This window comes from Helianthus annuus, chromosome 8 (genome assembly GCF_002127325.2).
Source record: "Helianthus annuus cultivar XRQ/B chromosome 8, HanXRQr2.0-SUNRISE, whole genome shotgun sequence".
NCBI classification, from domain to species: domain Eukaryota; kingdom Viridiplantae; phylum Streptophyta; class Magnoliopsida; order Asterales; family Asteraceae; genus Helianthus; species Helianthus annuus.
The window spans coordinates 88,607,446-88,679,534 of NC_035440.2; the positions used below are offsets into that span (position 1 = coordinate 88,607,446).

A 72,089-nucleotide genomic window follows, 5' to 3' on the forward strand; every position below is an offset into this window, starting at 1 on the left:
AAATGCGTATACCTTTATATACGCATATGGCGTTAAGGCACCATGTTTTTGTTTAGCATCTTTTATTTTCGTCTTGATATTATCTTTGACCTTGACCGTAGTCTAGGGCTACATTCGTTTCTTTTCGGACACATTTTTCCGATTCTATGACTTCTCACGTCATTTATGTGTCGGTTTATCTTATGCTCACCATTATCCATTTTACATACATTCGTGTTTGACTATGTCCCATTGCCAGGCTCATTATTCCTTTGCTTTTAATGTTACTATTGCCCCGTTTGAGTTTACCCATGCCGTCCGGCATGATATTATATTCGACCCGTTCAACTTTAAAATGGTTGAACATGATTTATCGAAACTTCTATTTACTTTATCTTGTCGTCATTTAGTAACGACTCAAAATCCAAGTCTTTTAACTTTTCATCCGAGTTTCCGTTTCTCGGTCTGTGCATGCGTTCAATTTTTACCCATCAACTGGGTGTTTTACCGAAGTCGTTATTATTGCAACCCTTACGGTATGTATTATGACTTCGTTTCACTTTTATATTCCTACTTCGTTCTCAAATTTGGTGTTTTACAAAATCGGCCTGTTAAGAGTCTTATTTGTATTCTTCAGGTTCGAGTGTAAGTACACTACTTCCCAATGCATATCTACATCACTTTACATGTTTGCATTTTTCCGGGTTCGAGTGTAAGTACACCCCCTCCCAATACATGTCTACATCATCTTACATGTTTGCATTTTCCGGGTTCGAGTGTAAGTATCACTCCCTCCCAATGTTTGTCTAAATCGTTTTACATGCTTGATGTTTTCTGGGTTCGAGTGTAAATACACTACCTCCCAATACTTGATGTTTTCTGGGTTCGAGTGTAAGTATCACTCCCTCCCAATGTTTGTCTAAATCGTTTTACATGCTTGATGTTTTCTGGGTTCGAGTGTAAATACACTACCTCCCAATACTTGATGTTTTCAGGGTTCGAGTGTAAGTACACTCCCTCCCAATACTTGATGTTTTCTGGGTTCGAGTGTAAGTACACTCCCTCCCAATACTTGATGTTTTCTGGGTTCGAGTGTAAGTACACTCCCTCCCAATACTTGATGTTTTCTGGGTTCGAGTGTAAGTACACTCCCTCCCAATACTTGTCTGAATCATTTTACATGCTTGTTTGTCCCTTCACTCGGGCTCATTATCCTAATGTAATACGCTCCCGTCACTTGGTTGTGCGTTTACATTGTTACCAAGTATTTTGCTTATCTGATTCATTTGGGCACTTTTTAATTAGTCCCATTCACCCTGCCCTTACTACATCGGATGTAAACGTGTCCGCCGTAAGAAGTTCATGGTAACATATGCCACTACTTACTTGGCCAGAGTAAGCGATTAACACATGGCACGCATGACCTTTTTACAGTTTTCACATCACGCCCTATGTAAGTAATACCTCTATCTGTTTTTCTTGGAAACAATATCCTGGATAGGTTTTCTATTCAGGTCTTTCCAAGTTTTTAATTTTTACATATGCAACTTTTAAGTTCCTACTTATTGTTGCATATTACTATTTATGCTATTATTTAAAATGTGCACCTGGTAATGTTTTCCCCGACGGGCGTTCTTTGCCATTAACCTTGTTCGCGGTCATTACGCGATTTAGTCCTCGGTGAGTATGCTCCTCTTGTCATACTTCGGACCGTTCCATCATCATATCCACAATTCGTTTGACTCTCGTCGTCTTCAAACGCGAGTGTCCTTCAATTTAAAACATTCACAAAAGTTAGTAACGTCAACCGCAATAATCGCCCGTATTATAATACAAGGCTTTTTCTACTACACGCGTCAACGCGCGTATTTTCGTCAACTATTTCAATCATTTTAATTGGGGTAACGCGTATCACACGATAGCCCTATGTGTTGTTTACAACACTTTAGCATACTAAGGTATTATCATACACGTACTTACCGGATTTGCGATCAAGCCTCGAACCGAACACTTTATTCTTTTAACCTTGAGCTCTGATTACCAACTTGTAACATCCTAGTTATTATTTTAAAGATTTTCGTATTATTAACGAAAATAAACATGTAGTTAACGTTAAGTATCCTTAGAAAATACGAGTTAATTAAATCATTCACAAATTCCAAGTACACCGCCTAATATGACCAAAATTCGTCTTTTAAAAATATCGATTTACAATGTGCGGAAACGTGAATCTGTATAGTGTTCGGTTCCTCGATGATGCTTGATCGTCTTCCGGCATCCAAAATGTACCTACATTTCATAAACATGAAATGCTTTAGTCATACAGGACTTAAAACGCGTCTAAACGAATTCGAGGAACAATTGATAACACAAACAAAGTTCTCAACCTGACCTCCACCGTAAATTACGGTGGTACCGTAATTTACGGTGGCCACTGGTACTACAGGCCCCTACCGTAAACCAGGAGGGATCCACCGTAGCATTTTTCAACTCCACCGTAAATTACGGTGGACACCGTAATTTACGGTGGCCCCTGCATCGAGTTTTCCATATATAAATGCATACACGCTCATAGCATCCCATAAACATTCTATAATAAGTTTAGAATATGATTCGGGACTCCTTTTTCGGTTACGGGACTGATTTGGACAATTCTGCACATTTTACTGAACTGGCAGCTGATGCACGGCCATGCACCCAACCGCACGGCCATGCATCCAACCGCACGACCATGCATCCAACCGCACGGCCATGCAGTTCCTACAACGTTGGGGGCACTGGCAGTGCACAAGCCAGTGCATTGATTTACTCGGAAACGCACGACCATGCGGCCAAGCGCACGACCGTGCACGACGCCCAGATCAGCTAACATTCATAAATGCTAAAACTCGCATAACTTGCTCGTTTTGCATCCGTTTTACCCGATTCTTTTTCCTATGCGATCGTAATTTAATTCTCCATCACATGGAGTAAAAATCCAATATTTGGACTACCGAAATTTGGGACTTTTAAGTCTTCGGCTTATTACCCTTTATACCCGATTTTGACCCGGTTACGCATTTTATCAAATAAACGTATTTATTTGATTCCTATACTTCATACACTTCATCAATAATTGTGATATACCATATTGGGTTCTAATCATAGGTTTATTATACAAATTAAACCCATTTTCACTAGCATGCTTATTTTGACCCGTTAAGGATATTTTAAGCACCTTTAAGCTAAATTTCGCTTTCATTCTAATCTAGCGTTGTAACCTATATCCCTTATATAGTACTCTTCCATCACAACTAAATGTGTGTTGGATTTAAAGTAGATATCTATGTGTTCCGAATTTATACCTCTTGAAATATCATTTTACGGCAAAGACTCATATGGAGTCTTTTGGCCCAAGAAATTCTTCTTTCCCTACCCGTACTCGTTCCAACTTTTGTTTAATCATAAGAATCCTTTCCAAACAACCTCTAAGAGTTGTTTGTTCAATTTAGCCTACATGGGCATTTTGGTCGATTTTGATCCTTCTTTTACAATGAAGGGCTATCACAAATTTTTCGACCAAATTAATATTTTTACATACATCATAAATAAGCGTACCTGACTCGAGTCAACAAATAGACCCGATCTTAATACCTTGCTTTATATTCGCTAATTAAGAACGGTGCGAATATCCATTGGATATCTATTCCTGTAAGCATATGACTCGACAAAAGAATCGTTAGTCGATATAGTCAAAAGGTGTTATCTACACCTTTTGACCCGTTTGGCCGAATTAACCATTTATCCTTGATTTTCTTGTTCCGTTCGATTACACGACGGAACATCACTTTTCAAATGTTTAGACACCTCATTCATAATTTATATGATAAGAAAACATTCCACAATTTAAGACTAGTGTAAGTTATACTTACCTTGCATCCGAATTATGCTTTTTCCGCCATTCTTGCTTCGTTTGACCCGCTTCATTTCCAAGCCTCCACCTAGCTTGTCAAGCGTCAAACTATTATCATAATTCGTAAGACGGTTATATTAGTCATCATTAATTATGACTATTCCATCTTACATATTTTCTATCACAATTACCGTTCGATCTTATTAATGGTCGGTTTGACTATTAAAAGTCAAATCACCAATTAACACATATGATTGCACTATCAAGTTCACAAGACTCAATTAGGCACATTATTAACACTTAGTTCTCATTTAGGCATTTTAACAAACACCTAATGGGCATAATTCTACACATTTGCTAACTAGTTCATAACTAGTCATTTTTACCAAGATTAACATCAAAATTCCACCACTAACTCTTATAATCAAATACTCAAACTTGCAAATTGTTTAAGTATTTCATGATTACTTAACATGCAGGATGATTCCAATCATAATCATATCATCAAATCCATCTTATGACTAATACCCACTTAGCCTAGTGTGAGAATTCATTCAATCATTCAATTCCTATCATGTTATGCATGATTTCACTTAGGGTTTTGTTACTAAACATGTATACATCACTAATTCAGTTCTAATTTCTACGATTTACACCAAAATCGCATATAGTGATGTTCATTCAATTTTTACAACTTCATGTAACAACACAATTTTACATACCTCTTGATTCCCCTTGACTTGGTGATCATTTGTATGTATTCATGCCTTTGATTCGAGCCCGATTTGGCCTTCAATTTGGTTGATTTTGTGAAACTAGGGTTTTTGGTTCTTGGAGAACCTTCTGGTCGATCAGAACACGCACACAATGTGTGTGTGTGTATTTTTTTTTTGTTTTAATAAAACAAGTTTCCCACTTGTCCATTTTAGTCCCTCATGTTTTATTTTGACCAAATGAAGCTATATCTCATCATTAGTTACTTAATCTCATGCAACTAACTAGGTTAGTTACTCCTAGTTACTTTAACGGGTTCGGGAAGTTATAACCCGTTATGTTTTAAGTCCCGTTATTTTGGCCTTTTTAAATACTTTGTTCTCTCAAAGTATTTACTCCCCTTTTTAATTAATATTAGGCTTATATATTTGAGTCCTAATACTTACCGGGATAATTTTTACCACTAACGGTATTTTACCCGTCTTTTAGTATTAACAGGGTTTGATTACCAAACCCGTTTTTGGGGTGTTACAATTTCCAAGCTTGATCTTCCCTAGCTTAAAAGCTAGTAGTAAGTCTCTTGAATCTTCATTTGCTTCATATTTAGAGTGGTTAATAGTTATTTTATGATGAGAATCTATGAACACTAAAGGATCATAAACAAAGTCTTGAATACAAAGTAACATGATGATGAAATAAGATGAAAACATGAGGAAATGAAGTTGTTTGGTCATGTTGATGATTACTTGATGTTTATTTGGTGATTACTAGCAATATGATATTTGATCATCATATGAAGCTTGTTAAGTTATGATTAAAAACATGACTTAACAAGTTAGAGGTGATTATGTGTACATAAAATAATCATCTTCTTGTTAGAGCATGAACTTGGGAATAAAAGTGATTTTCTTAGAAAATAGTAAACCTAGTGGACTAGTAAACTTGTAAACTCAAGACTTGTGTATGAGTTATTTTAGAAAACCAAGTTTAAAAGACGGTTTTTGAAAAAGTATGATTCTTACATATACTTACACCATCTTTGAAATAAACTAAGTATATGGATGCTAGTAAAACATGAAAATATTGTAAATAGATATTTTTGTAAAATAAGTTCACTAGTTGTGAACATCTAAAAACCCCGAGAGTAAGACTTTTACAAAAATAAACACACTTTGGAGGGTAACTAAACCCACTAAACACCCCACTAAGTTACTACGCGTTTTTACTAAAAACCAAGTTCATGTTATTATCTTAAGTGCATTGTTTTGCACTTGGCTAGTGTAATATTGTTTATAACTTGTTATTGATTGTTGAATGATTTTTGGAAAAGAAAATGATATTCTTATTAGCATGGACACCTCCGTTTACAAAGAAAACTCTGGCAAAATTTTCTAAAAATTCCAACACTTAGAAGATATTTTTTTCTAAACAAGCATTACAAGTATATTTTATAACTTGTGTTTCGAATATAAACTTCGCCATAATTTTTTGGTAACAAAATACAAAGTGTCGGAGGTTGGTTTTTGGTAAATAAAAATGGGTAAATATATATATTTAGAATATATATCTTATATTAGAACACTTGTGTGGATACTTGTTTATTTTGTGAGATAGTTATATTATTTTAGGGTAAAATAATGTAACTTAACAATATAACTTGACATTAGAATTGTGTCGTACGTGATAGGAGTAATGAGTAGATAAACCGTACGTAGGATACGTGTTATGGATGAGAAACTGATTGTTATCTGTACCTTATTAGGACGTGGTTGATTTCCTGATTATTTGAGTAATTAATCTAACCGAGCAAACCGAGGTGAGTTCACACACTTTCTAAGGCATGGGATTCCCGGTGGTTGGGAATGGATTAAAGAATTAAAACGGATCCTACATATCCTCCTTGGGTAGGATATGTACGGTCATCCTCCATAGGTAGGATGCCAATATTAATCCTGCGTATTATCCTTGGGTAGAATACGTACGTTCGTCCTCCTTGGGTAGGACAACAACCTTAAAACTTACTAGACACAACTCTATCATTAAGTCCCTCATTTTTATATCGACTTAATCGCCGAGGCCAATGGCAAGTGGATCATTAGTAAATAGCGCTATTAGGTTTAACAAACCTCACACCGTGCCAGTCGGACGGGCATGTACTAATGGACTATGGCAAACTGTCGATGTTGATAGACATCGACGTAGGGCACAACTTATTTTCGTTAGTAGTCGATATGGTAACGATCTAGTAGTTCACATGGGGAAGCCCCCACTGATCATGGATATGGTTTAGATAATAAAGAAGGAACTGGTTAATCATACTTTCAACTATGGGGTAACCCCCATGGCAAATAAGCCAACGAAAGCCAAACCATGTTTTCAGAAACAACTTAAAACTAAACAACCAACCGTGAACTCACTCAACTTTGTTGTTGACTTGTTGTTACATGCCTTACAGGTCGTTAGATGCTTATGGAGCTTGCACGAGGAGGAGGTCGTTGTGGGATGCAGATTGTTATGTCCCGTGCTAAACATTTAATCCTTATGAACTTATCAAATCTACGTTTTGGACTTTAAACTTATGAACTATGGGACTTATGTTTTAGTTTTACGTATTATGCTTCCGCTGTTAACTTAAGATTGGTTACTTTCTTTGGTCACCAATCGTATTGTGGTTGGTTTTATTTACTTAATTATGTTGTTCAATATGATTGGTGGCTCGATCCTGGTCATGTCACGCCTCCAGGCAGTGATACTCCGCGTGTGGATTTTGGGGGTGTGACAGATTGGTATCAGAGCCATTGGTTATAGTGAGCTTGGTTTTAAAAAGGGAAAAGCTTTTTGACAAAACTATACTATAACCTGTACAGTGCTCAACGATCCACAACGACGCTTCACTCCACGTGCAAGACTCGACACAATAGGTGGTATGATTTATGTTATATTGTCGGTTAGATAGTTCACACTGTGCATTAATTAACGTGATAATTGCTAATTGAACCTTGTGTGCTTACTTTCTACTGTCGTCCCACGCTTATGCACTTTCGCAACACTTTTCTCACTTACGTTGCTTCGTTGTGAAGATCATGAACGGACGCAGAGGACGTGGTGGTATCAACCTAACTCAAGCCCAGTTGACGGCTTTGATCAATGAACGAGTTGCTGAGGCACTCGTAGCTGTCCCTGCAGGAGGTATAACCTGCCATATCAACCCATCTTAGGACGTTTAGGTCCTACCTTCGCAAACCAACCCTTGTGCTTAACCTTGTCTTTTATTCTCGCGCCACAGGTCAACATGCTCAACCTCCCGTGTGCACGTTCAAAACATTCATGGACTGCCGACCTAGTACTTACAGCGGCACAGAAGGAGCTGTAGGTCTTCTTCACTGGTTTGTGAAGCTTGAGTCTGTTTTTGAGATGTGTGAATGCCCTGAAGATCGTAGGGTGAAATTTGCTGGAACACTCGAAGGTGCTGCGTTAACCTGGTGGAAAGCACAGGTTTAACTACTAGGGCTGGCGGTTGCTAATGCCACCCCATGGAATGATTTCAAAGAATTGATCAATGAAGAGTATTGTAGTCGTGACGACATCCACAAGCTAGAGGTGGAATTTTTCAATCTGAAAATAACGGGGTCTGAAATCGAAGTATAAACAAAGAGATCGAACGAATTAGCCATCTTGTGCCCCACTATGGTGGACCCTCCCATCAAACGTATTGAGTTGTACCTCAAGGGTCTTGTACCAGAGATTCAGAGTCACGTGACTTCAGCTAACCTGGGTACCATTCAGCAAATCATCCGGTTGGCTCATCGTCTCACTGATCAGGCAGTTGAGCAGAACAGGCTGCCCAAGCGTGTTAGCGCTACTACTACTACTAATGCTCCCAATGATAACAAGCGAAAGTGGGATTGAAATTCGGGCAAGGGTTCTACATCAGTTCAGACTCAGTTCCAGCAGCGAAAGACAGATGAGTACAGGAGCCCCAGTCAGCAGTCTTCTGGGAATCAAGGTCAGGGTGGATACAGGGGAAATCACCCTAAATGCAATCGATGTAATTTGCACCATAGCGGGCCGTGCAACAAAGGTCGTTGTCAGATATGTAACAAGCTGGGTCATGAGGCCAAGGATTTGCAGGAGCCCACGTCCTGCGAATCAGAATCGTCAGCAACAACAACAAGCTCCACAGAACCACCAGCAGCAGCAATAGCAGGGCAATAAAGGATGCTTTCAGTGTGGCGCTGAAGGCCACTTTAAGAGGAACTGTCCTCAGCTGAACCAGAATCAGAACAACAACAACCAGGGAAACGGGAACAACAATGGATGCAACAATGGAGGCAACAACGGGGGTAACAATAATGGCAATGGCGCCCGAGGTCGTGCCTTCATGATTGGTCAGGGTGATGCAAGGAACGATCCCAACGTTGTGTGGGTAAGTTTCTTCTAGACGATTTCTTTGTTACTGTTTTATTTGATTCGGGTGCCGATACTAGTTATGTGTCCTAAAAATTTAGCCAAATGCTTAAGCGCACTCCAACACTTTTGAACACCAAACACACAGTAGAACTAGCAAACGGTAAAAGTCTTGAAGCCACACACATAGTTAAGGGTTGTAACCTCGTCCTAGCTAGTCAAACGTTCTCTATCGATCTTATTCCTATCGTTCTGGGTAGTTTCGACGTTGTTATTTGGATGGATTGGTTATCTCATCAGCAAGCAGAAATTCTTTGCGATGAGAAGATTGTCCGCATCCCTCGTTCTAGTAAAGAACCTCTCGTAATTCGTGGCGACAAGAGTGGTGCTGTTGTGGGCATCATCTCTTTCCTTAAGGCCCAGAAGTGTTTGCGAAAGGGCCACACTGCTATTCTAGCCCTCGTTTCTGATACATCCTCAGAAGAAAGGAAGATAGAAGACATTCCAATTGTGCGTGACTTTCCTGAGGTATTCCTGGAGGAGTTACCTGGTCTTCCGCTTCATCGTCAAGTTGAATTTCAGATCGAGCTAGCTCCTGGAGCAGCGCCCATAGCTCGAGCACCTTATCGTCTAGCTCCATCAGAACTTGAAGACCTGTCCACGCAACTACAAGAACTCTTGGAAAAGGGTTTCATACGTCCTAGCTCTTCGCCCTGGGGAGCTCTAGTGCTATTCGTGAAGAAGAAAGACGGTACCTTCAGAATGTGTATTGACTACCGCGAACTCAACAAGGTAACCGTGAAGAATTGTTATCCTCTCCCACGCATTGATGACTTATTCGACCAGTTGCAAGGGTCGAGTTATTACTCTAAGATTGATTTGAGATCGGGATACCATCAGCTGAGAGTCCGAGAAGAGGATGTCCCTAAAACAGCATTCAGGACTCGGTATGGGCATTACGAGTTTCTGGTTATGAATTTTGGATTGACGAATGCACCTGCAGTCTTCATGGATCTCATGAACCAAGTGTGCAAACCTTAACTGGATAAATTTGTCATAGTCTTCATCGATGACATCCTGGTCTATTCTAAGAGTCAGGAGGAACACGAGCAACATCTGAGGCTTATTCTGGAACTTCTTCGAAAATAGCAGTTGTATGCCAAGTTTTCGAAATGTGACTTTTGGCTTCGCGAAGTCCACTTTCTAGGCCATGTGGTAAACAAGGATGGGATTCATGTTGATCCATCCAAGGTAGACTCGATCAAGAACTTTGTAGCGCGCCTCTCCTCTCATTGCCTAACGGCACCGATGATTTTATGGTTTACTGCGACACTTCCATCCTAGGACTTGGTTGCGTGTTGATGCAACGTGATAAGGTCATTGCCTACGCATCGCGCCAACTTAAGGTTCATGAAAGGAACTACACTACACACGACCTGGAATTGGGAGCAGTTGTTTTCGCACTTAAGATATGGAGACATTACCTGTACGGTACCAAGTGCACCATTTACACCGATCACAGGAGTCTCGAGCATATCTTCAAGCAAAAGGAGTTAAACATGCGACAACGCCGGCGGGTCGAACTCTTGAATGATTACGAATGTGCGATCAAGTATCATCCGGGCAAAGCCAATGTTGTGGCCGACGCTCTCAGTCGAAAGGACACTATACCTAAGCGTGTACGTGCGTTACAGCTTACCATCCACTCTAGCCTCCCCGCTCAAATACATGACGCTCATGTTGAAGCATTGAAGGCAGAGAACATCAGGGCTGAATCCTTACGAGGATCGAGACAGTGGCTAGAACAAAAGGAAGACGGCGCCTACTATGTAACTGGGCGCATCTGGGTCCCACTTTACGGAAACTTACGTGAGCTTGTGATGGATGAAGCGCACAAGTCTTGTTACTCAGTACATCCTGGTGCAGATAAGATGTACCACGACTTAAAAACTACATACTGGTGGCCTGGTAAGAAAGCCAACATAGCAACCTACGTCAATAAATGCTTGACCTGTGCTAGGGTCAACGTCGAATACGAGAAACCATCAGGCCCACTCCAACAACCAGAGATCCCGAAATGGAAATGGGAGCAAATTTCCATGGATTTCGTTACTAGCCTTCCGAGATCACAACGCGGAAACGATACCATTTGGGTGATCATGGATCAACTGACCAAGTCTGCATATTTTCTGGCTATCAAAGAAACGGATAAGTTTTCTACTCTGGCAGACGTCTACCTAAAGGAAGTAGTATCAAGGCACGGAGTGCCAACCTCCATCATTTCTGATCATGACTCACGTTTTACATCTGAATTGTGGCGAGCTATGCACAAGTCCTTTGGCTCTCGATTAGACATGAGCACGACATATCATCCACAGACGGATGGGCAATCTGAACGCACCATCCAAACCCTTGAAGACATGCTTACGGCATGCGTAATCTACTTTGGCAATGGCTGAGAAAAACACCTCCCGTTAGTGGAGTTTTCATATAACAACAGTTATCACACCAGTATCCAGGCCACTCCGTTCGAGGCATTGTACGGACAGAAGTGCCGATCACCTCTTTGTTGGGCAGAGGTTGGCGATAGCCAAATCACTGGCCCAGAACTAGTAGTGGATACAACCGAAAGGATTGCTCAGATACGACAACGAATGGCGGCAGCTCGTGACCGTCAGAAAGCTATGCTGATAAGCGCAGGAAACCACTCGAGTTCCAGGTTGGGGATCGAGTGCTACTCAAAGTCTCACCTTGGAAAGGTGTAGTTCGTTTTGGAAAACGAGGCAAACTCAATCCGCGCTATGTCGGACCGTTCGAAATCATTGAGAAGATTGGCAAGGTGGCTTATAAGCTAAATCTACCGGCAGAACTTAGCGGAGTTCACAATGTTTTCCATGTGTCGAATCTGAAGAAGTGTCTGTCAGATGAGACCCTCATAGTTCCCTTAAAGGAGCTCACTATCGACGACCAGCTGCGATTCGTCGAGGAACCAGTAGAGATCACTGATCGAGATGTTAAAATTCTCAAGCATACTAGAATACCTCTCGTCCGAGTTCGTTGGGATTCCCGTCGTGGCCCAGAGTATACCTGGGAACGAGAAGACCAAATGAAACTCAAGTACCCCTAGCTGTTTAAGAAAAGTGCAACCACTACTGAGACTAAAGCTATTGCAGAATTTCGGGACGAAATTCCAAACCAACGGGGGGATGATGTGACACCCCAGGAAAACCAGGAAAACCACGCAACTTAACTAGCTTCCTCAGTAATCACGCGCTAAATTTCGGGACAAAATTTTCTTAACAGGGGGAGAATGTGACAACCCTCCTAATTACGTGTATCCATACGATTAATTAATGTTAATTAATGTGCTTGATGTCTATGCTGAATTACTTAACTGCTTTCTGATTACTGTGTCATACTAACATGTGCTTGTTAACATACTAGTCTTGTGCAGAAAAAGTTACTAAATAGTCCTGTATGCTTCCCTAAGTGTTGGGAATTAAAAGTGTTACAAAAAGATATATAAAACACACTTTACGGATTAATTAAGCACTTTAACGGAACAGTATCAAACCGAACAACCGGATATTACCCGGAACACAAAAATATTGTTAAACACATTGTTTCACTTTTACTGAGCTAGTTATGGTCCCTGAACACCCTAACACACTATATATTACTTAACACACATAAATCACTAACTAAACACTTGGAATCTAACTAATTTCCCTAACCATCCATCACCACCCAACTAAACCAACCCCCCCCCCCAACCGGTTATGGAACATGGGACCCACCCCATGATTTTATCTAATTGTTTATTTGATCTTGTTTGTTATCTTGAAACACATTACACAAGGGGTTAAGCAATGTTGGAAGTTTATTTATAAAACCACTAGACATTCATCCTCATTTCTAATTCATCATTCAACACACCTCACTCTCTCTTCCCTCCCTCTAGTCTCGGCCGAGATCAAGGCCACCACCACCACCATTTTTCACTTCCATTCCATCCATTCTCTAGTGATATTAAGGTGTATCAAGGTGAATAACGAAGGGTGGAACTCATGGATCATCAAGGACCTCTCTAGTTTGCTTTTATCCTCTACATTTCCAAGCTTGTTCTTCCCTAGCTTAAAAGCTAGTAGTAAGTCTCTTGAATCTTCATTTGCTTCATATTTAGAGTGGTTAATAGTTATTTTAAGATGAGAATCTATGAACACTAAAGGATCATAAACAAAGTCTTGAATACAAAGTAACATGATGATGAAATAAGATGAAAACATGATGAAATGAAGTTGTTTGGTCATGTTGATGATCACTTGATGTTTATAAACTTCGCCATAATTTTTTGGTAACAAAAACAAAGTGTCGGAGGTTGGTTTTTGGTAAATAAAAATGGGTAAATATATATATTTAGAATATAAATCTTATATTATAACACTTGTGTGGATACTTGTTTATTTTGTGAGATAGTTATATTATTTTAGGGTAAAATAATGTAACTTAACAATATAACTTGACATTAGAATTGTGTCGTACGTGATAGGAGTAATGAGTAGATAAACTGTACGTAGGATACGTGTTATGCATGAGAAACTGATTGTTATCTGTACCTTATTAGGACGTGCTTGATTTCCTGATTATTTGAGTAATTAATCTAACCGAGCAAACCGAGGTGAGTTCACACACTTTCTAAGGCATGGGATTCCCGGTGGTTGGGAATGGATTAAAGAATTAAAACGGATCCTACATATCCTCCTTGGGTAGGATATGTACGGTCATCCCCCATAGGTAGGATGCCAATATTAATCATGTGTATTATCCTTGGGTAGAATACGTACGTTCGTCCTCCTTGGGTAGGACAACAACCTTAAAACTTACTAGACAAAACTCTATGATTAAGTCCCTCATTTTTATATCGACTTAATCACCGAGGCCAATGGCAAGCGGATCATTAGTAAATAGCGCGAAAAATTCCAACACTTAGAAGATATTTTTTTCTAAACAAGCATTACAAGTATATTTTATAACTTGTTTTTCGAATATAAACTTCGCCATAATTTTTCAGTAACAAAATACAAAGTGTCGGAGGTTGGTTTTTGGTAAATAAAAATGGGTAAATATATATATATTTAGAATATATATCGTATATTAGAACACTTGTGTGGATACTTGTTTATTTTGTGAGATAGTTATATTATTTTAGGGTAAAATAATGTAACTTAACAATATAACTTGACATTAGAATTGTGTCGTACGTGATAGGAGTAATGAGTAGATAAACCGTACGTAGGATACGTGTTATGCATGAGAAACTGATTGTTATCTGTACCTTATTAGGACGTGCTTGATTTCCTGATTATTTGATTAATTAATCTAACCGAGCAAACCGAGGGGAGTTCACACACTTTCTAAGGCATGGGATTCCCGGTGGTTGGGGATGGGTTAAAGAATTAAAAAGGATCCTACATATCCTCCTTGGGTAGGATATGTACGGCCATCCTCCATAGGTAGGATGCTAATATTAATCCTGCGTATTCTCCTTGGGTAGAATACGTACGTTCGTCCTCCTTGGGTAGGACAACAACCTTGAAACTTACTAGACAAAACTCTATGATTAAGTCCCTCATTTTTATATCGACTTTGTAGGATCGTGTAGTTGACCCGAACGAGTCGTTCAGAGGAGTTTTGATCTGTTTCAGGTGCGGAAAACAAGAAACAGACTTAGAAACAGCTAGTTCTTCACTTTAAACACTGATTTAATTGATCTAACACTGATTACACGCACTGGATAAACCGGCAGCACCTCGGTATCCAAATCAAGAACAGTTGCATTTGATTTCGCTTGTAACCTATATATACTAATCAGATTCCGCTTGAAACACACTATCATTAGTTCAAGCGGAGCAAGGAGATTGGTGATTCCGCTTGAAACTTATCAAAGTCATTTCAAGCGGAATAGCTCCTTCAAGCGAAATCACTTACAAATCAACCTTAAATCTCCTATTTTCTCGTACAACGTGCCCTGATCTAATCTATCTAGTACAAGACTCGATACAAGACGAAGTTGACAGATGCATGCACTAACAAACTCCCCCTCGGATGTTGACGAGTCTTACAGTGTCGAGTCTTTGCAACTTCAGTCTCTATCAGTCCTTGGGCTTCACTCTTTCTATCTTCTCTTGCATGTCTTCAGACTCCCCCTAACGATGTGCTGGCATTCCTTAAGTTCATCAGCATCATCAGCTTCAGGATCGTAATCTGGCCTTCACAAGTTCAAGACCATTGCCTGGCTCACACTTTGTCCACATAATCGAAACCTGGCTCATGCTCTATCCACAGAATGTTCAAGTATCGGAACCTGGCTCTTTAAACATAAGCTTCTCAGGATCGATCAACCTGGCTTTTCTATATCCAAACACTCTTTATGCTGTTCCAAGATCGTACCCTGGCTCTCATCCAGCTCAGAATCGTCACCTGGCTCAGACTTACACCTGCACAATCTCTACCTCAAAGTAAATACTTACATTTAAACTATTTCAAATTTAGGTATTCAGACTCCCCCTCAAGTTTAACCATAATCTTGATGAACCACTTGAAGATTTGATCAAAAACATATTTGATTAAACATACTTCCCCTCACAAAAATGTCATCATGTTTAGCACTTGGAACTTTGAAAATCAGCTCTTCAACACAAGTTGTCAAAAATCTTTTTGGATTTTTCAAAAATTTATGCTAAAACACACCAAAAATCTTTTTGGATTTTTTGATTGTAAAGGAATGTAGTAAAGAAATATTTACAAACAATATTTTTGTGAGTTTGTGTAAGAGGATCATATCAGTTTATGAGACAAATCACCAACACCGTTAAGCTTTATTTCATTTTAAGTTCTAAACAATTCACCTAGATTGTCAGTATACTGGTCCACTTAAATTTTCACACAAAGTTCAATTGTTTCAAGATACGAGATTAATGTCTTAAGCACTTAAACTTATTCGCGTGTCCCACTACTTGAATATACTCCCGTATCCAGATCCCAATATTCAGTCTTACAGGTGAGTATACCACAGATGATATCTGTAAGGGGTTAGATGCGAAACCGTGAGAGCTCAGGTCAGAACTTCCGTTCAGCAGAGAGATGATGGTTCGACTTTAGGTGTGTCCCCTTTAGAGGATCTTTTCTTCAACAGCACATGATTAGCATTTTTCAATGTTTCATCATTTTTTATGTTGAGGGCTTTGCTTTTTCAAGCATTTGCAGAAAGTATTATACGGGGACTAGGTCAGAATTTCCATTCAGCAGAAGTCCCGAGATAATACCCCAGATATCACTGAGCATAAAGACCTAGTATCTCAGAAAGAGGGACCTTTCAAACAAGATTTCAGGGGTTACCTATATATCCAAGAAATTGTTCCCCACGAAATAAGTAAGTTTGAAATTTATAGGTTTATATCTCGTCACAATCTACTAAATGTGTAAAAACCTACTGGCATACCCGCAATGAGATTGTTTATCACATTTGACTATACATATCTTTAGCATGTTGTGATCATTTCCTCTTTTTACAACAAAACTCGTTTTGAATTTTATCATGTTTTTGGCTTTTTCAAATTTTCTAATGTTTTTGGATTTTCTGAAAATTTTTACTCCCCCTAAAATGCAAACACATTTAAAAAAAAAATTGAAAACAAACTGAGCTCTTGACCCATTTTGTAGAAACTATACAGAAAAATGACAACCGATATCAAATCGCTTCAATTCGCCATCCACTTAGCATAAACAATCAGAACTCCCCCTTTCAACAAACTATTTTCTCATTAAGATTTCAAAACACTTAAGTTTGTTTTAATCAAAATGATTTTTCCGGTAAATGAGTTTGTTTTTACCACTTGTAGGTTAGGGTTCATCATCTTGTTCAATTTTAACCACTTGTAGAAAATCAAGTACAACTTAATGTCCCTGATTTACCACTTGCAAGTATTGCACAAGCAAACCTCTTTACCAGTTGTAGGAACACAATCACCTGTATCAAGTGTAGGAATAAAACATCTACACTCAATCATTTTACCAACTAGAATGTCGATTCCTGCTTCGCACTTACCAACCTGGAAGCTCTGGCAAGTCACACTTAACCTGTAAAAATTTAACCATTTTAAAATTCATTCACATAATCAACTATCAAGAATGATGCCGATTCCTGATCCACGATTACAAACTTAGGATCTCCGGCAAGTCCAGTGTTCACATATTAAAAACAGACATCCACGCTTCTGCAAGCTTGGATGATAGCTTATCCAATTCACTTTCAGTCAGGGTATATGTTGCTTTCTTTGTTTCATAAAACTCTTTTACCCCTTTCACCTTTCTATCAACCATTATTCCAAAAATCTTTTTCACGCTTCCATTAAACTCTTTATCGACATCAAATTCTTTCTTTTCAAAATAGAATTGATTCGATATCTCAACCTTACCAACTTTGGATTTAAAATTCTCAGACCTCAATGGAGGAAAATTCTCATCATCCATCGGAGGTACTGAGTTTTCCTTTTTAAACTCAACCTGTGGCTCCTCTGATTTTGTGGAATCAGGTTCATCGCCGACTTTCTCATCAACATTTTTAACAACCCACACTTGGTTGTCTTTTGCTTTCTTTTTGTAAAAATTTTTCTTTGAACACTCACCAACTTCATGAGTCGAGTTTTCAAAAGTTTTGAAATTTTCAGTTGGTTGTTCAACATTGACAACTTTTTCTTTCAGTTTTTCAGAGACTCCCTATTTTGTATTAGTAATTGTCGGACAATTCGATGCAATGTGACCAGCTTCGCTGCATTTAAAACAGGTTCTAGTCTCTATTGGATGAAACACTCCAGTTCCTTTTCTTTTCTTCTCAGCAAGAAACTCCTGGTTTGATTGTTTCCAAAACGGTTTCTTCTGTTCATATTCAGCACTTCCACCTGAAACAAATTCTGTTTTTGTTTTAGAATTTTTCTCATTTTTATAATTTTCTGGTGGAATAAAACCTAAACCTTTCTTTTTGAAATTACCATTATGGTTTGGTTTCTTTTGAAAACCAGAACCAGAATTGTAACCCTTTTTCTTGTTTAATCGTTGTTGAACTCTTGAAGTGTATTTTTTAGGTTCTCCAGTAAGATTTAAATCTTTAATTTCAGAAATATTAATTTCTGTCATTTTGAAAACCTTTATTATCATTTCAAATTTAACACTTCTTATTGGAAACTCTTTGTCAGAATATAATTTGTCAGAATCATTCAAAGTGTGACAACCCGGAACTTGAAAGGTTAGTATCTTGTAGTTTCACGATTCTAATTCTTAAAAATTCTCATATGTAAATTAACACACACTTTAATCACCTTACACTACCCTTCGGCCCATAATATTTGGAGTGTAACCGAGCCCACTGAGCATTCACGTTGATTTCGGCCCAACGCCTTTTTATATTATCATTCGATCTGGGTTCACCTAGCTATCTGGCATCGGCCCACATGTATGGTGTTTTCTTTTATCACTAGCCCACTTAGATAACCAAATCTCTAATTAATTAGGAATCCTATTTAGATAACTGGCCCAACTCTTTTATTGTCTATTGTCTAGATGGTGTAACCAGCCCAACACCTTAATCCTTTCAAATAGGGAATACGTATTATAATCTAACTAAAACTCTGATTACGCTTAAAACTATAACAAACCCTACACCCTACCCTCTCATACGTTCGGCAGCAGGAGACTTTCCCCCCCCCCCCCCCTCTCGAAGCAATCTGTAATCTGTGAACATCCGCTCGTTAGTCGAGTTCTTGGTTAGTAGATTCATGTTAGTTTTAATTATTAATTGACTGATCTTGTTAATTTCTATGGGTCGATCTTGTTTATGTGTGAGTTTGAATAACAAAAGAGTGTGCGTATGCTATGTGATGTTGATATTATGTGATTGCCATGTGATATCATCGGTCCTATAGGGTTCAAGTAATATGGCCATTGTAAAAAAAAAAATAATAAAAACCTAAAGGGGGCCGAACAAAGGTCTTTATTATGGCATATGGTTGATGTCATGCAGGTATTGGGCCGAGCCATGGTCCAATGGGATGGCTGGGATTAATCTAATGGAACAATATGAATTTATTAATAGATCCTAGTACTATTTGATGTTGATAAGGTTATTTGCAAGTCAATTCACTAGTTATTATCATGCCATTCACATGTAATCTGGCCGAGTGGTTGGTAAAGCATGTGCATTATGAGAGTGGGAATTTCATATTAGAGGGATAGTGAACGTAAGTAGTCATTGTCGTTATTTGTTTCTTTAATTCTATTTACTTTTGTTAATAGGGATAATATTAGGAATGGGTTGTTTAGGTTGATTTTGTGTGCATGTATGTGGTATGTTTAGTCGTTACATGTTAAGCAATTATGCGGTGGCTCTAGGTGAAAGAACAAACTGTCATGCTTCATGCTTTGAATTAGGTGTGTATGCGATACATGTACTGTGAATGCGTCTTAGGTGATCAATGAATACGTGAATACTTGAATATGAAAATTGTGGTTCATATGCACGTAAAACTGACTGTGCTATCGGTAACTTCTTTAGGACGTACTTGATTAACTGCTAGACTCATATATAATCTTACCGAGCAAACCAAGGTGAGTTCACTGCACTTTTCTCAAGCATGCGTCCCGGTGGTTTGGGACAACTGGTAAACATTTGGAAGGGAAACATTGGGTAAATAACTTAATCGGTTTTGGTTATTGCCTGGAGGGCAATGGGGGTGATTAGTTGATAGCGCTATTAGGTACTAATTATCTGGGTTTCACTATGGTTGTTCAGAGGCACACTCCTCGGTTACGTAAGGGCGGTTCCCCTAGGGTAACTAACCGGACAACATAGTGGGTTGCTTAGAGGCACACTCCTCGGTTACGTAAGGGCGTAGTCCCTAGGGTAATCTAACTTGAGCAACATCGTAACATATCATTGAATCGTATTAACACATATCTGGTAACACCACGCGTAATAACACCTTGAACTCACCAGCGTAGTCTGACACACTTGTTTGCATGCTTGTAGGTTATTAACGTTTGGAACATGGACTTGCTATCTGGAAGTGCTGGAGTGGTCATGGATCGAGACTCTTGGATTCACTTATAAACAATACATTGATTTGATTATTATTATGAAACGATTACATGCTTCCGCTACACAGCTTTTGAGAATTGATATCATGTAGACAACTTGCTTGATAATTAACGTCATGGCTTATCTAAATATTTATCATTGGTTCAATGTGATTGGTGGCTCGAACTCTGATGCGTAACACGCCACGCGGGGTTTCCGCAGGTAGAATTTTGGGGGTGTTACAGTTGGTATCAGAGCCACTGGTTATAGTGAACTAGGTTTTAAAACGTTTTGTAAAACCAGACTATAACCGAACAACTTCGAAAATCGATCATGACACTCAGCTCCAGATTGCAAGGTTCGTCTCTCTCACTTATTGCATTACTTGCTTAGCAGTCACACACTCACAGCACACATGAACTGAAACATTTAACACCATAGTGACTCGATAGCGTGACACTACTCTTTGACTCATGTAAACCATAGAACTGTGATATCATCTGTTGTGTTGTTTGAATGGGGGAAACTTCGAGCGTAAGCAAAGAGGCACTGAGATAAGCATGCAAATTGCCTTATTATTATGGGTGCACACTTAATAATAACGCGGGGTGCATGCAAGTCCCAGTGAGGCTTATCGAGCGTAAGGAGGGTTCTGCCCTACTATGTGTGAACTTGGTAGTACGTAAATATCAGCATGATGCTTGACTCCTATCTCGTTTCGATTCCTAAATCGGTTTATTCCCAACTATAGAAACATGAGCGGACGAGGACACGGACGTGGTAACATCACCATGACTCAGGCTGAGTTGACTGACCTAATCAATACTCGCGTAGCTGAGGCTTTAGCAGCCTATCAAGCTGGTACAGAATGTACCAAGTCCTCTTAACTCTTAAACCACGTACACGTCTTTTCATTTCTATAATGTGTTTCCTCCCGTTATTTAGGTCAGCAAGCGCAACCACAACCTAATCAGCCTGTGTGCACATTCAAAATGTTTATGGACTGCAAGCCACAGACCTTCACCGGGACTGAAGGGGCTGTGGGACTCCTAAGATGGTTCGAAAAAGCGGAGTCTGTGTTTGCTATCTGTAACTGTCCCGCTGGGGACAGGGTGAAATATGCTGCGGGTACCTTGGCGGATGGTGCCCTAACGTGGTGGAACGCCCAGGTACAGTTGTTGGGCATCGAGGCAGCGAATGCGACAACCTGGGAAGACTTTAAAGAACTGATCAGGGAAGAGTACTGTCCTCGGGACGAGGTCCAGAAGTTGGAAAACGAATACTACAACTTGAAGATGGTTGGATCTGAAGTCGAAGCGTATGTGAAACGATCGTATGAACTGGCCGACATGTGCCCGAACTTGTCTCGGCCTATGTCCCGGAGGATTGAATTATTTATCAAAGGGTTGCCTCCTCATGTGAAGAGCTTGGTCACTGCAGCCCATCTCAATGACTTGACACAGATCGTTCGTCTGACTCACAAGATTGTGGATCAAGAGGTGGAAAGCGAATCGTTACCTCCACGTATTTCAGTCGCTACTGCTGCTACACCCACTGCCACTGCGTTCACTAATGATAACAAGCGAAAGTGGAGTGATCATGACAAAGCATCTAGTGCTGGCCAGACTCAGAAAAGGCCAGACAACAGCAGCCGCAACATCAGCCAGTCGTCTTCTGTCAATCCAGGCCAGGGAAGCGACCACAGCCAGGGTTCGTATGCAGGGAGGAAGCCACGATGCAACAGGTGTGGCTATCATCATTGGGGGCCGTGTGGTCGGACGTGTAACAAATGTGGTAAGTCAGGCCATGAGGCCAGGGATTGTAGGGCCTCACAACCCAAACACCAGCAGCAACAGAACCAGCAAAACCAAGGACAACAGGGGCAACCACCCCAGCAGAACCAGGGCTTCAGGAAGGGGTGCTATCAGTGTGGTGATGAGGGTCACTTTAAACGGGATTGCCCTCAGTTAAACCAGAACGCCAACAACAACAACCGCCAGAATAACGACAATGCTGGAAGCAACAACAATGGCAACGAGGCAAGAGGTCGAGCTTTCGTGTTAGGACAAGGGGACGCGATGAACGATATTTGAACTTATAACTTATTTTGGGTTTTCATTTTTATGTTTTCGCTACTCAAACAAAGTTTGGTTTGAACATCAATCGTATTGGGTTTTATGAATTATTTTAACTACTATACTTTATGTTTGATGTGATGGATGGTTTGATATTATTGAACGCACCTGCCGTATTTATGGACCTTATGAACAGGGTGTGCAAACCCTAACTAGACAAGTCTCCATTGTCTTCATCGACGACATTTCCAATCTACTCCAAGAGTCAGGAGGAACACGAGCAGCATCTACGCCTTATTTTGAAGCTTCTTCAAAAGGAACAGCTGTGCGCTAAGTTTTTGAAATGCAACTTCTGGCTTCGTGAAATCTACTTTCTAGGCCACGTAGTGAACAAGGATGGGATCCATGTCAATCCATCCAAGGTAGACTCGATCAGGAACTGGCCTGCACCACGTACGCCAGTGGAGATACGCCAATTCTTGGGTTTGGCAGGTTACTACGGACGGTATACCAAGGATTTCTCGAAGATTGCGCAGCCACTTACACTACTGGCACAGAAGGGTGTCACCTATCGTTGGGGAGAGCACCAGGAGACTGCTTTTCAGCACCTGAAGGATAGGCTTTGCAGCGCACTTATTTTCTCTTTGCCAGAGGGCACAGACGATTTCATAGTATATTGTGACGCATCCATCCAAGGTCTCGGGTGTGTATTAATGCAGTGCGACAAGGTCATTGCTTACGCTCCGCGCCAACTTAAGAATCACGAACGGAATTACACGACACACGATTTAGAGCTGGGAGCCGCAGTTTCCGCGCTTAGGATATGGCGACACTACCTGTACGGTACCCGGTGCACGATTACACCGATCACATGAGTCTCGAGTATACTCTTAAGCAGAAGAATTCAAACATGCGTCAACGACGACGGGTTGAACTACTGAACGATTACGAAAGCGTTATCAAGTACCATCCAGGCAAGGCCAATGTTGTGGCTGACGCCCTCAGTCGGAAGGACACATTACCTCGGCGCGTGCGAGTGCTACAGCTTACGATTCAGCCTAGCCTTCCAGCACAAATACGAAATGCTCAGGTAGAAGCATTGAAACCCGAAAGTGTCAAAGCTGAAGTCATACGTGGCTCACGATAGCGATTAGAACAGAAGGCAGACGGCGCTTACTACATAACTGGACACATTTGGGTCCCATTCTTTGGTAAGCTTACTTTACGACGCGTGAGGCATTCGGAATACAGGAACAAACGGTGATTGGGTTCACAAGCTCAGGCTAATTGATGACACGGGATAACTATCGTAATGGTGTGTATGCCTTAGGGTTACGGCAGTGGTGGCCCGATGAAACCCTGATGATACTCTTACCAGAATTGGAGGTCATCGGATCAGTTGTATATATCAGGGAATCTATCGAAAGCATGGGCTAAGAAGTCAAGGTTCGTTAGCAGGAGTCTTATGACAATCGTGAGGGCTTGTTAAACTCCAATACGTGGACGGAAGTTCACATAGGAACGGAAGGACATGTTTAAACTTCGATATTCTCAATTGTTCAAAGGATTGCACCAACTCTTGGTATCACTGGTGAATTTCGGGACGAAATTTCTTTCAAGTTGGGGAGGATGTGACACCCCAGGAAAACCAGCAAACGATATAACTTACCTAGCTTTGACTTATCTAGCTTTCTCAGTGAGTGCGTACCAAAATTTCGGGACGAAATTTCCTTCAAGTCGGGGATGATGTGACAACCCGGAACTTGAAAGGTTAGTATCTTGTAGTTTCACGATTCTAATTCTTAAAAAATCTCATATGTAAATTAACACACACTTTAATCACCTTACACTACCCTTCGGCCCATAATATTTGGAGTGTAACCGAGCCCACTGAGCATTCACGTTGATTTCGGCCCAACGCCTTTTTATATTATCATTCGATCTGGGTTCACCTAGCTATCTGGCATCGGCCCACATGTATGGTGTTTTCTTTTATCACTAGCCCACTTAGATAACCAAATCTCTAATTAATTAGGAATCCTATTTAGATAACTGGCCCAACTCTTTTATTGTCTATTGTCTAGATGGTGTAACCAGCCCAACACCTTAATCCTTTCAAATAGGGAATACGTATTATAATCTAACTAAAACTCTGATTACGCTTAAAACTATAACAAACCCTACACCCTACCCTCTCATACGTTCGGCAGCAGGAGACTTCCCCCCCCCCCTCTCGAAGCAATCTGTAATCTGTGAACATCCGCTCGTTAGTCGAGTTCTTGGTTAGTAGATTCATGTTAGTTTTAATTATTAATTGACTGATCTTGTTAATTTCTATGGGTCGATCTTGTTTATGTGTGAGTTTGAATAACAAAAGAGTGTGCGTATGCTATGTGATGTTGATATTATGTGATTGCCATGTGATATCATCGGTCCTATAGGGTTCAAGTAATATGGCCATTGTAAAAAAAAAATAATAAAAACCTAAAGGGGGCCGAACAAAGGTCTTTATTATGGCATATGGTTGATGTCATGCAGGTATTGGGCCGAGCCATGGTCCAATGGGATGGCTGGGATTAATCTAATGGAACAATATGAATTTATTAATAGATCCTAGTACTATTTGATGTTGATAAGGTTATTTGCAAGTCAATTCACTAGTTATTATCATGCCATTCACATGTAATCTGGCCGAGTGGTTGGTAAAGCATGTGCATTATGAGAGTGGGAATTTCATATTAGAGGGATAGTGAACGTAAGTAGTCATTGTCGTTATTTGTTTCTTTAATTCTATTTACTTTTGTTAATAGGGATAATATTAGGAATGGGTTGTTTAGGTCGATTTTGTGTGCATGTATGTGGTATGTTTAGTCGTTACATGTTAAGCAATTATGCGGTGGCTCTAGGTGAAAGAACAAACTGTCATGCTTCATGCTTTGAATTAGGTGTGTATGCGATACATGTACTGTGAATGCGTCTTAGGTGATCAATGAATACGTGAATACTTGAATATGAAAATTGTGGTTCATATGCACGTAAAACTGACTGTGCTATCGGTAACTTCTTTAGGACGTACTTGATTAACTGCTAGACTCATATATAATCTTACCGAGCAAACCAAGGTGAGTTCACTGCACTTTTCTCAAGCATGCGTCCCGGTGGTTTGGGACAACTGGTAAACATTTGGAAGGGAAACATTGGGTAAATAACTTAATCGGTTTTGGTTATTGCCTGGAGGGCAATGGGGGTGATTAGTTGATAGCGCTATTAGGTACTAATTATCTGGGTTTCACTATGGTTGTTCAGAGGCACACTCCTCGGTTACGTAAGGGCGGTTCCCCTAGGGTAACTAACCGGACAACATAGTGGGTTGCTTAGAGGCACACTCCTCGGTTACGTAAGGGCGTAGTCCCTAGGGTAATCTAACTTGAGCAACATCGTAACATATCATTGAATCGTATTAACACATATCTGGTAACACCACGCGTAATAACACCTTGAACTCACCAGCGTAGTCTGACACACTTGTTTGCATGCTTGTAGGTTATTAACGTTTGGAACATGGACTTGCTATCTGGAAGTGCTGGAGTGGTCATGGATCGAGACTCTTGGATTCACTTATAAACAATACATTGATTTGATTATTATTATGAAACGATTACATGCTTCCGCTACACAGCTTTTGAGAATTGATATCATGTAGACAACTTGCTTGATAATTAACGTCATGGCTTATCTAAATATTTATCATTGGTTCAATGTGATTGGTGGCTCGAACTCTGATGCGTAACACGCCACGCGGGGTTTCCGCAGGTAGAATTTTGGGGGTGTTACACAAAGTGTATGCCACTTCAAATGTTTCATCATTCAAATTTGATTTTGATAACAAAAATTCTTTACTGTAAGCCTTTTTAATCATCGGTTTTGGACTGTTGACTGACGAACTTGAACCTCCAGACTCAGACTTTGACTCAGACTCCTCATCAATATCCAACACCTGATCGACCACCTTTTTGATTAACTCAGACTCATGATCAGTATCAGACGATGTAAAAGTAATGTCAATGTTTTCTGGTAATTCATCAGTTGTATCGGTTTTTAGCTTTTTATTGACTGCCCTTTGAACTTGCTCCTCATTTGGTTTTCTGGGAGAATAACCTTCCCAAATCGGAGGCGGACATTTGTTATAGCTAACAGTCGGTTTCTTACCAGTATCCTTCTTCTTAGGCTTGTCATCTTGAAAAGCTTCCATACCTGCAACAGTCGGATAAATTCGATCAATAAGATAATCAGAACTAGAATAACTTTGCAATAAGCGTATGATTCTCTCATTCTCAATTTTTTCAGTTTCTAACTCTTGCTTCCACTTTGCACTTTCTTCGATGTAGAAATTTATAGCTTTTTGCTTCGTCATCATTGTTGCATTCATCATTGTCAAAGCATTTTCTCTCTCAGTGTTTGTCTTTTGAAGACCAGTTACTGTTCTGTTCAAAACGTCATAAGATTCCTTCACATAGTTGAGGTTGAACAATAATTGTTCCTTCATCTTTTCATATTCAGCCAACTTTTCGTCTTTTACTGCACATTCCTTGCAAGGTTCTAAGCACTTTGAGCATGGTTTGATAACTTCTACAATCTTTTCTACTTCGATGATTTTCTCAGTTTCAACAACTTTTTCAACTTCAGTTACTTTTTCTGCTTCACCAACCTTCTCAGCAGCACTTTTAACTTCTTCATCATGGACCGTTTCATTTTGTTGAGCAACACTTTCAGACTTCATTTGCTTATGTTCCTTTGTTGCTCGTTTTTCCTTCAGCCTCTCCAAGCGATCTGCAAAATAAAAGTGAAAACTTTCAGGAGAGAGATGAGATTTTGCAACATTAATATGTTTTTCTTCCTCATCATCACTACTGTCATCAGTTGGTGATTGATTAAATTCTACTGATTTGTCAGAATTGTCATCCGAAGAACCAGAATCAGAAGGTGTTTGATCAAAGACAGCTTCTCTTTCTGAACTTTCATCACTTTGTAAGTTTTCAACTGAAATCTGTGAACATTCTTCTGATGAAACAGACTTTTCATCTTCATTCTTCACATTCTCACTAATAGACTTCATCCATTCAGTAAACATATCTGGTTCTTTCACGATCTTAGCAATGAAAGCTTTGAACTCTCCTTTTTCATCTGCAAACATATCCCAGCTAAAGCCTTAAGGTAGTCTTTCATCATCTTGATTGATTAAGCATGCTTTGCTGACAGATGAAATGTATTTGTTCCAGTCAAAAATTTCTTGATTCACCAAACATGCTCTCTTTGAATCCTCAATCACTTTTCTACCATGAGCCACTTGTGGTTCTTGTTGTTGCTGCTGACCAACTTATTGATATATGGCTTTCCGGTAGTAGTCATCTTTTCCGAACAGATTCTTTGCATCACTCGATTCCCTATTCTTGCATTCCCTCTTGAAATGACCTTTCTCCCTGCATCGAAAACAAGTAACTTTAGATTTATCAAAACCCAAAGCTGAAACATGTGCATTGAGAAAGTCATTTCTTCCGGTAATCAATTTGAACTTTTCTGCTCTTCTTAGGACACTAGCTAGACACCATTTGATGTCCATGAGCTCCATCTCTTCAGCGTCTATCTGATCGTAATCTTCTTTGGTAAGCATAGGATTCCCGATCCTCCCTGCAACCAATCCTTCATAAGATAGTAGCACAGAACCAAGTAATGCCATGTGATCTTTCGCAACTTCTTCCGAGAAACTTTGACCATCAAGAAGATTCAAAGCAATGTTGCATTGTATCAGATAACCACCACCTTTTGTACTTTGAGAATGGAAGCTTGATGTTGTGTCTTTTGGATTAACACTCGGATCTGAAGAGAAACCACTGCTTTTGTTTGAACTTTGATCAACTTTTTCAGATGAGTCTCCAGCACTAAAAGCAGTTTGAATCTTTGGACTTCTTTCAACCTCTGGAACACTACCTTTGTAGTACATTTTCACGTCTTGTTGACCACTCGGATTATTCATCCTCGCGATCTTTTGCTGTTCCAGATCTTAACCCTCAATCTTCTCGATAAACTGAGGAATCGTTAACCCATCATAAACTCCAGTGTTCTTCAGAACCATTAAGTATGTACCCCACTCCTTTTGAGGTAAAGCGTCAGCTAACTTGTCTACCCATTCTTCACGATCTTTGGTAATGCTCAGCATGGACATAGATCGTACTAAGTGGCAATATCGTTCGATTAGCTTCTTTGTATCTTCTCCTGGTAGACTACTGAATAAATCAAATTCTTTCTTAAGCAATGCTTTCTTGCTTTTAATCATATTCTCACTACCCTCAAACTTGACTCTAAGAGCATCCCAGATTGATTTTGAGGTCTTGTCATGTTGAAGCAACACAAAGATGTCTTCTTTGATGGCTTGCTGAAGAAGACTGATCATCATTTTTTCGGCTTTGTACATATCACGTTCTTGGTCACTAAACTCAGAAATTGTTTTCTCAACTTGCAGATCAGTACGTGGTAACACATACTTTTTCAAAATACATTCCCATGATCTTAGATGGTTGGCCTGAACCCAGTTTTCGAATCTATCTTTCCATCCGTAATATTCTTCTATGCTCATTAGCTTTGGGGGCTTTTGTAATGTTCCGGTCTCATTTTCCAGATTCATGTTTTGAGCAATGGAAGCCGGAGTAGTCGGGGATGTTACGAACGCGTTGTAGAACTCGTTCTCCATGATTCGGTAGCACGTTTTTCAAAAACAGACAATTATAAGCGAAATAACCCAAGTTAAATTCAAGCGAAATACCACACTACAATTTCAAGAAAAATACTATTTTTGCAGTTCCAATCGGAATACCAATAATCCTAGTTGAAGCGGAATCACAAACAGCTTTACAAGCGGAATCTATCCTGGAACGGAATCACACGTCTTGAAGCGAAATCAGTAATTTCGCTTGAATCTTTTCAAGCGGAACCTCAACTTTGAAGCGAAAATAGGCTAGTTGAATCTCAAACTCAAGCGGAATTACAGAGGTTCATTCGAGCGGAATCACTTCGAAGGTCCATTTTGGTCAATTTTAGGCCGAATTTAGCTCTGTAACTTTCCAGGGTTTGTTAATATGTACTTTTGCACAATCTGTGAGAAATTGAGTTGATTTTAACCGTGAAAATTTGTTCAAATGAAGAAAGAAGGTGTAGAAGTAAGAAATCTCGATGAAATTCAGCTGAATTCTGCAGTACTCCTCCTCCTGTGCTCTGATACCACTTGTAGGATCGTGTAGTTGACCCGAACGAGTCGTTCAGAGGAGTTTTGATCTGTTTCAGGTGCGGAAAACAAGAAACAGACTTAGAAACAGCTAGTTCTTCACTTTAAACACTGATTTAATTGATCTAACAGTGATTACACGCACTGGATAAACCGGCAGCACCTCGGTATTCAAATCAAGAATAGTTGGATTTGATTTCGCTTGTAACCTATATATACTAATCAGATTCCGCTTGAAACACACTATCATCAATTCAAGCGAAATAAGGAGATTGGTGATTCCGCTTGAAACTCACCAAAGTCATTTCAAGCGGAATAGCTCCTTCAAGCGAAATCACTTACAAATCAACCTTAAATCTCCTATTTTCTCGTACAACGTGCCCTGATCTAATCTATCTAGTACAAGACTCGATACAAGACGAAGTGGACAGATGCATGCACTAACAGACTTAATCGCCGAGGCCAATGGCGAGCGGGTCATTAGTTAATAGCGCTATTAGGTTTAACAAACCTCACACCGTGCCAGTCGGACGGGCGTGTACTAATGGACTATGGCAAACTGTCGATGATGATAGATATCGACGTAGGACACAACTTATTTTCGTTAGTAGTTGATATGGTAACGGTCTAGTAGTTCACATGGGGAAGCCCCCACTGATCATGGATATGGTTTGGGTAATAAAGAAGGAACTGGTTAATCATACTTTTAACTATGGGGTAACCCCCATGGCAAATAAGCCAACGAAAGACAAACCATGTTTTCAGAAACAACTTAAAACTAAACAACCAAGTGTGAACTCACTCAACTTTGTTGTTGACTCGTTGTTACATGCCTTACAGGTCGTTAGATGCTTATGGAGCTTGCACGAGGAGGAGGTCGTTGTGGGATGCGGATTGTTATGTCCCGTGCTAAACATTTAATCCTTATGAACTTATCAAATCTACGTTTTAGACTTTAAACTTATGAACTATGGGACTTATGTTTTAGTTTTACGTATTATGCTTCCGCTGTTAACTTAAGATTGGTGTAACACCCCGAAAACGGGTTTGGTAATCAAACCACGTTTATATTAAAAGACGGGTAATTTACCTTTAGTGGTAAAAGTAACCCGGTGAATATTGGGATTATTAAACAAACAAGAATTTACTAACTAGGAATTTTAACCTAGTTAGCTAATAGTCTAGAGATAACTTATAATAGGGCTAGAAACAACCAAACTTTAAGTTATTCAAGAGTGGAGGGGCTTATCTTGTAAAATCTGAAACTTCATTAGATAAAAAAAAATAATTAAGGACCAAACACACAAAAGTGTGTCTGGTCGTATATGGGACGCAGGGGGGCGACCAGGAGACCTCACCAAGCCCTAGTTCATCACTTAATTCACAAAATTGAAGGTCCAAATCTGATCAAAGTCGAAAATCAAGAATAGATTATTGATCCCCATTGAAAGGGGAGTCATAAGGTATGTAAATTTTATGAAAAATCTCTAGTTGGATTTCTAGGTAAACTTAGAAATCTGAAATTTGATGGTTGCATGTTTGTTATATGATGAATTATGAATGATTTGATGTCTAGGAGTAAACCCTAGTCATTTACTTGTTGAATTGATGTTCATAATTGTGAATTCATGATCACCCGATTATGTGCTAAATGAGTTTTGTAGAAACATGATGAACCCTAGAATCATAATGGTTAAATTGTGTTAGTAGAACTCCCTGAAGTTGGATTTGAAGTTTGATGTTAGTACTTGTTACTTATGCTAGAATTTAAGGGTTTAGAACACTTAAATGGGCTGGAGAAATTTGATGTTTCGTGTTGCACACAAGGTGCTTGATGAAATGCTTGAACAAGAAAATAAAAAAAAAAACTGATCGGGATTAAAAATTATTGGGCTGCAGTTTTAAAAAAAATCATATAAAATCATTGGAACGACCTGTGAGGTTGAGCCTTATATGCTCAGAAAGCTATTGAAACATACTACGTTTTATATTTGAACATGTTTGTTAAATTCTGATGTTAAACGGGTCAAAACAGTGTCCGAAGTCGGCTGAACTGTTTTGACAGCAAGCTGACTGGAAGCATTTTTTTTACTTCAGAGCTGATTTTGTAAAAATTATATAAAATCATAGGAACATCGTTAGAAGACGTACCATATATGCCTAGAAAGCTATTTCAGAGTGCTACGATCCATTTTTGAACATGTTGATCTAATTCAGCTTTTAAATGGGTCAAAATGGTCAATTACAGCAGCTGAATACAAAATCGCTGCACTTTAGTAATGTTCTTATTAACCAAGAAAAAGACATATGATTGCGTATACTTGTTTAGTCATGAAGTATTTATTGTTAGGAACAAGTAACACTTTATATGACATGCTTAAAGTGTTCAAAATCACTTACTAACTAGTTTGTATAAATAACTTGACAAACGGGTCAAACGGTTAGTGAATGGAAAGAATTATGACAAAAAATAAATAAGTAAATAATATAGTTGTTGAATAAATAGCATACTTTGGTGAATAAGTGTGTTAATCCATAAGGTGTGATGGTCATGTTAATGGTTGACTAATCTAATCATCTTGTGGATTCGATATGGTAGTTTGACTCTGACAAGCTAGGTAGGAGCTTGGAAATGAACGGGTCAAATGGATACAAGTTCAAGTATGAAGCTCACAAGGATGCAAGGTAAGTATAACTTACACTAGTCATATATTTTAAAATGTTCTTTTGTCATATTGACTACGAATAAGACAAATGGTAATTTAGTCACACGTTGACAATAATCGTTAGTTTTAAAAGACGCTTTCCCGCGAAAGACATAAAGAGCCGAAAGTGGTAATAAACGGGTTATAAATAAAATGAGCATACGGTGTTAAAAGGAGCGAGTCATGTAGATGAGATAATAATAAATATTATCTCGCAAGGATAAACGGTCAATTCGGCCAAACGGGTCAAAAGGTGTAGACATCACCTTTTGACAATATCGACTAATGATTCTGGTGTCGAGTTATATGTTTACAGGAATAGATATCCAATGGATACTCGCATCGCTCTTAATTAGCAATTATAAAGCAAGGTATTAAACCGGGTTAGTAAGTTGATCCGAGCCAGGTATGTATAATAGATTAACTCATCATGTAGAACTTGAAGTTCTATGAAAGTTAGGCAAAATAAAAAAAAAAAAAAAAGAGAAGAGCATTCGGTTACCTTAATAGGTAAACCGAAGGATTTAAATTATTTAGACAGAATGTTTTGAAAACAATATTTGGTTAAAAATGAGAAATTAGAATCAAACAACAGGTTTGTTGATAAAATCACGAACGGGTCAAATTTGGTAAAAAGGGTTAATAAGCCGAAGACTTAAAAGTCTTAAACTTTTGTTAATCCAGATGTTGGGTCTTGACTCCATTTGATGGAGGTTTAAATTATAAACATGTAGGAAGAAACGGTAGGTCAAACGGATAAGCGGTTTGAAAGATACGAAAGATTTCGTGTCAAATTACGGCAAAATGGAAAGGCTGAACCCAGTGTCCACCGTAAATTACGGTCCCACCGTAATTTACGGTGGAGATGATTTGTTTACGGTGAAGGTCTACTGTTTTACGGTAGAAAAGCTTGAACCCAGGTGCCACCGTAAATTACGGTCCCACAGTAATTTACGGTGGAGATATTTTTTTTATATATATATTTTTTTGTTTTTCATTTGAAAATCAATTGTTTCCCGGACATCGTTCGGACATGATTTAAACCCAGTATGACTAAAGCATTTCATGTTTATGAAATGTAGGTACACCTTAGATGCCGGAAGACGATCAAGCTCAGCGAAGAACCGAACACGATAATGATACACGCTTCCGCATTTTGCTACGTTGAAATTTTTAAACAACGAATTCGATCACGTTATGTAGAATAACTTATGATTTATTAAAAGTTTTAATAAACCTGTATTTCCAAATGTTTATGTAATCTTAATTACATGATTGTTTTACGTAAAATTTACGTTAAACCTTGAAATAAAAGACCGGGTGTTACAAGTTGGTATCAGAGCCTTGGTTTAAGAGATTCGAGTATGGTGGGGAGGAACCATGCTTGGACTTAAACCTTATGCTCTTGACAAAGAATAGTGTTCGGTTCGAGGCTTGATCGCAAATCCGGTAAGTACAAGTACGTGAATAGTTAGTATGCTAAAGTGTTGTAAACAACACATAGGGCTATCGTGTGATACGCGTTACCCCAATTAAAATGATTGAAATAGTTGACGAAAATACGCGCGTTGACGCGTATAGTAGAAAAAGCCTTGTATCATAATGCGGGCGATTATCGAGGTTGACGTTACTAACTTTTGTGAATGTTTTAATTGAAGGACACTCGCGTTTGAAGACGACGAGAGTCAAACGAATCGTGGATATGATGATGGAACGGTCCAAAGTATGACAAGAGGAGCATACTCACCGAGGACTAAATCGCGTAATGACCGCGAACAAAGTTAATGGCAAGAACGCCCGTCGGGGAAAACAGTACCAGGTGCACATTTTAAATATTAGCATAAATAGTAATATGCAGCAATAAGTAGGAACTTAAAAGTTGCATATGTAAAATTAAAAACTTGGAAAGACCTGAATAGAAAACCTATCCGGGGTATTGTTTCCAAGAAAAACAGATAGAGGTATTAGTTACATAGGGCGTGATGTGAAAACTGTAAAAAGGTCATGCGTGTCATGTGTTAAACGCTTACTCTGGCCAAGTAAGTAGCGGCATATGTTACCATGAACTTCTTATGGCGGACATGTTTACATCCGATGTAGTAAGGGCAGGGTGAATGGGACTAATTAAAAAGTGCCCAAATGAATCAGATAAACAAAATATTTGATAATAATGTAAACGCACAACCAAGTGACGGGAGCGTATTACCTTAGGATAATGAGCCCGAGTGAAGGGACAAACAAGCATGTAAAATGATTTAGACAAGTATTGGGAGGGAGTGTACTTACACTCGAACCCAGAAAACATCAAGCTATTGGGAGGGAGTGTACTTACACTCGAACCCAGAAAACATCAAGCTATTGGGAGGGAGTGTACTTACACTCGAACCCAGAAAACATCAAGCTATTGGGAGGGAGTGTATTTACACTCGAACCCAGAAAACATCAAGCTATTGGGAGGGAGTGTACTTACACTCGAACCCAGAAAACATCAAGCTATTGGGAGGGAGTGTACTTACACTCGAACCCAGAAAACATCAAGCATATAAAACGATTTAGACAAATATTGGGAGGGAGTGATACTTACACTCGAACCCGAAGAATATAAACATGTAAAATGATCAAGATATGCATTAGGAGGTAGTGTACTTACACTCGAACCCGAAGAATACAAATAAGACTCTTAACAGGCCGATTTTGTAAAACACCAAATTTGAGAACGAAGTAGGAATATAAAAGTAAAATGAAGTCATAATACATACCGTAAGGGTTGCAATAATAACGACTTCGGTAAAACACCCAGCTGGTGGGTAAGGATTTAAACACATGCGTAGACTGAGAAACAGGAACGCGAAATAGAAAGTCAAAAGACTCGGAATATGAGTCATGACTAAAAGATGATAAGAATCTTCGCAAATATAAATTTTGGTAATTGCGTTCAACCATTTCAAAGTTGGACGGGTCAAATAAAGAACGAAGTCTGACATTCATAGGTGATGAAAATTCACCTAAAATGAGTCAAACGAGTCAATTAAGGAAAAATGGAGGGGCCAAAATGACCGACGGGTCATGAACTAAAGCAAAGGGATCATAAGGGCCTCGTCTTAAAGAGACGAAAGCTTAAGAAAATAGCCTACGAGGTTAGGTGAAAGAACCTACGGGTCAATAGCGTAAGGTGAGGGAACTTGTTACGATCCCTCGCGTAAAACGAGAACGAAAAAAAAAAAAAAAAAAAAAAAAAACAATAAATTAGGGGTTGTCAGTTCCCTTGACATGAGTAATTGACATAGTTAAGAGAAAAACGTTAGACTAAAATTCAGATTTAGTAAGAAATAATATTTTTATAAATATAAATTTTGACAGGAATTTGAATAGTAATCATAAAGGGTTCAAGTCTTGACGCTGATAGGCGCAAGACGATATATTCGAAAAATGATCTTTTTGAAGATGAAAGGTTGATATAAATTAAACATGCGTGACACGATCACGGTCAAGAAATGCAATGTGAAGTGGAATCACACTATAACCAAGCGAGCGGTAAAGGTCATTTAAGTAATCTGGTTGCTTGTAAGCGGTAGATTCGGTATAACTAAACCGAATAAATGAATTTGAAAACAAAAAGAAAATTGTTGCTAAAAGTGAAAGATTTCACTAAAGACCTTTAAACGGTTCAAAGTAACGGATTCATAAAGAATTCGATAGTATATGAAAGCGATGGAAATCGCTAAGTTAACTAAACTAGTAGAAGTAACGGAATTACGTTATTTCGAAGTTACACTATGTCGTATGAGATATGAAGACAATTAGTAACTAAAAGATGTTACCGTACTTTTCGGGTAATACTAACGATTGGTTAAGAAGTATAGGTAATGTTTAAAAGACCTCTCGGCTCAAATACATTGAGTTTAAACTCAATGAATTATGTAAGAAAAGGTTTCGAGGACGAAACCTCTTTAAGGGGGGTAGACTTGTAACACCCCGAAAACGGGTTTGGTAATCAAACCACGTTTATATTAAAAGACGGGTAATTTACCTTTAGTGGTAAAAGTAACCCGGTGAATATTGGGATTATTAAACAAACAAGAATTTACTAACTAGGAATTTTAACCTAGTTAGCTAATAGTCTAGAGATAACTTATAATAGGGCTAGAAACAACCAAACTTTAAGTTATTCAAGAGTGGAGGGGCTTATCTTGTAAAATCTGAAACTTCATTAGATAAAAAAAAATAATTAAGGACCAAACACACAAAAGTGTGTCTGGTCGTATATGGGACGCAGGGGGGCGACCAGGAGACCTCACCAAGCCCTAGTTCATCACTTAATTCACAAAATTGAAGGTCCAAATCTGATCAAAGTCGAAAATCAAGAATAGATTATTGATCCCCATTGAAAGGGGAGTCATAAGGTATGTAAATTTTATGAAAAATCTCTAGTTGGATTTCTAGGTAAACTTAGAAATCTGAAATTTGATGGTTGCATGTTTGTTATATGATGAATTATGAATGATTTGATGTCTAGGAGTAAACCCTAGTCATTTACTTGTTGAATCACTACTAGAAAATACACCTCTCTTGACACGCGAATAATGACACACGCTTATTTTATGACATTCAAAAACGCGTGTCAAGAAAAAAATGTCATGATTTACAAAATTCAATAAATTTATGACACTCTTTTCTGTGTGTCATCTTTTTAGTGTCATAAAACAATCAAGGTTTATACTGACACGCGAATAATGACACACGCTCATTTTATGACGTTATAAAACGCGTGTCAAGAAAAAAAAAATGTCATAATTTACAAAATTCAATAAATTTATGACCTTCTTTTTGCGTGTCATCGTTTTAGTGTCATAAAAAAGAACACTATCAAAATGTGTATGTTAAGTTGTATGAAACTATTTTTTATGTCAACTTTTTAGGAAGTCATGTTTTATTTCCACTACTAGTATATGAGGCTAATGCAACTTTTTAGGTGTATTTTTTTTTTTAAATTATGTTGTATTTGACTCTAATATAATTTCTTTTAACATAAAGGTTGCATTAAAAGATCTAATGCAACATTTTTCATTAAAAATTGCAAAATTTTATTAAAATTGCAACCTTTTTATTTAAAATTTAACTAAATATTGCAGTTATTTTCTTGAAAAGTTGCAAAATTTAGTGAAGGAAACTACTTTTTTTTTCTTAAAAAGTTGCTAATATTTTTGAAAGGTTGTAAATTTTATAAAAAAAATTACAAAAGTATCACGATCGAACGAAACTACTTTTCGAAGAAGCCATCGAAGATTAGTGGTCTAGAGTATATCCTTAATATAGTTATAGGTAGTTTCATCTTCCAATATTCATCTGTGTAAAATTCTAAAACAGAGAAGCTTTTCAATAGGGTCTAGATATTCAAACACCTAAAGGCCTATTTTCACACCTTCAAGACGCCTAGTACAGGCCTAGGCGGGGCGTGTAAGGTTCAAGTCTCCGACCAGTTGGTCAACCTCGTACCACGTCAAATCAATCATTCACATGGCACGTACAGGGCTTGACGCCCAGCCTTAAAGAAAATGCTAAAACAAGAAAATATATATATATATACACACACACACACGCCGCGTACAGGGCAAGACTGGGGTCTAGTGTGGTCCAAAAGACCATTATAGCCCTGTGTTGCCCTAAGTCTAGCCCTAACTCAAGGGTATAATAGTCTTTTAAACAACCCTAAACACCCAGTCTAGCCCTGTACGTGGCGTCTAACCCCTCAAGTTTAAAATTTTTAAAAAGCAAATTGGCAAATTACCATTTTAGCCCTAAGACACCCCCAGTCTAGGCCTAAATCAGGGATAAAATGGTAATTACTATTTGAGAACTATTCTACTCGAATGGTTAATTACCATTTTAGCCCTAGATTGGGGTGTCTCAGGGCTAAAATGGTAATTTACCATTTGCTTTGTTAAAATTTTTATACTTCAGGGGCTAGATGTCGCGTACAGGGCTAGACTGGGCATCTAGGATTGTTTAAAAGACTATTATGCCCCTGAGTTAGGGCTAGACTGGGGGGCAACACGGGACTATAAGAGTTTAATTTGATATAAAAAAACAAATTTTGTGTCAAAAAAAAAAATTGTACAGAAGAGCTGATTTACGAACCGAAACGAAACCGGTAGTAAAACCGACCAAATTGGGGCGGAACCGAACCGAAACTGGTCTTTTAAACCAGTAGTAAAAAACGACCATATTAGGACAGAACCGAACTAGTTTCAAACTAAAACCCGTCAAAATCAAAATAGAGTCCAAACCGATTACTGTTTAGAAAAAAAAATGTTTTGTTCACCTCTACTAACAAATAATATAACTAAGTTATAACCTTATGATGCTAAAACTCAAACCCCATATACTATAATTATGATATTCTAATATGTATGTTTACACTTACCACTTAACTCAAACCTCATATAATAAATTATGATATTCTAATAGGTATATTTACACTTACCAACTTAATATTTTTATAAGTTTCATAGACTTTTAGAAAGAAATATAATATTATACTTATGTAGCTTTGTAATTTTAACTTTATATATTTACACCTAATATTATTATTTCCATTCACGTAAAATTTTTTTTTTTTTACTTTCATTTCCCTCCCCAAAGTCAGTTTCCCAATTCAAACCCACTTACCCCATAAAATTCCAGATTTCCCTCCCATCGAGCCATTTTCAGTTTTTCACCCTCCATCGAACCTCCACCGGCACCACCACCGCTGCGCAATGCTATTGCCGTCTTCGCTGATCGTTGACCACCATAGCTTTCCTCTAATCGATTGCATCCAAGCTGTTTGCAGGTTTCGAGATGAATGAGCCCGGGGCTAAACGCCTAAAATTCAACAGGCCAGTTCAATCGTGTTCTTTATCTTTCATTCTACAACCCAAAATAATTTCACTTCTTATGCTAGTAGGGGGATGGTCTCATGGGGCAAAACTGTTTATACAGGTAAACACATACTAGAATATATGTTTATTGGTTTCTTTTGCTTCTTATTTTTTATTTGTTGCATTCTACATAGTTGGGAGGTTTGATGGTAGTTATTGGAGTTGAATTAGATTACCATAAACCTTGTTTGGTGTATCAAATTTTATGGTCGAACCGACCATAATAAGGCTAATTATTTGCAAGATTCAATCATGCACTCCACATTTTTGATGAAATGTCTCAATGAATAATTTCTTTTTGTTTAATTGTTTCATATTAATTTGCTAAAAGCATTTTGGTCAAATTCACATTGTTTGTAGATACAACCTGCACATGAAGTATGTCATCTAGCCTATCGACATGTTATATTGTAAACCGACATGATATTGTAACCAACATGCTACTTTTTCGTTTCTTTACTATATCTTTTTTCAACAAGTATTGTGAATGGGTCAGCGGGTTAACGGGTCAGCGGGTGACGGGTCAGTGGGTGAACGGGTCAGTGGGTTAACGGCTCAGCGGGTGAACTGGTCACGGGTCAGTGGGTGGACGGGTCAGCAGGTCAGTGGGTTAACAGCTGAGCAGGTGAACTGGTCAACGGGTCAACTAGCCACTGGGTTAACAGGTCAGCGAGTAAACGAGTCAGCGGGTGAACTGGTTAGCGGGTGAACGGGTCAGCGAGTCTGTCGGTCTGATTATAGTTACAAGTGTTTTGTTTTTTTACCTGTGACAATTTGTGATCAAACTTAATTTATCATGTCAACTGTTTTTTTGCACATTTAGGATAAGATGAGGTTCTGAAGCGGTTACATGTCGAACACATGATGTGCTTACGCAGGCCTTAGGACGCGGCATGGGTAGAGAGATCTAGTCATTCGATTCTCTGACTTGGTGATATTATTTACATAGTTTTTAGAAAAGGGGGATGACATCATCCTATTGTCCTATAATCCCGGGTTCTATTATCCATCAAAATAACTGTATGTAAAGAAAGGCCTATTATCTTGATTTGTTTTGACAGAATTTTGGTTTATGTTTTTTTGTAGAAATTAATGGTGTTGGCAGTATTAAACCTGAAAACAACTACATGCTATTATCTTGATTCCCTAAGGCCTAGCAGTATCAATGAGCAGTTGAGGAAAATTATTGATATGTAAGTAATACAAATTATCATAAGAGTTGGAAATATTCTTTGATATATTTTTTATAGGGTAATGGTCGTGTTTGCTGCACGAAGTGGTACTAGCATGAGGGTTAAACTCAACTCGGTCAACGCTAGGGTAAGCACTTAATTTCTTATTTAAATTGTGGTTGGAATGTTACTGTAAATACAGGAACCCTTTACTTTAAACTTAAATCGCAACAGTTTCACACTTCTTGATACTTTTAGTTGTGTAGTGTCCATGTCAGCGATGAAGTACTAAATGTGGCTACTATGTGATGAAGTTCATGAGAGAGAGAGAGCTTGCAAAGGAGTTGAAATTTTGGATAATGACAATGTAAGTTTAGGCAAATTTTAGCCTCATGTTAGAGAAATCTGGCATTTAATGCTTAAGTTCATAGATTCTGATTTTTAAGATTTAGTTTATTTAATTGTTGCCTCAGGTTGGGAAAGGAGTAGAAGAATACTCGGCTGCATATATGGATGTCATTCGTGAAGATTGGTCGACTTATGCGGTTAACTCTATTTTTAAGTTATAAATCGTATTTTAGGTGTTGATAATGTATTGCCAAACAATTCTTTTTTTGTTAACGTTAAAATATTTGTAGTATACTTGACAAATGATTATGTAATTGATTGTTTTGGTATATATATATGTGTATTTGTTTTATGAAAAAGATTTATTGTTTTTGTTATTATACATGTATCCAGGGCAAGTTAGTAATTTTATAAAAAAAAAATATACAATTAAAAGCATGACACGCATAAATGAATGTCATACGTATGTGTCATAAATGGTTGTCATGAACGTGTGTCATTAAAAAGTGTCATAAAATGAGTGTCATTAAAAGATGTCATTAAATGTGTGTCATGAATGCGTGTCATTAAATGCGTGTCATAAAAACATGACACGCAAATGCATGTCATGTTAATTTTATGACTCCTCAATCAACGACTCGCATTTGCGTGTCATAAAGACCCTTTCATGACACGCAATGCATGTCAAGAAAGGTATTTTTTCTAGTAGTGAATTGATGTTCATAATTGTGAATTCATGATCACCCGATTATGTGCTAAATGAGTTTTGTAGAAACATGATGAACCCTAGAATCATAATGGTTAAATTGTGTTAGTAGAACTCCCTGAAGTTGGATTTGAAGTTTGATGTTAGTACTTGTTACTTATGCTAGAATTTAAGGGTTTAGAACACTTAAATGGGCTGGAGAAATTTGATGTTTCGTGTTGCACACAAGGTGCTTGATGAAATGCTTGAACAAGAAAATAAAAAAAAAAAAACTGATCGGGATTAAAAATTATTGGGCTGCAGTTTTAAAAAAAATCATATAAAATCATTGGAACGACCTGTGAGGTTGAGCCTTATATGCTCAGAAAGCTATTGAAACATACTACGTTTTATATTTGAACATGTTTGTTAAATTCTGATGTTAAACGGGTCAAAACAGTGTCCGAAGTCGGCTGAACTGTTTTGACAGCAAGCTGACTGGAAGCATTTTTTTTACTTCAGAGCTGATTTTGTAAAAATTATATAAAATCATAGGAACATCGTTAGAAGATGTACCATATATGCCTAGAAAGCTATTTCAGAGTGCTACGATCCATTTTTGAACATGTTGATCTAATTCAGCTTTTAAATGGGTCAAAATGGTCAATTACAGCAGCTGAATACAAAATCGCTGCACTTTAGTAATGTTCTTATTAACCAAGAAAAAGACATATGATTGCGTATACTTGTTTAGTCATGAAGTATTTATTGTTAGGAACAAGTAACACTTTATATGACATGCTTAAAGTGTTCAAAATCACTTACTAACTAGTTTGTATAAATAACTTGACAAACGGGTCAAACGGTTAGTGAATGGAAAGAATTATGACAAAAAAATAAATAAGTAAATAATATAGTTGTTGAATAAATAGCATACTTTGGTGAATAAGTGTGTTAATCCATAAGGTGTGATGGTCATGTTAATGGTTGACTAATCTAATCATCTTGTGGATTCGATATGGTAGTTTGACTCTGACAAGCTAGGTAGGAGCTTGGAAATGAACGGGTCAAATGGATACAAGTTCAAGTATGAAGCTCACAAGGATGCAAGGTAAGTATAACTTACACTAGTCATATATTTTAAAATGTTCTTTTGTCATATTGACTACGAATAAGACAAATGGTAATTTAGTCACACGTTGACAATAATCGTTAGTTTTAAAAGACGCTTTCCCGCGAAAGACATAAAGAGCCGAAAGTGGTAATAAACGGGTTATAAATAAAATGAGCATACGGTGTTAAAAGGAGCGAGTCATGTAGATGAGATAATAATAAATATTATCTCGCAAGGATAAACGGTCAATTCGGCCAAACGGGTCAAAAGGTGTAGACATCACCTTTTGACAATATCGACTAATGATTCTGGTGTCGAGTTATATGTTTACAGGAATAGATATCCAATGGATACTCGCATCGCTCTTAATTAGCAATTATAAAGCAAGGTATTAAACCGGGTTAGTAAGTTGATCCGAGCCAGGTATGTATAATAGATTAACTCATCATGTAGAACTTGAAGTTCTATGAAAGTTAGGCAAAATAAAAAAAAAAAAAAAAAAGAGAAGAGCATTCGGTTACCTTAATAGGTAAACCGAAGGATTTAAATTATTTAGACAGAATGTTTTGAAAACAATATTTGGTTAAAAATGAGAAATTAGAATCAAACAACAGGTTTGTTGATAAAATCACGAACGGGTCAAATTTGGTAAAAAGGGTTAATAAGCCGAAGACTTAAAAGTCTTAAACTTTTGTTAATCCAGATGTTGGGTCTTGACTCCATTTGATGGAGGTTTAAATTATAAACATGTAGGAAGAAACGGTAGGTCAAACGGATAAGCGGTTTGAAAGATACGAAAGATTTCGTGTCAAATTACGGCAAAATGGAAAGGCTGAACCCAGTGTCCACCGTAAATTACGGTCCCACCGTAATTTACGGTGGAGATGATTTGTTTACGGTGAAGGTCTACTGTTTTACGGTAGAAAAGCTTGAACCCAGGTGCCACCGTAAATTACGGTCCCACCGTAATTTACGGTGGAGATATTTTTTTTATATATATATTTTTTTGTTTTTCATTTGAAAATCAATTGTTTCCCGGACATCGTTCGGACATGATTTAAACCCAGTATGACTAAAGCATTTCATGTTTATGAAATGTAGGTACACCTTAGATGCCGGAAGACGATCAAGCTCAGCGAAGAACCGAACACGATAATGATACACGCTTCCGCATTTTGCTACGTTGAAATTTTTAAACAACGAATTCGATCACGTTATGTAGAATAACTTATGATTTATTAAAAGTTTTAATAAACCTGTATTTCCAAATGTTTATGTAATCTTAATTACATGATTGTTTTACGTAAAATTTACGTTAAACCTTGAAATAAAAGACCGGGTGTTACAATTGGTTACTTTCTTTGGTCACCAATCGTATTGTGGTTGGTTTTATTTACTTAATTATGTTGTTCAATATGATTTGTGGCTCGATCCTGGTCATGTCACGCCTCCAGGCGGTGATACTTCGCATATGGATTTTGGGGGTGTGACAGATTGGTATCAGAGCCATTGGTTATAGTGAACTTGGTTTTAAAAAGGGAAAAGCTTTTTGACAAAACCAGACTATAACCTGTACAGTGCTCAACGATCCACAACGACGCTTCGCTCCACATGCAAGACTCGACACAATAGGTGGTATGATTTATGTTATATTGTCGGTTAGATAGTTCACACTGTGCATTAATTAACGTGATAATTGCTAATTGAACCTTGTGTGCTTACTCTCTGCTGTCGTCCCACGCTTACGCACTTTCGCGACACTTTTCTCACTTACGTTGCTTCGTTGTGAAGATCAAGAACGGACGCAGAGGACGTGGTGGTATCAACCTAACTCAAGCCCAGTTGACGGCTTTGATCAATGAACGAGTTGCTGAGGCATTCGCAGCTGTCCCTGCAGGAGGTATAACCTGCCATATCAACCCATCTTAGGAGGTGATACTCCGCGTGTGGATTTTGGGGGTGTGACACTTCGGTCCTTTCTATAGGTGGTAGGTTGACTCTCATAAAGTCCGTTTTGGAGAGTCTTCCTAATTATTACTTCTCCCTCTATAAAGTGCTGGTTAAAGGTTAAAGTGGCGAATGATTTAGAAGCTATGATCCGAAAGTTTTTGTGGGGTGGTACTAGTGATACCAACAAAATGTATTGGATGGCTTGGGATCGGATCGCATCGCCCAAAGATGTCGGGGTCTCAGGCTTAGTAAACTCAAGAATATCAATTTTGCTCTTCTATCGAAATGGGGATGGAGGTATAAAACCGAAAAGCTGAATCTATGGGTTAAGGTGATTGATCCGGTGCATTCTCATCAGGTTTGCTGGGAGTTTTTACCATTCAGATCCAACTCCAACTACGATAACGTGTGGTCCAATATTGTGAAGCTGATTTCGAAACCGATCTACGGTAACACGCATCTCAAAGACTTGATGAAGGGAGAACTTAGGGATGGAAGAGACATTAAATTATGGTATATTTTCCTAATTTTTTTCTGTCTCGAATCGGAAAAGAAATGCTCGGTTAAGGAGTAGATTGTTCATCCTTTTTTGAATCCGTCGGACGGTCAGAATTGGAGGAGCATCCCTACTTCTAACATCGAACTGGCGGAATGGTGTGGTTTATGTGCTTTGGTGAGCTCGTTTAATCTTTCAGATAATAAAGACTGGTGGAGTTGGCGAGGCAGCATCGAGGAAGGTTTTAGTGTGGCTTTAGTTAAATGGGTTATGGTAAACGTCAGGATTTCAATGATCGTTATGTTATGGAATGGTGCAGGTGGTTACTAATGAAATGTAACATTTTCGCGTGGAGAGCAAAGATGAACAAAATCCTGACAAAAGCGACACTAAAGAGAAGGAACATTGCGATTGCGGATGACGTTTGCTTGTTGTGTAATTTTGTTGAGGAGTCGGCTGGACATCTTTTCACCGGCTGCCTTTTTGCTTCGGTTCTTTGGCAAAAAGTATAACATACTTTCATCGCGTTTTCTTTCAGGGACATATTGGACTCGTATGATCACAACGGCTTATCGGGTATGAGTAAGGAGGTCCTTCGAGGTATTTTAATTATAACATGCTAGAGTATATGGAAGGCTAGGAACGACCAAGTTTTTTCCGGTAGGCAAGCCAACATCACCGATATCTTTAGCGAAGTTCGGTCGGTTGGTTTCCTCTGGGTTAAGAATATGTCGAAGTTAAAACACTTAACTTGTGATAATTGGTGTAAATTTGTAATTTTGTAGCTTTGTAGTTCTTGGCCGCCCGATTTTCGGGTTTTTGACGTTTTAACGAAGTATTCCTTTCAAAAATAGAAAACAAGTTTCCTGGTTCGAGTATTATATCAGGTGGTTTTTCATATTTTTTTTGCCCAAAACAAAATAGAATCTTGATAAACCTTGGAATCGATCAAGGGTCCATTTTCCGATACACCTAGGATATGCGCCATTTTACTTTCCTAGGGGAGTTAATATTCATAGATCCCTCTCCCTATCTCTGTATACATACTTAGATATATATAGAGAGAGATAGAGTGAACAAAGAGGTGAAAATAAGATGTAGGAATGTAAAAATAGTGAAAACCCTTTCATAAAGCAAATATGAAATAAATATATTTTTAGAATTTCTAACAACGTTCAGTAAAGTATGTTATACTTTTTTTCTACCGCTAAACATTTAAATAATACAGTTCTATAGCATTTCTCAAGAATATTTAATAAACTTTTATGCGCCAAAACGATATTATCCAGTAATTTTGTTCTATGGTCTTCGATCTTCGATTGATGTCAAAACGTGTCGATTTCCTCTTTAGCATATCTCTTTCGGTCGCTACATCAAGCGCCGGCAATTAGGGGTGCAAATGAGCCGAGTTACTGGCGAGCTACTGGCGAGCTACTCGAGCTCGGCTCGAAAAAAAGCTCGAACGAGCCGAGCTTAAACGAGCTCGAGCCCGAGCTTCGCTTATCGAGCTCGAGCCGGCTTAAACGAGCCGAGCCGAGCTTAAACGAGCCGAGCTTAAACGAGCCGAGCTTAAACGAGCTTTCTGTTTAGATTTTTTTTATTAATATATTAAATTTATATTTAAGTTAATATTAATTACCATTTATATAAATATAAAAAATAACTAAATTATATCTATAATAATAATTATAATTAATTAATAAATACTAAACGAGTCGAGCCCGAGTCAAGCTCGAGCTTGAAAAATTACCTTCGAGCCGAGCTCGAGCATTAGAAATAAAGCTCGAATCGAGCCGAGCTCGAGCTTTCATATGTTAAACGAGCTCGAGATCGGGCTCAGCTCGTTTGCAGCCCTACCGGCAACACATCAAACTAAACCAAACCAATACCAATCGAGACTCACTGCGTAACGCGAGTATTTTTAGTAGTTTGTTACATACAAGATGCAATCCTAAATATAATCTACACCACTTAAATTAAATAAGAAAATTTCGACCCATAACTTGTCTTTTTGGGAAAGTAAACGATTCAAATATTCAACCCATGAAAGGATGCGGCGCAGCCAACGTTTCTGACTTATGCACACCATGCCTCACCACAGAAGATTTTTTTATTTTTTTTAAATAAAAAACGTTTACTTTTGACTTTTGAGTTATTATGTCAAAGTCAACGGTCCGTTATGTAATTAACCCACCAACTTCATTTGGCCATTTCATCACATTTCTTCTTTCTATTGCTCATCCAATGGACAATCATCTATGGCTTCTAGCTCCTCTCTTAGCACTATGCATCATGTCGGTTTCGAGCAAAGGTAAGCTTGATTATTCGTTTTACTTCAAATGATACGATAGCCAATTCGCGTGTTTTTAATTTGTTATTGTTTAGTGTTTGTGAGCATAGATTGTGGGGCGTCGGGCTCTTTCATAGACGAAAACTCGATTGAGTGGAAAGGGGATAATGATTTGATCTCGAGTGGTGTTGCACATGCAGTGCAACCAAACTACTCAGTGTCTCGTGTTATGAACACCTTGCGGGTGTTCACCACCCGTAAGAAAAATTGTTATTCTATAAAAGTTGAAGAGGGGGAAAAAGTTTTGGTTCGGGCCGGGTTTAACTACGGGAACTATGACAATAAGTCAGCTCCCCCGAATTTTGATCTTCTTTTTGATGGAAACTTTTGGATCACCGTAAATGCTTCTGAGTTGAAAATATTCGAAATTGTTTATGTTGTGAAAAAGAAAGATATTAGCGTATGTGTGGCGCAAACGAATCCTCGCGAGTTCCCATTTATATCGACACTTGAAGTTCGTAGCCTAGACTCGCAACTTTACAGCAAATTTGGCACAAATCACGCATTGCTATTGCAATCTAGGTTTGGTTATGCTTTAAATCAAACTATAAGGTATGTATTTGTACTATTTCAAATATGAACATATTGTACTATTGTAGCACAATATGTGGACATTTTCTTTAAAATATTCCGTCGCAAATCAGTCGCATAACTAGGGCCATTTTTTTTCCTAAGAGTTAAATGTCATTTTAGTCCCTGTAGTTTGGGCCATTTTGGCAGTTTAGTTCAAAGGTTTCATTTTTCGCCTGTGGCTCTATGTTAACTTCATCTATTATTTCCGTTAACGAGAAGGGCAATTCGGATATTTTAAATGGCCGAATTGCCCTTCTAGTTAATAGAGTTACATATAAAATGACCGAATTGTCCTTCTCGTTAACAGAAAAAATGGATAAAGTTAACCCGATGGAGTAAAATGACAACGGTGAATCCTTTATGGACCCACAGACGAAAAAAGAAACATTTGGACTAAACTGGCAAAATAGTCCAAACCACAGGGACTAAAATGACATTTAACTCTTTTCCTAATATCTATCACATAGTAATTTTCATTGCAAAAAAACTAACTAGATTAGCGACTATGTATTGTCACAAATGCTAATGATTTGCGACGATTTGGTACTTACAAGTGCCATATCATAATACTCATCATGTTTTACTATTTTGAAATACTTGTAAGCTAACTAACATATGTGATTTTTAAGGTTTCCATTGGACCCCTATGATCGAATGTGGGTGCCTGCACGTACTACTAACCTAGTACATTTAACAAGCGATGCATCTATCATCAATGTAAAGGTCCCCGATAATCCTCCTCAAGCGGTCCTTAAAAATGCGGTCGCCACACAAAACACGAGTCAGTTTATAAACCTAGGATTTAACGTCGTTGATGACCCATTTCGTTACCCGGCCTACATAAATTGGTATTTCTCGGAAGTCAGAGAGCTCAATTCCTCCGAACTACGATCTTTTAGGATTTTTAAAGACAATCTACCATTCTCACTTCCGATTGTACCCCGTTTTGGAGAAGTGGTCGAATATTTCATCTCTAATCTTTCGCTCACTACCGAGACTAACTTTTCCTTGAACCCGCTTGATGACTCCACGCTTCCGCCTCTCATTAATGCCGCGGAGCTTTTCTCGATCAGGGATGCTCTAAGTAATGGCACCAACAACAACGATGGTATATACGCGTGTATCTATCTTTATGTTTTGGTTCATTTTATAGAGTAAATACACTGATGGTCCATGTAGTAAGACCATATTATAACATGTTACGTAACAACAATATGGTCTTACCGCATGGACCATTATGGTAATTTACACTTATAATAACTTGTATTTATACATAACATCTTTTCTTATGATGTTTTGCATATTTGTTTGACTAATGTAGTGGAAGGTTTAGCTTCCCTCCAAAACGCATTTATTGTTTTACAACAATGGAGCGGAGACCCCTGTCTCCCCGCCCCATATTCATGGGAATGGATAAAATGCAGCGGCGACTATATACCTCGCGTAACATCAATGTAAACATCATTTCTTCTTAATACTTGATTTTTTTTTAATTTTTTATTATACAAATACAAAAATGTAAAATATTATTTTGTGTGTGCAGAAATCTTAATGGTTTTAACCTCACCGGACCACTTCCCGACTTTAGTAAAATGGATGCTCTTGAAACAATGTACTTTTCTTCATCAAATAACTATATTTTCTATTTTTGTATTTTTTTAATATTGAATATAATCTAATACTTTAATAACTTATATTAATTTTGCAGAGATTTGCATAACAATAGCTTGAGTGGACCAATTCCTAAGTTCCTTGGCACCTTGCCAAATCTGAAACAACTGTGAGTTTCGTTTCGGTTCCAGTTCAAAACCATGTTTTCATAACTGGACTAGTCATCAAACCGGTCGTCTTACGAGTCTACCGGCTAGTTGAGACCGGTTTTAAAACTAGATGACATTGTAACTAATTAACTCAAGATATAAAACAAAATATGAAACTACCATATCTTTAGGGAGTCATATAGTCTTAAGTATTGGTAAATGGAGATTTCAGATGAAAACAATTTTTTTTTTTTTTTGGAATCTAGTTCAACCACCTGATCCGGTTCATTGGTAACCGTCCAGTTCAAATGGAGGCACTTTAAATGGGTTCAGCCGTACGTACGCGTTACGCCTGAACCGTTTATGTAGTCAGATCGGACAGGCCAGTCCTGTCCAAATTTGGGATCAGGGGTCCAGCTCTCACTAATAAATAATTCTTATCTTTATTTTTTTATGATAACTCTTTTGATTTTAAATTGATCAAAAAAATCATATAGAAATTTGTCAGATAATCAGTTCACTGGATCCATACCAAGATGGTTATCAAGAAATTCCAAGTTAAATTCAACGTAAGTTAATCATTTTCTTATGCACTTTTTATTTTTGTGATTTCTTAGATATTTTATATTTTCCTCAATTATTAACAGATATACGGGAAACCCTGTGTTGTGTGTCAATGGTAAGTCATGCCCAGGAAGTGGTAACAACAAAACGCCGATAATACTCGGAGTTACTATCCCTACGGTTTTCATTTTGGCTATCGCGGTTGTTTTGGTCGTAAGGCACAGGCGACGTAAAGCTAGTGTTCCATCACATTCAGGTTAGATTCTATTGATCTGTTATTTATGGGGATCTAAATAAACCAAACATTCATTAGATTGTTATACCAGAATTTATCTATGATCATTTATTTAGAATTTATCTATGATCATTTATTTATTTAAACGAACAACTATTAGCAAGATTTTATGTTTGTTTAGTTAAATAAACAAAAATGAACAAATTTATGGCTCTTTTATATAAGTTCGTTTATATACAAATATAAACATCTTTATTTAAACTTTACGTTTTTACAGGTTGTTTTTATGAAAACTTTTATAGTTTCTCATGTATGTTAGTTTACCCGTTAAATGAAGGCAAATTGGAAAATAATAATCTCATCTTTCTGAAATTGGCCAATAATAATCCCAAGTCAGTTATTAGCCAATAATAATCCGACCTCGTCCAATTTTTTTGTAAAATAGACCGCCGTTAAAATAAGCTTAACGGAGTTAAGTTTTTTTCCGAATTACAAACCGATGTTTTAGGGCTTTTGATCAGAACGAGGATACGAGTTGATTGATGTAAAACTTACCTCGAAATTGTGTTCGAAATGCCTTGAATTTTTGTTAATTGAAAGTTAAACACCCGAATTGAAGCACCGTTTTCGTGGGTTGGGGACAGTATCTTGAGGTAAGTTTTACATCAATCGACTCGTATCCTCGTTCTGATCAAAAGCCCTAAAACATCGGTTTGTAATTCGGAAAAAAAACTTAACTCCGTTAAGCTATTTTAATGGCGGACTATTTTACAAAAAAATTGGACGAGGTCGGATTATTATTGGCTAATAACTGACTTGGGATTATTATCGGTCAATTTCAGAAGGATGAGATTATTATTTTCCAATTTGCCAATGAAATGAACAAACACTTTTTCTTACAAGCAAGAAAATCCGTCCGTTTAAGTATTCATTTTCGTTCATTTGTTCGATTAAACTTAACAAATCAAAACGAACTAATCCCCATTTGATTAGTTCACTGTTGATACCAATATCTTTACAATAACTGTTGTATTGGTTGGTTTTATTTGCATACTTGACTATTTTTGTAACGATTATTTTTGTTGTGTTGATTGGTTTTTTTGCATACTTGACTATTTTTGTAACGATTATTTTTGTTGTGTTGATTTTATTTGCATACTTAGACTGTTTTTGTAACGATTATTTCAGGGGGTACGAGTAGCCTAAGTGGTGGTATGCAAGGAACTAATAAAGGTGTCGTTGAGTTGAATAGAAACTCGGAAGAGCGGTTTTACAGATCACCTACACCATTATTAAGTGAAGGTTAACGTAGTGATTGAGAAGACTAGTAAAACATTATTGGTATTATGTAAATAGTCAAGTATAGAAATGGTCGTTTCGATTTTTTTTTCTGTCATGTTTATAGTTGAACTATCGAGCCCATTGCATTCAAAATGCCATATCACTACATCTTGAACATTCGGTCCAAGATCACTATTTTTTATCGGGTGTTCTAACGCAGAGCGGAAGTAATAATAGCATAGAATAATCTCAAGAAAAAATTGGTATGATATTCGGTGATAAGACCATTAAATCAAGCTATCTTTTATATGCCAAGTCTAAATAGGACATATGGTAGTTTAAGCCAAGTTTCGAAAACTGAAAATGAATAAATAATTATGAAATTAATTCTCTCTAACTAAATAAGAGAGATCAGGGGTTCAATTCCCATAATGTGCAAGTTTAACCGTTCAATAGAAAAACTAAATATATAATTTAGAGTAAATTATGTTTTTGGCCCCTGTGGTTATATCATTTTTACTATATTAGCCCAAAATAAGAATTTTTAACATATCTGTCCCCATGATCTCTATAGCTAACCATTTTGGTCCCTAAGTTTAGAGATCATGGGGGCCAAAATGGTTAGTTATAGAGACCATGGGGGTAGATATGTTAAAAATTCTTATTTTGGGCTAATATAGTAAAAATGATATAACCACAGGGGCCAAAAACTTAATTTACTCTATAATTTATTTAATTAAAATATTCACACATTTTTATATAATAGAGGAAATAAATCGAAACTTGTAAAACTGGGAGTCATCGTTCGAGTTTGAAATCAGGCTCAAGATGATGAGATTCAATAGCCAGAAAATCTGCATTTGGTCGTTTGCCACATGAGCCGGTAAGTCGAGATATTTGTGTCTACAACTTTTGCGCATGTAACTATAGTCACAACTCAAATTATGTCATTTTAGTTGGGTCATTTTTTATCTCGTTTGCGAATGTCTAGTTAGTCCATGTATGAGTTCACTAGTTCTAGATCAAGACATCACTTCCCTTCAATTAACCGGTAATTATGTTGTCTTGCTCTCCAGGTAATTAGCTATAGCAATTGGGGATTACAAACAAGTTATTATATATAATAACTACTAGGTTAGAACCTCGTGTATTACACGGGTTGAATAGATATAATTTTATATATTAAATAATAAAAAGTTATATTTTTATGAGTCTCGTATATTTTACGGGTTAAATAAATGTAATTTTATATATCAAATAATAAAAAAGTTATATCTTTAAAAACCATGTGTATTACACAGATTAAATAAATATAATTTTGTATACTAAATACTAAAAACGTTGTATCTTAAAAAAAGCCGTGTATAATCGGTTTGAATAAATCTACAAAATAATAAAAAAATTATATCCTTAAAAACCCCGTATGTTACACGCATTGAATAGATCTATAAAAGAGTTATATCTTTAAAAACCATGTGTATTACACATTTTAAATAAATGTAATTTCGTATATTAAATACTAAAAACGTCTTATTTTTAAAAAACCCGTGTATAGTTGGGTCGAAAAATCTACCAAATAATAAAAACATTATATCCTTAAAAACCTCTTGTATTATACGTGTTGAATAAATCTAAGAGTTAATTACATAGTTAGTCCCTGTGGTTTGCACAAAATAACATATTTAGGTACTAATAGTTTAAAATCACATTCTAGGGTATTAACTTTTCATTTTATAACGTTTGGAGGTATTAACGTTATTTTAAGGTTTAAAATCACATTTTATTAGAACCTAAGTATGTTATTTTGTGCAAACCACAGGGACTAACTATGTTAATACCCTAGAAGTTAATACCTCTAAACGTTACAAAATGAAAAGTTAATACCCTAGAAGGTGATTTTAAACTATTAGTACCTAAGTATGTTATTTTGTGCAAACCACAGGGACTAACTATGTAATTAACTCTAAATCTAATTTTACATAGCAAATGATAAAAAATTATCTCTTTAAAAACTTCGTGTATTATGCGGGTTATATAAATGTAACTTTGTATAGTAAAAAATAAAAAGAGTTATATTTTTCAAAACCCCGCATTTTAGACTTGTTGAATAAATATAATTTTGTATATCAAATAACTAAAAAGTTATATTTTTAACAAATTAGGAAAACATTTAATATTAATTTATTATTTATATATTAAATTTAAGATAAGTAGGAAAGAGAGGTATTTGTTTTAAAAATATATTAAATTAACAATTTAGATTTGAGGATAATATTTTATTAAAGTATGATAAGATTTAATATTAATTTATTATTTATTTATTTAGTTAATATAAGATAAGTATAAATTTAAGGATGCTTTCAATGAATGATACGTGTCCAAAACTTGGTTTCTTTTATTATAGTAGATAGATTACCAACTTAACCCTATTTACCGCTCCGTTAACTTACTCTAACACCCCCACCCACACCCTATTTCAGTACCATGTAACACCCTTCTAATTTACTTGAATTTAATAATGTTTCAAACCATTTTTAGATAAAATATACCAAATTAACATAGATTTCATATGTAAAGTTCATTAGTAGCAAGGACCTTAGTCGACTACGACTAAGTTAAAACATCCAAAAGTTTTTAACGATTTGTTTACAACCACAAACATAATTTACTAAAGTTTAAAACATTGCGGAAGCTTGTAAATAGTGTTCGGTTCTTCAAAAGATAGCTCGATCATCTTCCGGTTAGTTCCAACATCCACTAAGATCAAAACCACAACAAATGTTAGTTTTGATGAAGTTACAATGGATATAAACAAGTTCCAATAGCCAAACAATCAAAAAATAAATTTTTCTCGGATCAAGGGGGCGTCGCGTGACGCCAAGGGCCTAGGCGTCACGCCTAGCCCTAATTTTCACAGAATGTTCGTTGATCTGTTGTTGTACATTCCCAGCTCAAAATTTAGTCAAGTCCCAACTTAAAATAGCCATATCTTATTATCCGTAAGTCCGTTTTTAGTGATTCTTTTTCCTATGTGTCTGTAATTTCATTACCAACGGGCCTAATATGATAATCATACCAAATATTTTTAACTTACAGGCAGAAAGTCTATATGTCGCTATGCATTTATTCGACCCATTTCTACATGACACAATTTACTACCATTTAGCTAGTAAACTTATGATACTTTATACCCAACATCCCGGGCTTATCATTACTCACATTTCTTGATCAATCTCATGGCTCAATGCTCTTATGATTTCCAACTCCATTTTGACTCTCTAAAACACTAAAACAACAATTTACACAATTGAAAGACCCGTTTGGCTCATCTTATGGAATTCCCCAATATGATGACTACCAAACGATTCTTTATCATTCTTAGACTAGTAATTCAAGTAACGATCATGGTCGCTACAATCGACACCCTATTTATCCTAAAATGAAACTTCGCAAAGTTTAACAACGATTTACTTGATGTAACGGATCAAGTTACATACTTGCATAACTAAATAACATTATCAACCAACAATTCTAATTAACGATTTTGACCCGTTTGTTTGTCGAGTGAACTTCGTCACTTCTATGATATACCAACTCGCAATTAACACCACATTCTCATTAACTTTTCTAAGACTATTGTTTATGCACAATGTAACGAAACCGAAGTTATGTACCTTTAAAGCGCACCTTCCAAGCGTGTATCACCTCCGGCTTGTCCGTTTGACGTTCCGGATTCTTTGCCCTAAGAGTTCAATCATAAACATGTTTAGAACTCCTTTTTAAACCATTTGTCGCATAATACACCGAAACATTATAATTATGCGTTTAAACTTCAAATTTCAGTTTTAAGCCTTCTTTGAGGCGTTTTCACAAACACTTAATGGGCAGATTTTTACATGATTAAATATCAAGTCTCTAGTTCATCACTTAGCCCTAATTTCACATCAATCAACCATTTTACATAATTGTTAGCTTCTACAATTCTGAAATCACTTCATAATTGTCAAATTACACTAGAACAATACCCAATTTCCTAGTGTTTATCAATTTCTACATAACCCACTAATCACCTATAAGGGTGTTCATGGATTTTGCTAAATTACACATGATTTAAACTCATAATTGTCTAGGGTCTAGGGTTTGTCCCTAGACACTATATTGTTCTTAATCCATCATAAAAACAAACATGCAAACCGTAAATTTCAGATTTCCCAAATTTGTGAGAATTTCAAGTTGAGAGTTTTCATCAAATTTTACATACCTTGTAATCCCCTTGTGATGAGGATCAATAATCTAAGCTCGATTTCTGTTTTTGATCAGGTTTGGACCTTCAATTTGGTTGTTTTATGGATGTTAGGGTTTTTGGAGTGGGGAGTTGCCCCTGCCTTGCTTTTGTACGACCAGACCTCCCAAAAATGGGGTGTTTGGTTTGTTTTTTTTTTATTAAAAATAGTAATATAGTTGCAATTTTAACAACATAGACCCCTCCACTTTTGTTCAACATGTAGTTTGGTCATTTAACTCTATTTCATGTTAGTTCTAGACTTGTAGTTAACTAGGTTATAATTTCCTAGTTAAATAACATTCTTGTTTATTTAAAACTTTATAATTCTAATATAAAGTTTTATATTTTCGGGATGTTACAAGTCCACCCCCCTTAAAAGGGTTTCGTCCTCGAAACCAAAGTACGTACCAAATAATGTAGGGCGGAGACGTGGTATCTCCTCTTCGGACTCCCACGTAGTGTCCGAACCCTTCCTATGCTCCCACTTGATCTTGACTTGATCAATTTGTTTGTTTCGCAATTGCTTCTAGCATTTCATCACCACATTTCTTATCCTATAATCTCCCACCACAACTGCATTTATGGTGGGTTTAATGTGGTGATCTATATAAACCAAATTTTACCTCTGGAATCGTTATTTTACGACAAAAACTCAAATAGTGCCATTTGACTAATATAATACCTCTTTCAGCTTCTATACTTATTCTAAGTATTTACCTAATCATAAAACTCGTTTCCAAACAACCTTTAAAGGTTGTTTTGTTCAAATTAGCTGACAAGGGCGTTTTGGTCCTTTTTAGTCTTTCAATTACGACAAGGTCTTTTGAGAGCATGTTTGACCCATAATTCTTCTTTTGAGTTATGATCTTGTTTGAAAAGTCATTATGCTTTTCGAAACGCCACGACCCTCCTTTAAAACATTCGGTTTTCCCATTTAAGTAACCCACTGTCTATCTAAAACTTCGATTAGTGCTCATTGAACCTTATGTTCCAAATGAGTAATTACTCTATTACTCATACCTGGCTCGGGTCAATGTATTGACCTGTTTTAATGCCTTGCTATACTATCGCTAAATAATAGCGATGCAAACATCATTTCTACATTTATTCCTGAAATCATATAACTAGACAAGAATCACTAGTCGCTATTATCAAAAGGTGGTATCTTCACCCTTTGACCCGTTTGGTCTAAATGACCGATTTTATTAGCGAGATGACATGTATTTTCATCTTGACTATATGACTTGCTCCGATTTACATCGTGCGGTCGTTTTACTTATAATTCATTTCTTAACACTTTTCAGCCTATTAAGGCTTACTTCATAAGTGTCTTTTAAAACCATTAGTTAAGGTCGACGCGGGACCAATTTACCGTTTTACTCTTATTGTTTGTTTTGGTTTACCCTATAAGGTAATCATTTAAAAGTTCATTTTCCATTAGTCATAAAATGATCAAATTACTGATTTAACTCCTTTTTAACCCTCCACATGGTTTCTTGTCATGCTCAACTATCTTGTTCCGTACGTTTACACGCCGAAACATCATACCTCAACTATGTATTTATCTTATTCGTAACTAATACGATAGAGAATATTCTGAAATATAAGACTAGTGTAAGCCATACTTACTTGACATTAGTTTTACATTAACAAGCGCTCTACCTAGGTCACAGTGTTATTTCGGCTACGACTTGTTTTATTGCCTAAACTAATTGGTCACCATTTCACCTCATACCTCGTCATTCGAGTATGCAATATTACCGTCATCGGCCTTTTGCGTGCTTATAATTTCATATCTAGTCATTCACACTATAACGTGATTATATTCTATATTACTTTCGTGTCCGTGATCGCATCACATCATGTTAGGTTTACATCGACTATTCATTCTTAAGAATCCTTCCTCTGAATGCTTTCGGCATTAGGACCTATATTCTTTAGTACTAACCATTTTCTAGTTTCTCTCAACCCATTACCTGGGTTCTTCATCTTAATGGTTTTAACGCTCCGGTTTTATTAGTTTTCGTTTCCCTTTCCATATTCTTTTACGACCTATCACATAGGATCAGTAATAGTTCACACTTCCATTATTCATTTCGCGCTTACTCGGAATATCAGGTACTATACTTTATTCGGTCCGTCCAGAATTGCAAGAGTCGAACATAACTATCGAAATTTCTGTTTTGTGAAATTTTATCGTCTTTTAGTCCTAACTATTAATCCGAGTCTTTTGGCCTTTAATCTGCGTCACCATCTCTTGGCTTACGCATAGATCCGTATTCCTACCCATCTATCGGGTATTTTACTGAAGTCACTATCAAAGCAGCCATTCCGGCATGTATTAAGACTTCGTTTTGATTTATTCAGTAGTGTTAGCATATTCCGTTTACTTTTATTATTAAGCATTTTGCTTATTTGATCGTAACACCACCTTTCTGTTGTTAGCGACCCTTAGGTCTGTCTCTTTTACTAATATTTCAAAAGCCCATTTCTTGAGTTTTATTTGGTAAAACCACTGTTATGGTATACGGCTTTTGGGGTTTACTCGTTCTTATTCTAACGCTTTCATAAAGTTTATTTTACTAGGCTTTTATATAATCACATTCATCACTGCGATCATCTTTCTTCCTCACGAGGATTTGATTAATAATGTATTACTTGGATGGTTACCCATACCCAAGTTTCTAAATTTGCATTTATTGATACTTTATTATTCATAGTACGAATAATACGTATCATTCATTTAACTTCTTTTTCACGGATATTCCCGGTCCGAATCTTAATTTCTCATCTTTTAACCTTAATCATATTGAAACAATAACAGAATTAATTCATTTAATTTTACTATTGTTTATCGTTGCATGTGATTTATCTGCATCGTTTGTTGATGTAAATAACGCTCCTACGCGTTTTATTTAGTTCGGCGAAGTCTATAACCTTGTCTTCGTTGTTTATTATATTGCAATTTCCGGGTTCGAGTGTAATTACACTCCTTCCCAACACAAAATTTATTCACTTCTTTTATTTCCCGGGTTCGAGTGTACACGCACTCCTTCCCATTATGACACTTGTCTTTCATTGCCTCTCCGGGTTCGAGTGTACATGCACTCCTTCCCATTGCGATATCTATCGAGATTACTTTTACCTCGATGCTCAATGTACAGTTTCAGCACTTCTTATGAACAATAGAACTTTTATTATTACCTATTTCTATTTCTCAAAGCATAGGTAATTTCGTTAACGCGAATGTAGGATGTTGAATAAATCAATATAAAACAATCAATTTATTTGCACTCGTAATAATTAAAATTTCATGCTGAAATTTAATTTACAAGAGTATACCTGATGCGACATTAGGTTCAGCTTTGGCCTCTGTGGCTGTTATATAAACCAACTTTGTCCTTCAGACTTTGTGTCGGTTGTATCCTTGGTTCCAAGCCTCTCTGGACATTTAGACTTCTTATGTCTTGGCTTCCTACATGTGCCCTTGTGAATTTTTCCACAAAATTTGCACTGATGTAACCCACTTTTTGTAACTCCCTTCTTGGGAGCTTTATTAGACTTGGATTTCTTTACGGAACTTGGATTGATATCCAACACCCTCCTGTCTTCTATTTCTTGTAATATGCTGTCTTTCAATTCAGCCATCATATTGTCCACCACCGGCACGATTGTGGTTTGTAATCTATCAATATAATGTGATAGACTATTTTCTAAAGCCTTTCCGACTGCCTCGGAAATCTTAGCTTTCATTTGTTCGGTCAACTGAGATGTCGAATCATCTCCGGTTACTCCAGACATTTCTTTAACTGAAACATCCATAATGGTTAATCAATAATTATTTAATCCTTTTCCATTTTATTATACGGAAATTTATATCACACTTACTTAATCATAAGTAATGTGTTATCCTTTTTCGGTTTGGTCAAGTACATGTCTTGCCTTACCTTTCTTACTTAGTGTATTTCTCCGGTTCGAGCGTATTTATACACCCCTCCCATACACTTTTCACATAATTCATATAGTTTAATCTCAATTATAAGTAACTCTTACCGGATGTCTTGAAATTGAAATGTTTACATCAATTATTAAACATCTCATTTATAACATAACTTTGTTTGCTTCGGTTTAGCCAAGTTCGTAACTTGCTTTGACCGTTCTCATTTACTGCACTTTCTGGGTTTGAGTGTATTAACACACTCTTCCCGTGCACATTAATTTCCATCTCTTTCACTTAAATAGGATAAGATCTACTAAAATAAATAATTAATCCTTACCGGACGATCGATCAAGCTTGAACCGAACACTTTGTTGACAACCTTAAGCTCTGATTACCAACTTGTAACACCCTTCTAATTTACTTGAATTTAATAATATTTCAAACCATTTTTAGATAAAATATACCAAATTAACATAGATTTCATATGTAAAGTTCAATAGTAGCAAGGACCTTAGTCGACTACGACTAAGTTAAAACATCCAAAAGTTTTTAATGATTTGTTTACAACCCACAAACATAATCTACTAAAGTTTAAAACATTGCGGAAGCTTGTAAATAGTGTTCGGTTCTTCAAAAGCTAGCTCGATCATCTTCCGGTCAGTTCCAGCATCCCCTAAGATCAAAACCACAACAAATGTTAGTTTTGATGAAGTTACAATGGATATAAACAAGTTCCAATAGTCAAACAATCAAAAAATAAATTTTTCTCGGATCAAGGGGGCGTCGCGTGACGCCAAGGGCCTAGGCGTCACGCCTAGCCCTGATTTTCACAGAATGTTCGTTGATCTGTTGCTGTACATTCCCAGCTCAAAGTTTAGTCAAGTCCCAACTTAAAATAGCCATATCTTATGATCCGTAAGTCCGTTTTTAGTGATTCTTTTTCCTATGTGTCTGTAATTTCATTACCAACGTGCCTAATATGATAATCATACCAAATTTTTTTAACTTACGGGCAGAAAGTCTATATGTCGCTATGCATTTATTCGACCCATTTCTACATGACACAATTTACTACCATTTAGCTAGTAAACTTATGATACTTTATACCCAACATCCCGTGCTTATCATTACTCGCATTTCTTGACCAATCTCATGGCTCAATGCTCTTATGATTTCCAACTCCATTTTTACTCTCTAAAACACTAAAACAACAATTTACACAATTGAAAGACCCGTTTGGCTCATCTTATGGAATTCCCCAATATGATGACTACCAAACGATTCTTTATCATTCTTAGACTAGTAATTCAAGTAACGATCATGGTCGCTACAATCGACACCCTATTTATCCTAAAATGAAACTTCGCAAAGTTTAACAACGATTTATTTGATGTAACGGATCAAGTTACATACTTGCATAACTAAATAACATTATCAACCAACAATTCTAATTAACTATTTTGACCCGTTTGTTTGTCGAGTGAACTTCGTCACTTCTATGATATACCAACTCGCAATTAACACTACATTTTCATTAAATTTTCTAAGACTATTGTTTATGCACAATGTAACGAAACCGAAGTTACATACCTTTAAAGCGCACCTTCCAAGCGTGTATCACTTCCGGCTTGTCCGTTTGACGTTCCGGATTCTTTGCCCTAAGAGTTCAATCATAAACATGTTTAGAACTCCTTTTTAAACCATTTGTCGCATAATACACCGAAACATTATAATTATTCGTTTAAACTTCAAATTTCAGTTTTAAGCCTTCTTTGAGGCGTTTTCACAAACACTTTATGGGCAGATTTTTACATGATTAAATATCAAGTCTCTAGTTCATCACTTAGCCCTAATTTCACATCAATCAACCATTTTACATAGTTGATAGCTTCTACAATTCTGAAATCACTTAATAATTGTCAAATTACACTAGAACAATACCCAATTTCCTAGTGTTTATCAATTTCTACATAACCCACTAATCACCTATAAGGGTGTTCATGGATTTTGCTAAATTACACATGATTTAAACTCATAATTGTCTAGGGTTTGTCCCTAGACACTATATTGTTCTTAATCCATCATAAAAACAAACATGCAAACCCTAAATTTCAGATTTCCCAAATTTGTGAGAATTTCAAGTTGAGAGTTTTCATCAAATTTTACATACCTTGTAATCCCCTTGTGATGAGGATCAATAATCTAAGCTCGATTTCTGTTTTTGATTAGGTTTGGACCTTCAATTTGGTTGTTTTGTGGATGTTAGGGTTTTTGGAGTGGGGAGTCGCCCCTGCCTTGCTTCTGTACGACCAGACCTCCCAAAAATGGGGTGTTTGGTTTGTTTTTTTTTTTTTATTAAAAATAGTAATATAGTTTCAATTTTAACAACATAGACCTCTCCACTTTTGTTCAACATGTAGTTTGGTCATTTAACCCTATTTCATGTTAGTTCTAGACTTGTAGTTAACTAGGTTATAATTTCCTAGTTAAATAACATTCTTGTTTATATAAAACTTTATAATTCTAATATAAAGTTTTATATTTTCGGGATGTTACATACCATTCCCTACTCACTATTCCATTGTCATTAACTCCTTTCTCCCCTCTTCACCAGCAACGCCACCGTCTTCAACCGCCGCACCACCATTTCCTTTTTCTAGATGTAGCAACTACAATTACACAATTCAACCGTCCTTCAATACCTCTTTACTCTGTCTTTCTCTCTGTCTACTGCATCCGCACTGCACGCCTTACCCTGAATACCACCACTGATTCTATAGGTTGTTCATGGATTTTTGTTTTTGTTAATGTTCAAAGAACTTTTTTTAAAATATTTTTTTTTGTTTTGTTTCCATTTTCTTCGCTCGAAATGTTTGAAATTATGTATATTACATGTCCTGTTTTTTTCAAAAACAAAAAAGCTTTGTAATATGGAGTTTTCAAGGTTTACTCAACTAGACTTGGGTTTCCAATTAGCATATATATATATATATATTGAATATAAGTTCCATTCATATCCTATAGTGTAACTTCACATTTTTTCATAGACCTTTTTAAAATTAAAAGTAAACTAGAATTGAGACCCGCCGCAATGCGGCGGGGATTCTTTAGTTATAACTAAGTCGATTTTCGTTATGTTAAACCTGTTAAACGGGAAAAAAATGGATGATGTAAAAACGTTCACCCACACACGCACGTTGCATCGTGTTAACTCGCAAAAATTTAGAACGAAACGTAAAAACGTTAAACCAAAGACGCACGTTGCGATGTGTTAAGTCACAAAATTTAGAACCAAACATAAAACGAAAAATTTGCGGAAAATGAAAACTATAAAGGACCAAAGTTGAAAGTAAAAGAAGTTGCGATGATAGATTGAAAAAGATAAATTTTTTTGGGTTAAAAGTAATTTATGAAATACTTTTTGATGAAAAGGAAAAAAAAATCAATTTTTTTGGAAAACCCCCAAAGCCAAGGTCACGACAACCATATGCATAACCATTTTTTCTTTAGAAAACCCCCAAAGCACACCCCGCGTTGTGACGGAGCGTAAAACGCTGTCAAATAGTACTAATGTCACACAACCGTCATCGACTACCAACACTGACTCGACCTAGGATCTGCGTGATGCGACGAACCTGTCAAACATGAAAAAATAGAGGTGAAAAACGTTGAACCACAAATGCACGTTGCGCCGTGTTAACTATTTGAATCAAAACATAAAAAAGTTGAACCACACCCGTACGTTGCGTTGTATTAAGTCAAAAAACTTAGAACTATACGTAAAACGAAAATTTGTCAAAGATGAAAAGTAAAAGTGACAAAAGCTGTGAAGTTAAATTGCAAATAATGAAAAGTTTTGAGTTAAAGTTAAAAAAAACAAATTATGTAAGGTTAAAATTGCAAAGCTAAAAACCTTTGTGTTAAAAGTAAAAAAGTCAAGTTTAGTTTTGGGTTAAAGTTAAAAAAAAAACAAATTATGTAGGGTTAAAATTACAAAAGCTAAAAACCTTTGGGTTAAAAGTAAAAAATCAAGTTTTTTTTTTTTGAAAAACTCCTAAAGCACAAGTTACAAGTGATGATGAAGTAAAAAGTTGGTTATTTATATATGGAATAATAACGGTAAATATAATCAGCTAACTAAAAAAAACAGCTAACTAAAGCCTTTGTGTCAACACAATTGTTGCTGTAACGATTATACAGTGGAAATTAAGTATGCATTATTGAAATCCATGATTTTATCTCTTATTTATTGAATTTTTTTTTTTTTTTTTTTTGAAATTAAGTATGCATTATTGAAATCCACAATTATATAGTGGAGATATTACATGTGTTAAAACCAATAAACTATTAGATGATTATTAATTATTAATAAAAGGAAAAAATAAAATAAATAATAAATAAATAAAAGATATCCATGAAGTTTGTGATTTAATATAATTATCTTCTATCATGGGGAAGGAGAAAATACAAATTATATTTATAATTATTAATTCAAAGTTTGATAAAAAGTTAGTATAGTTTAATAGGAAAAGAAATTTAAAAATAAGATAAAAAGATTATTAAATCAAAGTTGAAAAACAAGATAAAGAGTTTCTTAATTCAAAGTTTGATAAAAAAAATTATTATTCTTATCTAAGTTATATTTAGTTAAATTATTATTTAATAGGAAAAAATTGAAAAATAAGATAAGGATGCGCCAGAGATTGGCACGTGTCAAAAAATCATTTATTAGTATAGGAAGATAGGAATAAGAATATGAATAGGACTCATAATTATTTTTACAAGTTATGACAATTTTAAAGTTTTGTATGATATTTTATTTTTATAATGAATTTTCAGTATTTGTTGTTTTTAACTTATAATTTGTAAGGTTCGACATTAACCTTTTTGGTATACATGCCTTTATTTTTTAGGTGTCTTTTTCTTTTTAGAGTTAATTACACCGTTAGTTCTTGTGGTTTATGCAAAATAACAACCTAAGGTACTAATAGTTTAAAATAACAATATGAGGTATTAACTTTTAATTTTGTAACAAGCTGGGGTACTAACACTAACCTTTGTTTATTTTTAACTGATTTCAAGGGTACTTTTGTCCTTTTACAAATAATAATTAGATTCTGGTATACAATAGAAACTTTGAGGGATCATTTGTGTAAATCAAATTTTTAAAGTATTCTACAGGGATAAATAATCTACAGGGGCTCTTTGTGTAATTTCTACAAAATTAAAACAAAATCTAGCCCATTCTTCTTCTCAGTCTCTCTCCCTATCTTCCTGTACACAAAATCAAGAACACCCTGTCCCTTTACGTTCATTTGCTTACCGATAAGCTTAAATCCATCGTCTCGTCATTCATTTGATTACCGATGAGCTTAACGACGTCACCGAATTCACCACCAAATAACAATTTATCATCATTCGCTATGTCTTTTAATTTCAAAATTGCATCTCTGCTGATACTAAAAGACCTCTCACACAACGGCACATGTTCCTCAAACGTCACTTTTGGTCCACCGGTGGGGACTCTCAAACACGCCGCCGAAATCACGAACAAAACACAGTTGTTTCAATACAAAATTGGCTCCTTTACAAACCTCAGCGAACACATTTATATAATCCCGCAATGATGTCCCAGCGTCGATGGCGTGATTGACGGAAAACCTAATGAAACGCCGTCTTGAAGCACTGAAGCTCCTCACCTGAACACCCAAAATCGGCTTCAAATTACCCTCGTAGCTCATCATCCTGTCATCAGTGAAAAACTGTTTGACGGAATCAGGAACGTTAAATAAAGAAGAGACAACTTCCAGTTGGTGAACCCCTAACCAAATTCTCTTCCGCCATTCTGTTGTTTACTCTGCTAGTTGATTTTGTCATTAAAAAACCAACAAGAACCCAACTCCACTTTCTGCAAATTTCAACAATTTGAACAATACCTTGGAGATTTTAAGGATAATTTTACATTAACTTATCTTTTTTGGTGACAATTATTAATGATCTTGATGTTTCTGGAGAAATTGTTTCTGGGTTATTTGAATTGGGTGGAAAAGATTTTCAAGATTTATTCTTCGGTGTGAAAAGTTGGAATTTTACATTTACTCATTGTATATATTTGTATTTTATACGAATAGTCCCTCTAAATAAATCAATAAATTGCATAAATACTCCTTGATGTTATAAAGGTCCTTTTGGTCATTTCATAAAAACTTAACAAAAAAACTAACATTTGTTAGTCTTAGTACCCAAGGTTGTTAAAAAATTAAAAGTTAATACCTCAAATTGTTATTTTAAACTATTAGTACCTTAAGTTGTTATTTTGCATAAACCACAGGGACTAACGATGTAATTAACTCTTCTTTTTATTGCTACACCCCGAGTGTTTATACTGTAACAAAACGAATGGTTTATAAGCAAATTCCCGCCCCGAATCCACCTAGTTAGGTATTATTTAAAGATATCTTCATGTTTATTTTGTGTGTGTTATGTTGGTCCGATCATACTAAATATGTATACATATATTTATTAGTTTAGGTTTTAAATTAAATAATACTTATCATTGTGGGCTTGGTGGATTTAGGCGAGTCCAATGGGGGCCTAGTCAATTGTGTATTCATAATTTGTATCAGATCTTAAATCAGTGTATTCATAATTTTTATCAGATCAAATCAAAATCTTAATTTTCTAAATTCCTTTTTCATTTGAGATAATCTATACTATATAATAAAAGAAACCAATGAATGGACACATGTCATTCATTGGAGCCATCTAATTTTTCTCTCCTAAATTAATTATAGATAATTAATATTAATTAAAAGATAATTATAAAATTAAATTTAATATAAATTTAAACATTTCATTTAGAAGATAATATAATATTAATATTAATTAAAAGATAATTATAAAGTTAAATTTAATATAAATTTAAACAATTCTTATAGGAGATAATATAATATTTTGAAATATTTATTAGATTTCAAACTTATTTATCCTAAAATTAAAAAAAAAAAGAGGTACACTAAATATAAATTAATATAATGTAAATGATTTGTTTATTTTATTAAACTAAAGTGGTTAGTGGTAGAACTTATTTCAAAAATGTTTATAAATGGTAAACAAAAACATTAATCAATGTTTATTAGTTATATACTTTTATTTTCGTGTTCAACTCTCAACTCAAATACGGTATTCACTATGTTTACGTTGCATTTATAAGAACCATCACCGCAATCACCCCATCCATCATATATCGAGTATATTCGTTCGTTTTTTTAAGATATAATTTGTTATTAGATTCATTCAATAAAAGAGGTTTTTTAAAGATAAAATATTTTTATTATTTACTGTACAAAATTGCATTTATGCAACTCGTGTAATACACCGCATTCCTTTTTTTAAGATATAATTTGTTATTAGATTCATTCAATAAAAGAGTTTTTTTAAAGATATAATATTTTTATTATTTACTATACAAAAGTGCATACTTTTATTTTCGTGTTAACTCTCAACTCAAATATGGTATTCACTATGTTTACGTGGCATTTATAAGAACCATCACCGCAATCACCCCATCCATCATATATCGAGTATATTCGTTCGTTTTTTTTAAGATATAATTTGTTATTAGGTTTTTTAAAGATATAATATTTTTATTATTTACTATACAAAATTGCATTTATACAACTCGTGTAATACACCCACGTTCGTTTTTTTTAAGATATAATTTGTTATTAGATTCATTCAATAAAAGAGGTTTTTTAAAGATATAATATTTTTATTATTTACTACACAAAATTGCATTTATGCAACTCGTGTAATACACCGGGTTTTTTAAAATATAATTTTTTTTATTACGTGGTATATAAAATTAGATTTATTCAATCCGTATAATACATAGGGTTTATAAAGATATAACAAGATATAACTTTTGATTGATTGATATATAAAATTACATGTGCTCAACCCATACAATACACGAGTTTCTTAAAAATATAACTTTTTCATTATTTAATATATAAAAATAAATTTACTCAACCCGTACAATACACGGGGTTTTTAAAGATATAACTTTTTTATTATTTAATATATAAAATTACATTTATTCAACCCATGTAATAGACGAGGTTTTAAAAGATATATTGTTTTATTATTTGGTATATAAAATTACATTTATTCAACCCGTGTATTACACGGGATTCTAACCTAGTAATTCATAAGTCAAATATCAAGTAGGTAGGTAGCAGGTGGGAACTAGGTTAGAACCCCGTGTATTACACGGATTGAATAAATGTAATTTTATATACTAAATAGAAAAACAATATATTTTTAAAAACCTTATTTATTACACGTGTTAAGTAAATACAATTTTATATATTAAATAATGAAAAAGTTATATATTTAAAAACCTTGTTTATTGTGTGATTTGAATAAATGTAATCTTATATACCAAACAATAAAAAAGTTCTATTTAAAAAAAACTGTGTATTCACGGGTGGAAGAATTGTAATTTTATATACTAAATAATAAAAAAAAGTTATATTTAAAAAAATCCGTGTATTATACGGGTTGAATAAATCTAAAACAATAAATAATATGCATGTTTATCTATGTTAAGTGAAACAATGCTTTTTAGTTTAGATAAGACTTTATGATTTGAAGTTAAGTTTATACCAATAATTTAGAGGTTGATAAGATTTATATTAATTTAATTAATATTTAATAATTTAAATTAAGTAATAATTATCTATAGTTGCATCTCTGAGAATTCACGTACCATGTTCGAGCTCGAAAAATGTGTCTATATGCTTTAACAAAAATTGTTTTTTTTTAAATCATATTAGTATTGGGTTAGGCCTAATAAACCTAATGTTAAGTTGGGTAAATTATAAAGCATAAAAAGGTATTTGATAATGGGCCTCTATATTGGATTTGTATGTTTTTACAATTTTTTTTAAATAAGTTACCCGTGTGATACACGGGTAACAATTTAGTTTTGAACAGAGTTAAAAAAAATTATAAAAAACAACAAAGAATGAAACAACATTATCATTCAATAATCAAAAACCAAAAAAATATAAATTACAAGTCTGCAGAATTATAAAGTTATCATAAGTCAGTAAAAATTTCATTGCGAGTAAAGCAACTAATCATTTAAGGAAACAGTCTGGATGATTTAAACCAACTAAACACACTACTATATTGACTATTAACTTTGTATTCTGAGTTAGCAACTCAAACCACATTCTCTACCCATACAAATCATTAGCACATAAACCAGATACATATATGCATTCCGTTAAATTAATATTATATCAAACTAATATTATATTAATTTAATTAATATTTAATAATTTAAATTAAATAATAATTATCTACAATTAAGGATGGTTTAGAATAATGACAAGTGTCATTTTATTGGTTTCTTTTATTATATAGTATAGAAGATATAGATTTGAAGAGATAATTCTGGATTATCTATAAATTTTAAATAGGTTAAAAGATAATTCAAGTGGGTTCAAGATAAATAAAGTTTGATTTATTTATTTAACTAGGTTTTTTAGCCTTTGCGAGTTGCGGCGTGCAAAACCTAAGGATGTCTAGCGCTCTTAACAATAGATGTGTCTTGTGGCCCGTGTTTAGCCCTTGCAGCGAGCGTGTTTTGTCTCTTGGTTCGTATCGGCCTTGCGTGTTTTAGAAAAGTTGGTGGAACTTGTTAGTTGTCTGCCAAATTTATGTCTAGTTAAGGTAAAGGGTATGTCGTTTACCTGAAGAACCATGCATCAAACTTAAGAAACAAATTAGTAAAACATAATAACAATGATCAAACAGATGATGGTTTGGTTCAAGTCATCACAATTCATTGTAGTCATCGTCGATCGACGATCCTGTGACTAAATATCATGCAAATTTAGGATTTATTATAATTACATGTGCATATATAGTTAAGATAGATAAAGAGATGCACATTTTTAATAGAAACACACCTTAGAATATGAACTTTGAAATAAACAACCATTAAAATAACTGATGACCCATTGTTGAATGTCTAAACCAAGTGCTTCAAGTGTGCTCATTGTTGATAACGGTCCTCGTTTCATCGAACAACAAATCTGGATCAGGGTATCCGTATTGTAGCCCCAGTATTGATCTTTATCCATCCACCTACCTCAAAAAAGATTATTAGTTTATTTTAATAATAGAAAAGCTAAATCGACAGTGTGTATATTGCTGGTTATACCTTGCTTATTTTGGGAACATTTGATCTGAGCGTCGATAGCTGATCGGTTAACCATTTTCAGCTACTAAGAAATTAATAGGAAGTCACCATCCGTAAGTTGACTCTATAATCCATGTATACAGCTGCAGCTACTGATTTAACAGAAACCATATGTTTGTTTTATATAATGAATCTTTGCATACTACGGAGACGCATACCTTAACGACTCAATAAGAAGATAATCGTGAAATCAGCGACGTGCAAAACCTAAAAATTGTAACTAATACACAGTACCAGAATTCTTCATAATGAAACAATGATTAATCATATATTCCTAATTCTAAATTATAACAATTCTACCAATAATAGTTTTCAAGATGTAAACAATAATTAATACACGTTACATCTACTTCCTTTATTTATTTTTTTTTTGACCATCTTATAAAACGACCAGCCCTTACCCGTACCATGCCTATTTTTATGGGCAACCCCCGTATTGACCTTAACCAAATTGCACCTATATTGACTCACCAATAATGTCGGGGATGTAAAGATACATGCTTATTGTTCCAGACTCCAGTTCTTCATTTGGATGTCATCTCTAATCATCAGCTACAAAAAAAGAAAAAAAAAAGCCAAAAGCAAACCGAATAACAAATAGAAAAAATAATTTATAAAACGTTAACGGTATAAAATTAATCAAATTATGTCCTTAAATAAACATAACTAACTCACATGCATTATATTCTTTGCTAAAGAGTTGCAATTATAATGGTAACATGATATGAGATAGAATATATATAAAAAAAATTATCATTCGTGTATAATCATTATAGATCAACGATGCGTCGATGATCACCTTTTCTCTTGTAATTTTTGAAACATATTGCAATAGCTTCAACAAAACGCCCTCCAACTTCTTCATGAGTCATGGCAATTAATTCAAAATTCTCTTTGCAATTTGGAATAAATGATCAGCCAATGACATGCAAAGTATTTTTTTTTTAACAAATAAAGGGAGCCCATTATATTCAAACCAAAATGGAGCCCCTTATATTCAAACCAAAAGGCCTCTAGCCAGGAGCTAGAAGGCAAGGTTAGAAAACATACTACTTGCTAATCTAGCATTACATCGACACCATAACTGTTCCAATATTCAAAAGATAAGTAATTTAATTTGGCCCTGTGGGTTAGCCAAAAGAAAGTACATTCCTTCACCTCATCCACTGTGTTGTTGTATGTGCTTCCCTGAATACGTTTTTGTTACGAGACATCCAAATCTTCGTTATGTGAGATCAGGAAAAAAGAACGTACTTGTAAACCTGCCATTCGTACAGACTATGGAGGACCATAAGTGCAGCCTTTGCTATTTTTACTCTCAAATTTAAGAGCTACATGTTACAAAGAGAATCAAGGAAAATAAGTTGGCTACGACCTGATTTCAGAGAAAAAAATGTTATCGTACCAGTCCACACTTGGGCGACTTTCAACCCGACTGACCTGGTCTAGGTTATTTATTTTGAACCACTTGACCCGTTGAAGTTAAAGCATAACCCAAATCAACCTACTTTCAAGTAAATGGTTGAAATTGGCACCTTTGAAAATATGGCACTGATCTAGTCGCGCTCTGTATTTTGGCATTCTGTTCTGGTATTGAATTTGACATGTCAACTTTTCAGCTGTCTTTTAACCCATCATGTAGTTGATTCTTATACGTTCCGGCCACGAAACATTACCTTAAAGAACAGAGCAATTTGTGAACCGAATCTGCCTTGAAACACCATCGCCGCTGCCAAGGGTTCACGACGGAACCTTAGTTCGTCACCTAGCGATTGTCAAACCCTAGAGATTTGTTTCCCCTAATCTTCGTCACCTGTCGAAGCTCCCAGAGACACGGTTAGCCTGCAAAAACTAATCCAGCCATCAACGTCGTTGATTCTCGATCTGTAGAAAATTGTGGTGAACGTGCCGGAAGAGGTGTGTCGTCGAAGCACAGCAATGGCTCCGTCGTCCGTTGCTGG

At 36.2% G+C, this 72,089-nt stretch overlaps 2 protein-coding genes and 2 long non-coding RNA genes across 22 annotated transcripts in view; 3 read left to right on the forward strand and 1 right to left on the reverse strand.

Annotated features, from left to right (window-relative positions):
- Window positions 1-30,509: 30,509 nt before the first annotated feature.
- Window positions 30,510-40,951, forward strand: LOC110873302. Of its 15 annotated transcripts, none has more exons than XM_022122234.2 (8): window positions 30,510-30,940; window positions 32,077-32,588; window positions 33,265-34,001; window positions 39,015-39,163; window positions 40,189-40,295; window positions 40,353-40,422; window positions 40,589-40,641; window positions 40,748-40,951. In XM_022122234.2, the coding sequence occupies exons 4-8, from the start codon at window positions 39,023-39,025 to the stop codon at window positions 40,761-40,763; spliced, it is 387 nt and encodes a 128-aa protein (XP_021977926.1). In that variant the 5' UTR covers window positions 30,510-30,940; window positions 32,077-32,588; window positions 33,265-34,001; window positions 39,015-39,022; the 3' UTR covers window positions 40,764-40,951. The 15 variants fall into 15 exon arrangements, 3 of the variants coding, with proteins under 3 accessions (XP_021977926.1, XP_035832617.1, XP_035832618.1); XM_035976724.1 differs by having other exon boundaries at window positions 32,077-32,162; window positions 32,499-34,001; XM_035976725.1 differs by having other exon boundaries at window positions 32,077-32,162.
- Window positions 35,831-43,682, forward strand: LOC110873305. 2 transcript variants are annotated; one of them, XR_002555033.2, is made up of 3 exons: window positions 35,831-36,585; window positions 42,333-42,418; window positions 42,755-43,682. It is a non-coding gene; the product is annotated as an uncharacterized LOC110873305 (long non-coding RNA). The 2 variants fall into 2 exon arrangements; XR_004865388.1 differs by having other exon boundaries at window positions 35,835-36,585; window positions 42,333-43,682.
- A 3,400-nt stretch (window positions 43,683-47,082) lies between these two features.
- LOC110873301 (putative leucine-rich repeat receptor-like protein kinase At2g19210) lies at window positions 47,083-51,807 on the forward strand. The gene is made up of 9 exons (XM_022122232.2): window positions 47,083-47,178; window positions 47,253-47,769; window positions 48,420-48,898; window positions 49,112-49,244; window positions 49,334-49,402; window positions 49,499-49,570; window positions 50,048-50,119; window positions 50,198-50,370; window positions 51,538-51,807. The coding sequence occupies exons 1-9, from the start codon at window positions 47,112-47,114 to the stop codon at window positions 51,654-51,656; spliced, it is 1,701 nt and encodes a 566-aa protein (XP_021977924.1). The 5' UTR covers window positions 47,083-47,111; the 3' UTR covers window positions 51,657-51,807.
- A 17,791-nt stretch (window positions 51,808-69,598) lies between these two features.
- Window positions 69,599-72,089, reverse strand: part of LOC110873306 — a 3,597-nt gene continuing 1,106 nt past the window's right edge. The window contains exons 2-5 of one of the 4 annotated variants that reach the window (XR_004865390.1): window positions 70,600-70,680; window positions 70,090-70,220; window positions 69,836-70,013; window positions 69,599-69,616 (exon numbers count right to left, since the gene is read on the reverse strand). This is a non-coding gene — a long non-coding RNA (uncharacterized LOC110873306). The other 3 variants (XR_002555035.2, XR_004865389.1, XR_002555034.2) reach the window with 3 other exon arrangements.

Bases quoted from the DNA above. Each gene is read 5' to 3' on its own strand.
- LOC110873301 (XM_022122232.2), top strand. From the start codon at position 47,112: ATGGACAATCATCTATGGCTTCTAGCTCCTCTCTTAGCACTATGCATC. The intron at 49,245-49,333 runs GTAAACATCATT...TTGTGTGTGCAG, and splicing joins ATACCTCGCGTAACATCAAT to AAATCTTAATGGTTTTAACC. The intron at 50,120-50,197 runs GTAAGTTAATCA...AATTATTAACAG, and splicing joins AATTCCAAGTTAAATTCAAC to ATATACGGGAAACCCTGTGT.
- LOC110873302 (XM_022122234.2), top strand. From the start codon at position 39,023: ATGAATGAGCCCGGGGCTAAACGCCTAAAATTCAACAGGCCAGTTCAA. The intron at 39,164-40,188 runs GTAAACACATAC...GTTTTTTTGTAG, and splicing joins GGGCAAAACTGTTTATACAG to AAATTAATGGTGTTGGCAGT. The intron at 40,423-40,588 runs GTAAGCACTTAA...TATGTGATGAAG, and splicing joins TCAACTCGGTCAACGCTAGG to TTCATGAGAGAGAGAGAGCT.